Raw genomic sequence first — 72089 nt, 5'->3', positions numbered from 1 at the left:
GGCAGGTGGGGGGGGGGGGGGGAACCTTCTTTGTATTGTTTCTTGGGATTCGGGATCGAGGCGTGCAGTTTCTACTCCGGTGGAACGCGAATTTTTTCCCCGGGGGTCTCTTCGTCGTCCTCGCGCTTTGTAACTTGTCATGCGGTTTTTCTTACCTCGGCTGGTCGTCGATTTCTTGTTCTCGAACCGCTTTGTGTTCCTGGTCCCTGTTTCAATGTTATAATCCACGTTGCTGATTATTTTCTCCGGTTAATATGTGTCGTGACCAGTGGGTAATCGCAAAAGACGGGCAGATTGATCGTCTGGATAAAGAGTTTCGAATGACGAGTGATAGGTGACGTAATATTTCGCTACTTTTTAATCGATTAAAGGTGGAAATTCCAATGTCTGTAATAAATAATCCTTTTTGAATGAGTTTAGTTTTTGATGCTGGGAGTGCTAGGGGTTCGCTCTATTACTAATGATATCCACAGGATTACAAACGCTGTTTTCGCAGAAATTTAAAGTCTTCTTATACAATTTAACCCCTTGATGCCTGACTCGTGCATTTCTAATACAAAATAAATTATATCATTACTTCCCTCAGTTTAGCGACGTACATTTTTAAGCAGAAAGCATGGAAATGGTATAACACCTGGTCACAGTTCCGGTATTTAATTAATAATACCGATATTTACCGGTATTTAGTTAAAAATACCGATCAACGTTGACCGCTATAAGTAAAAATGCGTTAACAGGTAAACCATCTCTGTCACATTGAAAATTTACCTAAAGCCTCCTTTCCACGCGAGCAAAAATCCCGCTGGAGAAAATACTAGCCACGAAACCCAAGCGAAACGATTTCGATCCCGAGCGATGGTCGACGTATGCGCGTAGAAAAGAAAATTACGAAATGGACCGTGACTCCGGCGAGAAATGTCGGTCCGCAGCCACCCGTCGCGTCCTGGCATTAGCTTCATTACCGAAAGGTCAGCCGCGACACTTTCTGACCTTCCCGTTTCGAAGGCTCGAAGGGGGCCCCCGAAGATAACGAACGACGTGGAAAGAGGCGCGCGCATTCTGGGCATCGACGGGTCAGGAAACGGCGGTAGAGAACGCATAGTAGAGAGGACACGAGATAGAGAGAGAGAGAGAGAAACTGCGGAGTCGGTTCCTCTGTGTGCCGGTAAACGACCTTCGGCTCTCCCCATGGTCCCAACTTCTCTCTCCGGAGCGTCAATAGAGTCATTAGTCACGGCCCCGCGGTGTACCCACGATATTCGTTCCTCCTCTACCTGGGGCCCCAGTCCCTCCTCTCGCTCCTCCCCCCCTCTCCCCACCCTCTCGCCGTTGCCTCGTCCCTTTTTCATCTCCACGGATCGTTACTTCCCACACGGCACGGAATGTCTTCGACGATGCGTCCGGTATTCTTCGAAGACGTCTTAACGCGGTGTGCGAACCTCGAGGGTGGTTGGTGATGGGAACGGAGATGATTCTCTTGGGGTAAGTTCCTCCAAGATTGGGAAAATTTATTTAATTGCACGGAATTATTTTTTGGTCGATTCGGAAGTTTGTCGAGAAGCGATTAGTGGTTGGCGAATGTTGATCGATGTTTCGGAGGAAAGGGGTGAGTTTCACAGGGATTAGATAATTTATTTAATCGTATATGTAGAGTTTTCTCGATCGATTTGATAATGTCGTCCGTAGTTTTTAATATCTTTATGGGAAAAATATATCGAGTGCAGTTTGGTGTTGCGAATTGGGAGTCGATTTTTAGGGGTTGAGTTTTCTTTGGGGCTGGAACTTGTGTTTTGAGTCGTTTTGAAGTATCTCGCCTAGTTGATCTTGTTTCGCGTTTCGGTTTAGTTTTAACCCTCTATTACAATTTTAATAATATAACACCAACGCGATGGCATGTTAAAATTGAGAATGAAACGTGCGGACGTGAAAATGTAAAAATTAGAAAGAAATAGAGAATTATAATATTGAGTTATTTTATAATATTGAGACTAATCTTCGAAGCGATAGTTCTTTTCTGAAAGGCACACGGTTAATCGATAACAATTTATCAAAACGGTCACCGTTTACCGTTACAATGAAACACACTAACAACGGTTAAATTGATCGGCGATTGTTCTAATTTTCTACGGTCTTTATCTCCTCATTTGCTAGTGATGGATATCCATCGAAGAGCTCGCGCAACGTTTCGGATACGATCCATTGTGCCTATGAGTAAGAACGTTTACCATAGAACTTAACAATAAGTGAATTCCGATTGTTTCGTCCGGGAACGATTTATCGCGTTGATATGCATACCTGGGCCGAGCTATCAGTCATCGGCCATAGTAAACGCGTGGTATTGTATGGCAGCTGTCAGCTGTTGTCGGCGAGCCGTAGTATTGACGCTGTCTTCTCGATTTTATACTGGATCCATCGAACGTTTCGAACACTTCCTTATGGATTATGTAACGTGTTTAATAGGAATCGTGAATTCTATGGATCAATGCCTTTCTACAAAGGTTTTAAAATTACTTGGACCATATGACTCTTTGTTTCTAATTGTTGGTCAGAATTTTTTGGATATGAAGTATATTCATACAGAATATTTTACACAAATTATTTACAGTGCCTCGAATGTAGTAGACCTAATAGGAATTTATTAATTCTCGCCCAGATTCGTTAAAGACTCCAGAGTTATCCCCACTTCCTCCATTTGGTTGCTACCTGTTTCATGTTTGAGATCTCAATATAAAGCTGTTTGAACACGTGTATAGTGAGTCCAATCAGTTTTAATTGCGTTCACGATCTTGTTATTCATAGTGAACACTTCACAGTATTAGCAAATCGACCTTCTATTTTTTCACAAATTTTACGTATTAATAAAGATAATATTACCAAAAGAAAACCGTTTTGCCATTCAGCAAAATTATCGAATCGATACAAAAAACCGTATCATCTGGCTGTAAAGGTGGGTATCCACTTGTTGCGTATCTTCGTATCGTACCACCGTTGTGTATCAATGTGGACGGGCAAGTGTTGCATCATTGAGTATGAAAATGTATCGTATGGTGATACGATGTGATGATACGTAACAGTGATACGATACGAGAGTACGCAACAAATGGATACGCACCTTTCGGCACTAAACGAGCCATGTGAGAGTCGTCAGTCGCAATTTGAGCAACGTGAATTACATAAGTTTGATAAATGAATATTATTTCCGTGCAACACTCTCACCTAATTTTGTATCCACAAAATAATTATCCAAGAATCATGCTCGATATCGACGGTTTCAGTACACGACCCTCTAATTACGTTAAACAGTGTACAATTCCCTGCAAAGGTAAATTTTCCTAAAACCTGAGAACTATATTCTCCAAGACGAAAAGCCCAAGAAAACCAGGTCAGATTACAGTTCCCCTAGCTCCACGGTGCCCACAAACGACCAAATCGTCTCCGTACCCACGATCCCAGTTTCCCGGAGTCATCGACGATTCCTCGAACCCGACTCTCCCGACGAAAACGGTTTTTTTCGGGGGATGGGAGTTAACACACCAGGGTGCGATCATTCCAAAAAGTAAAGCAAAAACCGAGTAACAAGGACAGCCACGCGTCTGGTTGCAAAAGTGTACTCGAGGATTCCAGCCGGGCCGGAACGTTTTCCAGCTTGATGTTCGGCCCGGAGGTGGCAGTGGCAGCGGCGGCCGAATGAATAATTCACGGTGAACCATCGTAACGTTTTTGCGCACGAATTACTTCATTAGCGGCGGCCCGGTCGCGCATCATGTCTGCTGCGACGGGAGCCTCGGGGCTGGCTGGTTGCCTGCCTTGCATGTCGATTTTAACGGAAACCTGAAAAGGGAAGAGGCGACAAAGAGTACGGTGGGTTTCTATGGCGCGCCACCTAAAGCAGGGTGGGGGGATGTATCCCGTACACCCGTCACGTACACGTGACGTACACACACCACCGATGGGTTGCATGTATTCCTGAAAAACGTCTGGCCGAACGGTAGTCGAATCTCGGAGTGTGTGAATTGTAATGGGCGGTAGACAGTCCCCCCCTCTTTGTCGTCGCCTTTTTTCATTTTATTTAACGGGCCCGCTAAAAGGGTACCGCGGCGGCAGGGGGGAGGGGCAATGATGGTAATCGAAACGACCACGTTTCCTCGGGTTTTCTGTTCGGCTCGCGATGCTACGGGCGCGACGCGTTTAATTGCCGAGGCGTGATCCACGGGATCTGAATATTAATCAGGCATTGTCGATGTAGATCGACGCCGCGGTTATATCGAGGAAACTGTTTGTTGTTAATGACCGTCGGGTTATTGGCATTATTGGTGTTTGCATATCTGTAAGAGTTTTTTTCGAGGTTTTTATACTTTAGCTTGCCTAATTTTTTGTATAGAGATATTGGTTGTTTTCTTTCTTATGCGGTGCTCGATAGTGAATGTTTTTTTGCGGGAATTGGGAGTTTTTTGTTGGTTGATTTTCAGGAAGAACAGAGCGAGGGAAATATTACAGGTACGATTTTTTTGATGATGTAGCAATTGTTACATTTTTGCATCATAAATATTTACTTCTGTCAAACGCAATAATCTCATGAATTAAATAATAACGTCAACCATTTACGTTAAACATTGAATCGATAGTAATTGACAAAAAGAAAGACAATAAAATAATCGATGAATGGAACTGAAGAGAGACTCTCGTTCTTAGTATTCAAACGTGATTTCTTTCCGATATTTGGGGCGGTCCTTTTTTTTTAATTCGACTCGACTTTGTGTCACGTGTCGTTCCTTTGAAAAACAACGAACAGATCCTTTGACGGGTACCCGTTCGGGACCATTTCGCGTCCCGGCGACCGCAAGGGGGTTAGAACGAAACGACTGCGCGGAGAGGCGCGATAAATCGAGCGGGTGGCGCGATAAATTTCGTTCGCGGAAACACAAAAAGCGCATTAACGTCGTCTCGACCGTGCTGGACAGGTAACCGGGACGTCATTCGTAGAGGAGCTGCTAATGGGTACAGGTGAGAGAGAAAAAAAAAAAGAAAACGGGGGTGTTTGCCAATCGGCTTTTCAATCCCACGAAAGCTCCCTGAAAAAGGTCCATCAGGAGCGACACGCTTCTTTCTTCTAATCCACTGGCTCGGCGAAACGTTTTTTCGTTTAATTTTTATTATTCGTCAGTTTTCACCCCTTATTAACTGGAAACTTTTTTTGTCTGGTAAACAAAACAGTGAGAATTTATCCCTTCATTCCTTGACACGAAAAACTGGTCTTTCTCGACCTTGTTTCGAAAGAGTTTGAATTATTTGGAAACTCCATGTATCGAATAGAAATCTTTTTAACCCTCATCCTTCCCTTGTGTCAATTTAACACAGTTTCCTCCTAAGAAATGACGTTATTCTGTCATGTATAGGTAAATTCAGCTCAGGCTTCGTGATTTTTTACTTTAAAGAATTTGCAAAATTAATTGTATTAATATTTACCACTGGGTCAATTTGACACCGAGGGACAAATTAATTTGGGAAACTGAAGGACAGATGAGGGTTAACCTTGTCTACGCCACATTGTTATCCAATTTTTTTCGAGTTCGATCCAAGTCGAACGGTACAAATACCATTTCGAAAGCCATTTTCATAGCTTCTTTAGTCCATATAATTATGACTCTAACACCTTCCAATCACCGCGGTAACGTCAAAGACGAAGTAAAGCCATCAAACACGAACATTTCTATCCGCCTGTCATATTTTTCACATTTCTATAAACCACCTAGTAATCCTCCGTTAAATCTTCAAGCGTCCGATTCCGAAATCGAAAAAAAAAAAAAAAAATAGCACCGACAAGCGAAACCCAAAAAGCAAAACAAACATACCACAAAGAAACGCCCCGAGCATGGTGGATTCGCGCGAAGCCGATTCCCGGCTCATAAATCCGAGCGAAATCGCTTCGGTCGGTTCCCGTGCCATCGTGTTTAATTTCGAATGTACATTCCAACCGCCGTCGGTCCTTCTTCATCGTGTCACCAGTGGATCGGGCCCAATTCCGCGCGTTAAACGACATTTTAACATAACAGATACGTTTCGAGTAGGGACGATCTGTCGCCGTTTAACACGAAGTCTCTCGCCGTTCGCCCGGTAATATTAATTCGATATGCTAATTGAATAAAGTGTGCGAGAGAGAAAAAAAAAGAAGACACTCCATCGTAACGAGCTCGTCGGATCGACCGGTAGCGTCCACGCTCTCGGGCGGATTCGAAGTCCATCCTTTTTAAATGAATTAGACTCACGTACACGGGGCGCTACGGAGCGTTCGAATGGCCTATAAATAACGGCCAAGGGGCCTCATAGCGTATAACGCGCGGGGCCGTCAGGCCGGATTTTTCAACGAAGGAGCGGCTCCCTCGATCGATCGATCCGCTCGCTGTGTGCCACACGGCACTCGCATATCGATGGGGGCCCCGCGCCGCGGGACCGTGCTCGCGTGTAAATATCTTGATTAACGAGGCCCTCATTTACCCCCGAGAGGCGCGCTTCTTCTTTCGCGACGGTCGAACCAGCCGTACATTGTGGCCAGTTCTCATGCGGCGACCGGCCGATTAAGAGAATACTTATGGGCCGAACTGTCGCTTGAAAAACGGTTTTTACGGCGCGACCGTCGCGACGAGGGACACCTTCTTCGCCCCCGGTGAGTTAATCACGGCCGATTGCGTACACGCGTTCGCACGAACGTATAGGGTGATCCGGAACGTGTGGAAAAAGTGTTACAAGGAAGAAACGTAGGAGATTCGGTTTTCGCCGCTTACGTGATCGTAATACGTTAGAATTTCGATCGGGTGTCGTAATGGAATCGTCGTGCTCGGCTCATAAATTTGTTGGCCCTGAAACTTCAATGTTTTTGACAGTCTGCATCGACGAATCAAATAGTGGAATATGAATCGTACGATGATTATATAGGATCTGTGTTCATATTTCTTTGGAATACTGGCAACCACCGTAAGACACGGTTTCATTGTAATACAGTGTGGGATTTAGTGCGAGGAGATATGTTTAGGGTTTGATATGAATATAATTTAATAATTCACAACACTTGTACAACGGTTTTAAATACAATGATAAGAACACGATTTGATGTTAATGACACGGTAAAATAACTCGGAATGGTAACAAGAATAAGTTCGAGTTTTCAACTCGATATACGATATATAATATAATATACGATGTACACAACCGTTAGAGGATTGGGGAAACCCTCGAATAACACGGTATCGTTGTAACAAGGGTGGAGAATAGTGTAGTTCTGTTGGTTTGGTTCATATTTTGTTAGCTTAACCCTCGAATCACACGGTATTCCTACAGCACAGTTTCCCACTAACACGATTGGAAAATTGGGCAAACCCTCGAATACCACGGTTTTACTCTACGCGTTTAGAGAATTTAAGAAACCCTCGTATAACACGAATTCGCACAACATGAAAATTTTTAGGAACCTAACCATCGCGTTATACGAAGGTTATCCCGTAACCTGGAATAATTTGAATCATCCATGAATGATTTCAATAATTTTCTAAACAGAAACAATCCTGTGACGTGAATATTTAGAGTAACTTTATTCTGTCCCTTCCACAAAGAATCGTCTTCCTTTCGTCTGTACCGTCGGTTACGACACCCTGTATATTTTTGTACAATCACTCGACTTCCATCAGGAAGCTCCGTGAAATGGCACCGGCGCGGCGCGACGTCCAAATGATCGCAGATGGTACCACGGTCCCCCCGAACGCGAACGGCGACGATGAACGGGGGCTAAATATAAAGCTGAACTACGACCCCGTGGAAACGTCGGTTTAAAGACTATATCCGTATGTCCGAGAGGAGAATAACCCCGGCGCTTCGCGAGTTCTCGCGGTACATAAGAAATCCCCCGTCGTGGCGCTTTTCGACGCTCGTCCCAGCGTCGAAACGACCGTGGCAACGTGCCAGCGACGTGGAGATGAATCGTGGCGGACCGGAGTCGCGAAATTGCCAGAAAATCGTTGAAATCGGGGATATGCATCTCTCCGCTGATTGCGAGACAGCAAACTGCAAGCGGAAAGAAATTATTATGTCCTTGGGTATCGACGTTCATCGTGGTGCGTTTTGGGAAAAATGGCACCCTTCAACGTGCCAATTTAATTGTGCCAAATTAAATTGTATAATATATTGATTAGAAATGGAGTGCAAAATCATTAACAGTGAACCCAGAATCATTAGCATGGTCGTGATTTAACTTCACTCAGGAGACCGTGATCTTTTTATCTTCTGTAAGTGCGATCTATGTGATCGTATTTATGGATCTTTAATAAGGCATCTTCAATATTATTTGAAAATTAATTATATTGACGGTTACGTTTTTAAAAATCTGTAGAATAAAAGAAATTGTGAAAGAATGGTTTGTTGTAATTATACAACGTATATTGTTGATTAGAATTTATAATTATTAATTGAGTCATTATTATTCATTGTTCTTAATTGTTGTCGATTCTCGACTAATCAGAAACGATAACGAAACAGCACAAATCACTGTGAAAAATCATCGTGATTGGGAGCGAACTCGATCGAATCACTCGTGATTTACAGTTAGCAGTTCACGCCATCTCTACTATTGACATGCATAATATACAGAGTATTCCATTTGAACATTTGACAAACTGTGTTCCAAGGAGAACTTATTTTGTTTCTAGGGGGACATCTTAAGGTAGTTCTGAATTCAATAAAATTGACGAATAGATTTCAATTATTTAACATTTTTAGTGACTGTCATTATTTCCACTAAACATATATTATTCCTAACAAGATTGTTACTATATAAAATCATCTATCTCTGTACTTACAAAATAAACCAAATCATATCCACTTCAGTGGTACATAATTAAAATTCCATCCAGTTAATCTAGTGACCAAATAACAAACAAAATCCTAAAATACAAACATTGATTACAAACTGTCTTGGAAACGAATAAAACTCCATCGCGACTCAAGTTATTAACACGTTGACCGCCGAAAAAAAATAAGTTCGTGGCATAATTCCAATCTGACCGTGCCCTATGAAGCAACCCCATTCTAAATCTCTCAACCCTTCCCCAATTATATCCACCCACCGTCTTGTCGCCCCCTTGTCCCGTACCTCTCCTGTCCAATTTGGATGGAAATAGAATTCACGAATCGCACGGTCGCATCGAGAAGAAGAATTTGTTCGCCGCCTTTCGCTTCCCTCCTTTTCTTCGCCTCCTCGTCCCCGGCGCGTTTCGTGGCCGTCGCGCGTTTGAAGCGCGTGCCGCTCGCCGTCGGCCATATGGCTTCCTTCCCCTCTTTATCGCCCCCATGGCCGGGTTCGCCATACGGCCGAGCAATAAATATCATAACCTGAAACCCCGTGGAAGTGTTAGGCTCCCGACTTAATCCGCGGCAAAGCCGCGAAACTCGTCCCTCAAGGATCGTCGTCTCTCCGCTCCGCGCAAAGCGCGTCGCTTTGTCACTCCGACTGCGGCCGATACTTTGTCAGCCCCGGGATCCCAACTCGTCCGCGCGATTACCGAGCCATGAAATATTCCCCCGGGATATTTTGTCATGGTACGATCAACCTGTCGTTGGATTCGTTCCACGATCGTCTTCTTCCCACTGTTTTTTTTTTTTTTGTCTTCCCCGATCGACATTATGTTAGGTCGAGTGACCGTAGAAAGCTTTCGTGGGGGAATTTTTGGAGGATGCTGAACGAGAGAATGTTTATGAATGGACATTGGCGCTGGAAAAATCGAACCGAGACTATTTGGGGACGGGCGATACTTTGAGACCTTGGAACATTTATTTTTTGATGATTAACACCAGAACATCGAATGAATACTAAATTACATTGTATAATATAGTAATATATATAATATTCGATACAGTTTAGTATAATATAGTGTAACATAAAATGTATTGTAAATTAGATGCCAACATAAATTCTACCAAAAGAAACATTTTAAATTCAGTACAGTGATTCCTCGATGAATGCGACACTAGCAACGGCGTTATTCCCACCACTGAGTGGTCCCCCTCTGGAATTAATCAGAACAGAGTAAACAGAAGCTAAGCAGAGGCTCGGTTTCGGGTAAAAAACAAATTTATGTGGGGTTGAAAACTTTTCTGACTTGACATGAATGCTTCGAAGCGAACCCGAGAACTTCGCACTCATCGAGACTTTACTGTAATCGTAAACTGAGAAATCTACAATCCGTCATTTCTACGGGTTGTTAGTTGTAGTGTTAAATGGCAAACGTGAAAATTACTTCAACCTTTATTGTCTCCTTTGTTGTTTAATTTTGTCGTTATACTACGTTCATTACGATGGTGGTTATGGATGTAATGTGTTAGAGAATAATGTTGTTCGCGGTTGTGAATTCTGCAGGGAAGAGTGAACTCGGTGAAATGTAGAAAGTATCGAGGAATCTGGATTTTTGCGAAGAATGTAAAGTTTTATGTTTGCTTTGGCGTTTTATGGTTCTCCATTACCGGTAGATCGCTACGTTACGTCGTTCCCTTCTTCCTCCCTTTCCTCGCGGCGGAAGATCATGGAAACCTGGCAGATGTTTCTGGACAGCGCTTACCGCGCCTCATTACCACGAGTCACGTTAATGAGCTTGCGACTCTTAATACTTCACTCGGCTTCCCCCCTCCACTGGTCCTACCGTTCGAATATAAACCGACGGTAATACGTGACGAAGGTCGCGATACTCTACGGATAATCTCCCAAAATTAGTATTACTATTTTACAATATATAAAGGATAATTCCTTTGGAGAAATCTGATCTTAACATTCGACTATTTTAAATCGTTTCGATAGAAAGAAACTCGCATCGTAGCCATCACGAGTTCAAGATTGAGTAATTTCGTAGAAATGTAGAAAGAACATTCAACAATTTCCAGATAATTGGGAAATTCTTTGAGCAAAAAGCTAAAGAAGATACCATCCGAAGGTCGGCTCCATAGTCGATAAGAGAAGGTAGAAAGATCTTTTGAAATATTTATGTAATTAAGGAATTCAGGGTTTAATTAAGCATCGATGTTGATTCTACGCTCTCTGCGAATATATCGGAAGATACTTGAGTATATTGAAATTTTTCCGAGTACAAGCGAGATATTTGGATGTGAATGGGGACTGAGAATCCCGCGATTCCATTCTGCCCAGAATGAGACGGAAAAGAAGCCAGGCGAGGAGGCCCGTTGGAATTTCAAGAAGACCCCATGGTCTCTGGCAGACAGGCCGTAGATAAAGATAGATGCGTCGGTTTCCGGCGTGTCGAGTTAACGACTCGAGTTTTATCTGTCGGTCCTCCCCTACGTGTCCCTTGTTCCGTACCGACTGTCAAGCCCTAAAACTGTGGAAGGAGAAACAAACAGTGGGGGAGGGTTTAGACTGAGTCTCGAATATGAAATTAATAACAATTTAATCGGAGGAAAGGGGAACGAGGTGAAAAGATCAAGAATGAAGTAGAATGAGATGACAAAACAATAATTAATTAACTACGAATACGTTGTAAGAACGTAAGAAATATTTTATGAATCTGCATTTTTAAATCAAAAGCATAAACAGTCCTAATGAGGATCTTTTTCATTTCCCATTCAACGAACGTTACATTCGAATTTAACCTGTTCCTAACAAAAGTCAGTTAATTAAAAAAAATATTACTGAAATAAGAAATCACTCGTGGTATGTTTACGTAATAATGTTACAGCAATAAGTCATCCTATTGAGTCATCGACAGGTTTCCGAACCTCTTCCTTGAGAGGGAAAGATCGATGACGTGTGGCGCAGAAAATATTCGCAAGAAACTCCGTGAATGATCGACAATGAGCATAAGCGAGCAGGAAACTGTTCGGAAGAAAGGAAACGTAAAGTGACCGGGCAAAACGGGGGTTGACGGGAAGAAAGAGGCGAATGGGGGGGGAGGGGGGAAGAAAAAATGGCTGACAAGGCGATCGCAGGCGGAGAAGAAGAGGAAGGAAAAGGAAGGAAGAGGAGAACCATACCCACGAGTCATCTGGCACTCAGCAGGATTCGAAATAGAATCGGTCTCGTTCCCTCCTCCCTCGTGTGTTATTTTCCCGTCTCTGTTCGGCCGTTTCTCTCCCGGAGTGAGAACAAAACGACGGGCAAAAAGACGGACGGGGGCCTCGACGATGTTTTCATTGTAATTATGTCCCCTGACCCTCGAGCTTCTCTTGGCCGAGCTTTTTACGGGCCTTGCTACTAAGCAGCCTGTCAAAGCGTCCTAATTTTTCTCTTGGATTCGTCTTTCTCTCTCTACATCTTTCTCTGCGAGAGCCTAATAATTCATTGGTTTACTAACTCTTTTCTGGAACTCCATAATCAATGCGCTACGTCGAGCTCTACGCGCAGATTATGCGAGGTTCTTGAAGATCCATTGCCGAGGAATGAAGCTAGAAGAAAGTACCTTCGAAATTGTTGATCTTTTATAAATTATTTTTTTAGTGTTTGGGATGGGATCTTAAGAATAGCAGACTATCTGTGATCTTATTATATTTCGCTGGGTGAACACAGTCGCTGTAAGGGTAACGCTGCTCTCTGGAGCTATTGTAGCAACTACTTACAGCCACCTCGAGGAGCTTCTCTCACATTCACATCCACGGTAACCTGTTAAGTAACCTTGGTATCTCAATTCTTATTTACACGTATAGAGATTATATATCCTGGACCTCAGGGCCAAAGTGTATTGAGTCACAGTTTTCAAACTATAGAGGAGAAGAAATGAAAGGTGCAAAAACCTTGTAACATTGGAACAGTTCAGAAGAATTCAATAAGAACTGAAACTAACGATGGTACTGAAGTCAAGTCTCGATATATAGAAATAGTGAACCTTGCATTAATTGCCTTATGCGATGGACTTTACATTTTAGCTTAGAACAAAATATGGACTTACTATCATTTTACATTAATATATTAAAAACTAAAGGACTTAGAACGAAATAATTTTTACCACCAGAAAGAGTACAAAATGTCATTTTTTTAAAATGTGGACTTGATATACTCTGGCCCAGGGGTCCAGATACATAGAGTATCATCGAGTCAATATTTATAGAAGATCGAGATACCCAAGATCGTTCGTCTTAATTGAAATGAACGTAGTCCCTGATTTTCGCACCTGAGTGCTTATCGTCGTAAAATTGTCCAGTTAATGTGGTTAAAGGTTACAGGTAGTAGTCGATAAGTTCGTGGAAATGTGACAAACGAAAAGGAAAAAATGGCTAGGTTCTAAAGAGTTTGCCTCGGTCGTTCGACGTGGACGGATACTCCGCGGATTATATGACAAACCTGTTAACACATGGGGCAGGAACACCGTGTAAAGCAGGTAACGAGTAAGTAGCCAGTAAACGAGATCCGTGGACTCTAAGTAAAGTCAAACAGTCGACCCGGTTTGTCTTTGCTCAGCAAACTCTCGCGGCCGTCGCGTGCGGAGCCAATATTTAGACAGCGAGCGGCTCAAACATCGTAATACGCGTTAAAACGTTATGACACGCGCCAATTGCTGTCTCTATTTTCCCCATCGTGGACAGGCAGGCCGCATTCGCCCTTCTGGGTTGTTGAGGCACGCCACGCGATGCTATTATCGGCAACCGACGCGAAATCCACCGTGAAATAATAGAGACACGCCGAGGCCTGGTAAAATAATAATTGGGTGTCCAAGATGGCCTCTCCAGGCAGGGCCGTTTCTGGGTTGTTGGCCACTTGGGTGCAAATCAGTATCGCCACCGTTACTAATTTAATTTTATTTAACTAACAATTTGATATGCAGTGTTTCCTTTATGTCCATATAGATATTTTTTCATTTTTATTTTCGTCACATGAAACAAAGATTCCTAAAAAATAAATGGTTTACTTTAAAATGAATATTCTATTCCATATATAAGTAAAGAACTAACGTGCATATAATGTTTGCAATAATGATGTTATGATTGATAAATAGCGATCATTAATTACCTACACGAATTTAATCTAATAAATTCGTAATGAAATTCTCTGTCGATCTGTTCAGCCTAAATTTTCAATTTCGTTGCTTGTTTGTTTATAATCATATTTGCTTTAGTGTGTATATATGTATATTGTTCTCGAAAATCTATATACACTAAGTTCTTCGACATAGTGAATGCGTCATTTTGAATTTAGAATATCTAACTTTAATAGATACTGATCATCTTAAAAATCTGTATGTTTCGTTAAGTGTAAACGAATGAGCAATGAAATTGCGAATTAGAATTTCGGATAGACAGATCGATAGAAAAATTCACTATGAAGAATTTAAAAGAAAGAGCTTCAAATTCACTTGAAAACTACGACCTGCAGACTGATTTGAAGCAAATAATCACGTTATCTTCACTGTGATCGGTTTTATTGCAAGTCGTTTATAATCTGTAATTTTGAAATTTGTATTTATGTTTAGCCGTCCACTTTGCCACACCTTCAACATGTTTTTGTTTTTCTTTTCTTTATGATATTCGATATTTCCAAGATATCAGCGAGATAGAATATTTAAAGCAAATGTTTTACGCGTTATTCCGTTCGCTCGAGACGTCCGAAAGAACCGGATGAGCCGCTTACCGAGTCCCTGAATTTCATTCGCCACCCTTTCTCACGCCATAATGAGGCCCTCGTAAAGTATTCTCTGTTGACGCTGAAGAAGAAAACGTGTCTAGCGCTCGGAGCAGCCGTGTTTCCCAAACAGAAACGATTTAGGGGGGGATGTTAAAATACTAATGGTTGACGTTAATGAACTGTTCCGGCACCTACAATTTCGTGAGTGTTCTTTATTTTTGAAATCCATGAAACATTGTTTGTAGTACGTAATCAACGCTTTTATGAACTGATGTTTGTCGTTGTTTCATCTTCACAATTTGATCAGGTTGGATTTCGTCAATAACTTTACTCTCTTTTTAAGAAACTTTTTCCTACGATAATTGTTGTGTATTTTGAGCTGAATATTAGACGTGTAATTGTTAGATCATGAACTGATTGGCGATTGTCAGGTTTTTATTTCGTGAGGTTGATTAATCCATTGGGAAACTCGTTCAATAGATTTTCATCTGTTATAGTTTTGTAACTATTTCCGAACACGATAAAAAATTTATGAATAGATTTCGATTTTCAAGATTTTTAAGCGATCGAAGTCCCTTTTTTCACTAAAAATCGTATTATCCGATACAAGATTCTCATCTTGTAAAATCATATTTCTATATATTTACGAAATAAAACAAATCATATCGAGTTCAGTCATAATTATATATCGAAAGAACCTAGATATCAAGTAACAAAGAAATGAAATCGTACGTACACCGAGTGTTAATAGATTGTGTCAGTTAAAGGGTTGATTTTTTCCACTCGCTGACAGAATACTCTCACCGCCAAGAAAGTCCGCATGTGTTCAAGACAAGGTGTCCAATTTCCCTCCCTCGAGAATTTTCCAATCACTCCCGAGAAAATTCCCCAATGCAACCGCGACCTTGGCAGTGAGTTTACTCCTGCTTCACGGGGACTTTCGCTGTCATCGTCGCGAGGAGGCTGCTCGGCGAGTTTCCAATAAAGATCTCAAGCCACCTGACGTTCCTCGCGATTCCTCGAAGAACTGCTGACCGCGTGCGCGAGCGAGCGAGAGGCAGAGACACGCCGCTACTCGTAAAGAGGCACTAACGACGCGACCAGGCGAAGAGAATATCTTTGAAGGTACGAGACACGCGCCATTTCCCGATGTTTCGAGCGTGGCGAATGGCCGTCAGTCAAAACGCTGAGGCGCACCCTTCACGAGGTACCCTTATGACGCCGTTTCGTCCTCACTCTGTGCCGCTCTGTTTCTCGAGAACGAGAGCAAAACGGTGGCCAACTTCTCGGACCCATGATCGTATACAGTGATTTTCGGTACTCGGTCCAGGAACTTGTGAAATGTACGCTTCTCTAGCTATTCCATCGAAATAACTTCAGAACTTTGCTTATTACTGTGACGTAATTACTTCTCGGAGCTATTGGTTAACGCTATAGGTTCTAGAGTTAGGGATTTATTATTCCGTACTAGTGAAATTTGACGACACTTGCAGAATCATTTTTAGGTCTTTCGTGAATTTTCTTTTTTTTTTTTTTTTTTTTTTTTTTTCGTTTTCTCTTGGTCTTCGAGGATTCGAAATTGGGCTCATTCTTCAGTCCTGGGAAAAACACCCAGAGGTTTCTTCGTGAGTGTACTTAAAGAAAACTTGAAAAACGTGTAAAAATAGAATTGGGTGTATAAGGTAAATACATCGTGTTGTTCGTCCGTCACGTGACTCATTCCTTCTTGATACAAATGACCAATTCGTCACTTGTAACTGGATGAAAATAGTCCAGCAGGAAGACACGACAAATCACCGGTAACGCCACCGGAAGAAGACAGAACGCTGTCTGAATGGTACAAGACACGCGTCATTTCCCGATATCCCGTGCGTGACGAATGGTCCACGATCCTCGGATTCGCCGAGACTCTTCCCTTTATTTGCAAAGTGCTCGTTCCCCCCGGCGGCTTTTGTCCAAAGACCAAAGGGGAGCAAAAATGAATCTGGTTCAGCGAGTAGAAACTCAGCGACGAACAGAGCCGCCCTGCCATTGGTAGAAGACACCTGTTCCGCCATCAACGGGACCAAAAATAGAATTCTTTGACGAAGAGAGACACACACGCCATTTGTCGTGGCTTCGGGCGTGTCGTAATTTCATTCCACAAACCGACCGTGTTCCTCTCTTTGCATTGTCCCCTCGAGATGATTAATCTGTTGTCTGAACTGGTTTCACCCTTTTCCGTGAAACATTCGACGCTTCTAGAAATATTCTTTCGATGGAAAAGTGGGCTTCTACGTTTTACATATTCCGAACGTGTATGGATAAAATGATCGAAATATGGATACACAGTGAGTCACAAGTTCCTTCACGGAAGGCTGTCACTTTCAGTCCACGAAACTATTCGCCTAAATACGAATTTTAATTCAAAATCACGAAAAATTAACCACGAAACGATGCTAAAACTAACAATAAGGAGAATATATAAATAGAAATTGCATAAAAGCTTTTATACCTAATTGTGATTTCAGATGTCTGTGAACGAATATGTGAGTCACTGTCTATACGTATATCGGTTGACAAATAACCTCAATGTTAATTCCAAGAGCAATATTAACTACACCATTTCCCTACGTTTTACGACTGTCAATACTTTTTAATACTGTAACTACTACGTTCCAAAGTAAATACAAAAACAATTGCACTCCCCTCTCTGAACTGCCATTTCTATTTCGACACCTTCGTCTTACAATAATAATCACAATTACGAAAATTTCCTTCCTTCTACTCTTCAACTAACTTCTGCGGATTATTTTACCTTACCATTGTATACCTTATCACACCTTGCCACTTGGCCGCCAAGAGTTGACTTCCACCTCCAAAAAAAATACAAATCCTTCGGAGGTGAAGTAACCGACCACCCAAAATTTCTCACTTCATCGTGATTTGTCAAATGCTTGTAGAAGGGTGTTAAAACGGAGAATATTTTTGCAGATTGTCAGGCAGCACAACGGCGATCGGCAGCGCGGCCACCGGTGGCGGTGGCGGAGCGAGCGGCGGTGGTGGAGGTGGAGGAGGAAGCGGAGGTGGCGGGGCTGCCGGGAACGGGACTTCCGGCGGCGATTTCCTCCGGAGAAGTCACCCCCTATCGGAGCACACGGCCCTGCATCCCGCCTACCGGCTCAACTACATGGACCACCTTTACCACCAGCTCCAGGCCTCCACGCACAGTCCCAACGCCTCGTTACACGGTAATTACCCTGGCCCCCGTGCTTGTCCACCGAGATAATTAGAACGATACCGTACGAACAGCGTCGCTTAATTTCGGCGAGCTTGAATATTTTAGCCACGCTATAAGGGAGACTGGGACTAGTTTTCGGATGGGTTGGTTGTCACATTTCGTATAATTTTTTCACTAAATACTAGATAGATTCAATACGAAGAATAAAAATGTACTGGTTTTCGTGAGTAACTGTTTGATATACGAATTGTCATTTTTTATTATTTATGAAACAAATCGATTTCTGTTCATTTGAGTGAATATTTCTTACTGCATTCTTCGTTTTCTGTTTAATGGATAGCGTATTGGGAAAGATCTGATATACTAACATAATTAATATAGTTGCAGACAGAATTTTCTTCTAGAGTTTTACCAACGTTTTACTCCGTTGTAGTATTGCAATCGATTTTTATACTTTATCACAAGTGGGATTAGTTGTCAAAAGTATTGTCTACTACTGACTGAAAGGGAAGAAAAGAAACACGTAAAAGCTGTAGTTCGTGGAAAAGAAGTTTTTACTTAGACATATCGAAATAAGCAGAATTTTTGTAAGAATCGCAAATTTAATTATGTAAATTAACATTCACGGATGGAAATTGCACAAGAAATGTTACAATAACTCAACGTTGGTCCTTAGTGGGTTAAGATTTGTTTAAAAATTCAGAGGATGCAAACGACTTAATTCGTCGTTTCTATCCAACTGCATCCTTCAGATAGTAGTTAGTTTTAATATCAATTCATCCCAACATTTTTACATTTGATTGCATCTATTATTGGGGAAGAAATGACAATATTTATCATCCTCGTTTCTTACCGAAGAGTTACTTACGATCATGTTACTTCGAGTTTTCGAGTCTCATCGTCGTCTGTCCGTGATTGAGTTTAATAAAACGAGTGCCCATAGAGGCAGAACCGAGTCTATTATTTCACTTGGGGATCGAGAAGATCTATGAAAAGGGCCCGCATATCCGCCGGATGGATCTCTTTGAGGGACCCAGATTCTCTGAACTCGATCCATCGGTCGCGTTCTATATCCGATACGACGCTTCCCTTACGAGAGGGCGAATAATTTTTCCGTTGTGATCACGTGCGCCGTTTTTTTTTTTTTTTTTTGTTTTTTTAACAGCGTTCTCTCAACATATTTCAGGACTGGGTGGTTTGGGGCCCGAATACCTTCTGCATGCGGCAGGGCCGGCGAGCACGCTCGCTTCCACGGAATTTCCTTTCTCCATCGACGGTAAGTCTTGAATATCTGTTTCACGTTAAAGGATAAACGGTCCCACCACTCTGAATATTATGTCACGCGGAAACAATATCGAGGTTCCACCAGGCCTGATCGAACCTCGCGATAGAAACAAGGCGACACTCGACACCTAAATTCCCCGTTCCTAGAAGGACCAGAATTTCCATCTTGCGTGCCCGAGCTGAAAATTTTAAACGCTTCCGTGAAGATACTCCTCTTTCGATCTATTCATCTATACTATAAAAAGATCGTTCTACTCGTGGGCAGGAATCTGTAGGAAATCGTTCGATTTACGAGAAACCTCATCTGGAAAAAGTACACCTTATCGCACGCCTTGGATCGAGAAAATCTTTTATTCGATTTTTAAAAAGTTATTGCTGTAAAAATTACACGCTTAAGTTTCTGACAACCTATCGTACCAGTAGGTTTGGTCATATATCATTCCATGATCACGTGATTTGTAGGGGAGAGTGGGGTAATTTCGTACACCCAAGCAAAGAAAACATCAGAACGAAAGCTGAGTGAGGAACGAATTTGTTTGTTAGCTATAATCATACTTTGACTATATATCGACACTACTAGGTGTATCCAATTTCGGAAAAATTATAATATAAAGCAATGTTTATCCACATGATCCAGTCTTGAGTAGTTCCCATTCGAATCGTTCGTCAATACCCCACGACGTCAAAAAATAAAACAAATTTATTTTGGAGGTCAAAATCAGACAATACGTTGGTCATGAAATGTTGTTTTATAATTAACATTAGATATACCAAACCCGTTGAAATGATGGAATACAGATTTTTTATTTTACAGTTATTGAAATCTTAGAGATACTTTATTTTTACTCTAATTTCATAATATTGTAATTCAATAATATTGCGCGTATTAATATATTACACAATTTAACTTAGCATACATTCAGTGCTGATAGTTCAATACAACAAACCACATACAATTGAAAATGCATAAAATGTTACTTGCAAAACGATGAAAATACTAAATTTTATTTATCTTGAACAACGTGCGTGGCCTCTGTTTGCTACTTTCTTCCCAGCACTGGATACGAGTGCTAAACTCTCAGCTAGTAGAGGTAGAAGATCAGTTTTCGTTTTCTAACACGCCATAACCATTGCATTCGTGTTTACCCCATTCCCCCCACTCTATTCCAGTAACGATTTATAATCTCTTCTACGCCAAGTGTCCAGATCGCTATGATCGATGTAACTAATACAATTTCACACTTTGAAAATATTTCCTCCAAGTCCAGATTCTCCACGGGTGTCCATATTATCACTGGCTTTCGTGGCAATACACAAAAATTCGATGGTTTTCTCGAGCGGAGTACATTCGTGGACGACAAGTGAATCTAATGAAAGATCCTGCATCCACGTTGCACTCGACTAGGCCGTAGGTGTAGTAGCGCTAGTAGCAGGTAGGAGATCGACCGGTTAAGAGGCCGAGAGGCTAAAAGACGACTGAAAGGGTAAACGGGGGCCTCGTTAGTCGCCACCGGCGCATAATTGAATCGACTCGGAGCGACACGACCTCATTAACACCTTAGCGCCTACCCTACAGGTTGTCTCACGTTTCTTCGTCTCCTTCTTCTTCGTCTTCTTGCTCCACCTCCACTTCTTCGTCATGAGCCCCTCTTGTTTTTATGTAATGCGTTCTGTGGCGTTCGATCGAGTTATCCTCGTGAACGTTATTTATTCGCGGTCTACATTGTATCCTGCGTGAACGTCTCAAAGCACGAGGTTCCTCCAAGGTATCGATAAATCGCTAGCTTCGAATCACTTGGCAAATTCCGAAGGACCCCCAGAAGAAATTTCTAGACGAATCGTTTATTGTCAGGCAATGTTAACGTTGGCAGCGGAAAAAAGTGATTAGTAAATTAAAAGTATTATTCCGTCTTGTAGTGCCCAATATATATTATTTCGAAAAGACCTTATTTACCGAACCATCCACAGTCTGGAAGTCAGTTTCTATCAGCTGTTATTATTATACTTTAATTACTTACTCGCCCCGGAGACTTATCTGAATTTTCATTTCACTGAGAAATTTTAGAAGCTTCGAATATATTCCAGAAAAATGGTAAAATACCATTCCTTTGGTTATTAGAAGCGCTACAATGTAGTCGTTGTTCGACTTATTCGTCTTGGAGACGAACAGTCTGTAGTTAAAGGTTAATGCGGTTTCTATGAACTTCGTGAAATCCTCGTGGAGTCAATGTAGAAACGGCCACGGGATTGGTCGTTTGAGGCGACCTGTAGCACGATAGGATGCGGGGCGAGCAGCGTCGAATGAGCCGCGCCGATCGGAGTGGCCGATTGCACCAATTTACATGTCTCAATCCCATGTTAGCCCAGCGAGGGGCACGGGGAAGAGGGGATTGGAACGTAAGGAGCGTGTAGAGTCCAAAGGGTCGTGGGTCACGAGGACGTACGGGGGTGAGACGAGGAAGAGGGGGAGGATGGCCAGCCGAGAATCATTCGCATATTCATTTGCATCGAGAAATCATGATGCATGTCCGCGCGTTGCGTGTCGAAAAAGGACCGATAGAAGCGTCCAGACATCGTCGATCCTGAATACTTGTGGATCCTTGAATCGCGAGGAAAAATGTCAATTGTGGTTTATTGTGAAATATCTCATTTTTAACAGTAGAACTACCAAACCTGTCAAAATGACGGACTACAGATTTTTACTATTTTACCATTACTGAAATTATAATGCTTTTGACGGAATTATTGTTAGCTTTCAATTTACGACAGATTTTATTTTATGGTATATTATGCTAGATTGTCTTATATATTGTCTATATTGCTGTATTATACAATTTAATTTAGTATACATTCAATGCTGATCCCACTGGTTCTTTTACACTTACGCATTTTTTAATAGACTTTTGTTGTCCGATAGCTTCTGTTGTAAACATTGTTACTTTATTTACCACTTTTGCGACGAAGTGGAGGGTATGTAGTTTAAAGAGCTGAACTGAATATCGTCCGAGTTGCCATTTGATACACGGTGTCTGGTTTTTGTTCGATAAGTAGATCGAGTCGCTTTTGTTCAGACACGTCGACCCTGCAACCAGTGAATCGTTAGAGTATTTCGTTGTCATTCGGTTTCAAGCTATCAATAACCTTTCGAAATACGTAACCTGATATCCAGAAGAATATCTAGTATATAATCTGAACGTGTGTACATTATCAAGAGATTACATTGAACTTCGATAATCCGAAGGAGATCGTGCCGATTTTGATCAGCCATCTAGACATCGAATCAACGAATCATCGGTCAGACCGACGAACTCTCCGCCCGATTCACTTCGTGGTGTTCAACGCTCATTGGTACCAGTGTTTCATATACGAAACATAATTTTAAATTGGAGATAATTGCCCCGAAAAAAAATCTTGTAACAAGAGTTCCGAAAGATCGAGCAAACGCAACACTGTCTGAGCCGAGCAGTCGCGCAAAACCTGTACAACGGATTCGCTTCTGCCGGTTCGGGATACAAAGTTCGCAAGAAACCGCAAACGAGCGGTCGGGAAGAATGAAATTCCGCTTTATTACGGTACAAGAACGAGAACCCCCAGCCCCGAAAACGATGGTGGCGATCGAGGCAGCCGAAACGACCTGGATCCAGCCACGAGGCTCGTCGAGGAACCTTAAACGTTACAGCTCATGCGGAAAAACCGCATGGCAGCCGTTTCCCCTGTCTCTCTTTCTCTCCTTCTTCTGTTCGTTGACCACCGTAAATTTGATCAGTGCTCGAATTAATAAAACCCGTGGCGAGGGGATAAAAGAGGCCCGTTCGTTCGACGGCGGAAAGGGGGGAAGGACGGAGGCCCCAGCCGCGAGTAATTCTATACCCGTTGTGCGCGAACGAGCGATCAACCGAGTGGAAACCGAGGAGAAAGAGCTGGTTCGAAACCACCTTCGTGGCTCTCTGTATCGCGTTGCTCGTGCGAGACGACATGGGGAGATAGAGGAGTCCCCCGGAGGAACGGCGAGGGAGTTGAAACAGAGATGGCGGGAAAGAAGACGGTTGAAACGGTTGAGGTGGCGGTTGAAAAAATTGGACGAGCGACGGGTGGAGGATGTTCCTCGGCGAATCGAAAAATGAGACGTGATACGCAAAACGGGAAGAATTGAAGAAGTAGAACCGTTGTATTTTTGCACGTTTATAATGTGTTGTACCAGCGCACAATGAGCCAGGGGATCAGTAGACGTATCCAAAATTGATAAAAGAAACTAAAATCAAAATGGCGGATCCAGTATGGCGACTTGAACTATTTTCCTTTGGATCGAATTTGCATGGAAGTCGATAGTGAGGAATTTTCGGGATCATTGAATTTTATGTCAAGAACTGTAAATTTAAAATTACGAACTCAATATGGCGATCGAATTGATTATTTTATTTTCTTATCGATTATACTGTTTAAGCTTGATACTTAAACTGTATCGACAATTTGGGTTGCTTTCTTAATTTCTTTGTTTGTAACGGAATATTTTGTTTATATGTACTTGAATCAATCCTGAGTATGATGATAAGTTTGTGGTAGGTTAATTATCAAGTTCGTTTTTGGCCATTTCTCGACCCCCTGGGGGATCACAAAAAATAGTATTAGTATACATATATTTTGTATTTAGAAAAAAAAAAAATTGACGTCAATTGCGACCCTCTGAGAGGTCGTAAGAAAAAGTCTCGTTCGAAAGAGGGTCACGGCTTCAAAAACGATGAGAACCACTGCTCTAGATAAATCTCAAAAATTGATTATCTTGGAAATAAAACATCATACTAAAAAAATATTATTCCACATTTTCGACTTATTTTAGCATCCATACTCCCGTTTCTTCGGGTTGCACCATTTCGGAAACACCCTGTATACGTTCAAAATGTAGCAATTTGGAAGCTGAAAATATCCATGGGAAGAAAGTCGAGTTCAAGCTCGAGGAGAACTGAAATAGGATATCATACTGGAGGAAAATTATGGGAAACAGAGAGGTGTGAAAATAATAAAAAAGGAAAACGTCGACGAAGAACAGAATCGTGGAAGGTGGGCATCGAGAGGAGGAAGCGAAGCGAAGAGAGAGAGAGAGGGAGGCGGAGAACCGGAGAACCGCCACCATATAACCAACGATGGTCCGTACAAGAGAGCCGCCACCACGAGCTTAAGAAAGTGGTTTGTGTATTACGTCGTTGGCCTGCGGTCGCAGGCAAATCGCCGCTAAAACGTTCTGGCCGCAGAACCGGCCGTCTTCCTTTCGCTGCTATCGCCTCTCCTTCTTTCCCGTTTCTCCTTCGCCGTCTCTGGTTAGTTCTGGATATCTACCTGGTTACGAGCACGCACCGAAAGCCGGACTTTTCGAATCTTCGCCCCCGCGAGAATATTTCCCGTGTACTACACGCTGCAAGAATTCGTGACGTTTAATTGAACTGGTTCCCGCGGCAGTATCGTTCAGTTTGCCATGGAAATTTCGTGGTTGCTCGCGAAATTTCCATACGCCCGTTAAACGATACCTTTTGGAATTGCTTTTATTGTATTTTTTTGAACAGTTGAAAGAATGATATGCATTAGAGTACCGTGCATAAAGAAATATTGAAGCGTGGAGACTTCAATGTCTGACCTTTAAATAATTTCTTTCCTTCGTATGAAATATGAACACCTTTCTTATGGATTTTTTTTCTCGTAAATACAGCGAACTATTTTATATTTGTGACGAAGAGTGTAAAAGAACAAACATTGCTTACATACTGATATTTCTGGAATACGTAGCGAGTAATCCTTTTATCGGCTATAAACGCTTAAAATCCGTAGTCTACTCACAACAGACTCTTCTCGATTATCGTCCCTAACTGGGGTCCGCGCCGGGACAATAATCTTATAGGGAGAAATGCTTGAAACCCTCGTAAAATCGATTTCTTCAAAGCCCGAGCCTCGACAACAAAAGCGAAAAGGCAACAAAGTATGTGCTTCACGGATTCCACGCTCCCCCCGCCCAATCGTGGGTATAACGCCTGGACAATAATCGTGTAGTACCAGCCGGACGATAATCGAGAGGAATCTGTATATTGGATTAGCTAAAAAGTAATCTCGTATTTCTGCAGTAGATGATACTCCCTTTGTTTTTCAATAAAGAACACTGCTGCCAGCTAATAAAATATATACATATTCTAAAAACTGATCTTCAATCCAATAAATAAAGGAAGTCAGGAGACTTCAACACTTGGTAAAACGATGACTTTCGAGAATCTCGTTTGTTTATGAATTTTCAATTAAAAAAATTAACGTAATCCGTGGTTAGAATCCAATAGATGATATTCTGTATAAAAAACTCTACCAACTGACAATAACGTAATGTAATTAACATGTTTCCATTTTACATTTCAGTGTCGGCGTCATCGAGGTTGGGAAGCCCCCGTTCCTCGACGATCCGTGCAAGCCGGAAACGCGCGCTAAGCAGTTCCCCGTACTCCGATCGCTTCGACATCGACAGCATGATCCGTTTTAGCCCGAATAGTCTGGCCTCGATCGTGAATGGATCCCGAAGCAGCAGCGCGAGCGGCAGCTACGGTCATCTTTCCGCCGGTAAGCAACCATATTTACACGCCGACGTTCTATCTGTCAGCCTCGTTGGATCATTCCTTCACCGTGTTGATGTACCGTGTGATCGATTAAAACGCAGCTGACTAACAGGGGAAATAACTATCGTGTCAGAAGAACATCGTTTGTATATGTTACAGTAGAAGCGTCAATTCAGTAAATGTATACATATTCTAGTCAGTGTATGTACTTACTAATAAATTAACTAGAAGTAATATTCGGTTCATATTTTTGCTAAAATCGTACGTACATGCATATATTGACTAGTAAGTGTCTTCGTTTACTAAACTTCACGCTTTTACTGTGACACATATACCAAATCCTGATACAGTGGACTCTCACTATATTGCCACTGAACATATTGCCACGCGAGGCACTTCCCCTTCACACGTACTTTCGAGCACACAAAGTTGCTCTCCCACCATGTTGCGTATGCCGGCGCACTAGCACGCCCCAGCTTTTACGCAAGCGCTGAGGCCGAGGCTATGACGATAGAACTTAGCATGGAGGGGACTCTGAACTTATTGCCATTTTACTCCCCTGCAGCCGTAACCATGGCAATATAGTTAGAGCCCACTGTATATGTAATGTACCCATCATCGTGTTAAAAAATCAAGGAGTTTTTTTTTAAATATATCGTCCACCGTATCGAGTCATTCGTTCGACAAATTCGTCGTTAAAATAGGCAAACAGCTAGTAACAATTTTTTAAATTCTCAAACTGATATAAAACTCCGTTCATTGAATCGTATAAGGTGACGCGGTAATAAATTAAGACCTCCTGGATCTCCCATATCTCAGAAACAAATTGTCAGCTCAACTTGCAAAATTTATTGTAACTGATGTGTCATCATCAGGTATCATTCGACAGGAAATGCAGTTCCAAAATCGTGGGACCATAAAATTCGGGCGAAAAATCCCCTCATTCTTCGATCAGTCTTTCACAGAAACACCTCTACGCCCGTCGTAATGATTCGTTCTCCTTCAATGGAACTCGTCGGACAGACAGAAAGAGACGTTCCCGTGCGATTTACACTCGGTGAAAAAAATATCCCGTCGAATCGTCGGCGAGGGGCGGCGAACCCGCAATTAAGAGATCACCCGCGCACGATACTCACCGAAAACGTAAGTCACCGTGTGTTTACCGGTCGCCGCCAACGTTTTCACCGTCCCCCGACTCCGGTTCGATGATTGATTGCCCGTAATTACCGACGCCGTCGTGTAAACTCGTCGACGTCGGCGGTGGCGGCGGCGATCCTGGCCCTCGACGCGGCCGTAAACGTTTCGCGCGAGATACGCGATACGTGAATTATACCCGTGTAATTACACGTGTACCCGGGCAGAAGTTGTTAATGCGACTACCGCGCAACCGGCCGTATTTTCCCGTGTTATTGCCGCGCTACCACGCGACGAATAAATGAAGCTCGTAAACAGCCCAGCCCGCAGGCGGGGAATCGGCTTTGGTAAGGGAAATTGGGTACTTTATGCTCGTGGATCCAAGATGGCGGCTGATGGAACGCTTCAAGGTCCCTACAAACAAGGGATTAATCGAGGGAGAATTTTCTGTTGAACTTCGAAGAGGCTGAGGTTAGGGATTAGTGTCGAAATACAGTAGAAACTCGATAATTGATCATTGCGGAGGGCCAAATTTTTAGGAATCGATCATTAACGGGCTCGAATTATACGTGTGCTCTTCCCGGAGATCGTTTGTTCCATTGTTCGACGTAGATAGATGTAGGGTGGACTGTAGAGGGGCGATTTTAGCGATCAATCAACGGACCGTCAATTATCGAGCTTTTACTACATGCAAAATTTCCAACAGATTTTTGCTCGCGTAAACAAGCGAACTAAGAAACAAATATATTTCGTCGACACCGAAGAAGATAATGAAAACACAGTGAATTAATTTGACGAGACACCCGATAGCGTGGTAGGATCCTTCCGGGCATTTATACGAATTAATTACATCCCGATAAGGAGAATTATTAATGCGTTCCGTGAGAGTGAGACGTCAAGGAGCGTCTGCTCTTTTATTCATGAGACGGTTCGTAATGTCTCCGTTCAACGGAACAATGACACGCTCAATTAAATACGCTTTTAACAATTAATAGCTTCTCGCGTCGGTAAACGTTCGTGCGTTCGGCCATCGAACAATTAATCCGCCGTCATTTCATTCGTATGTATTCATACTGGGTGAAATTGAGTTGTTCGAGAGAAACAGAGAGACACGAATCAGAAAAAAAAAAAAAAAAAAAGAAAAAGTCACGGAATAATCATCCGCCACAGGAGATCCTAGAAGATCCACCTGTTTTACGACCATTATAGAGCCAATTTTATCGCCAGTCTAACAATCCCCATTAAACGCGCCCCCCCGCTCTACCCTCCTCCAGGTATGCGCCTCCGTCTCCGATCACCTCCAGTCCCGCCCGCGGGGGGACTTGCATAATTCACTTGAATATCATCAACACAGACGCCCCCCCCTCTCGCCCCACTCTCCCATCACGGTCGTATATCATTTCCCCGGTCCCAAGGGGGTACGTCTTAACATCAGTCGTAAAATGTCCGCGGTAACCAAGGCGTCTGGTATTCCCAGGAAAAGCAGGTTTCTGACCGGTGTATTACCATAATTACCATGGGCCCCGTACGAAACGAATAAAGTCATTGGACGGTGGTGGGTCAGCTTTAACGTGGAATGGGCCCACGGTCCTCCTGTGGGTATCGGCTCCGCTGACGTTTAAGGGCTCGCGAGGAAGGGGCCCTGAGACACACATGGCGTGGGGTGGGGGAAGGGATCGAGGGATCGAATTAAGGTGGCCGGTGCGCGCATGAAGCCATTATAAAGCTGGCTGCGGTCCACGAATCGCGCGTACGCCCCACAAATCGGCCAGGGACCTCCTTGCTCGCGAGTTAAGAGCGGCCGGGGTAATTTGCGATTAAATGAAGTAATTAACGGATTAAAATTCAACCGACGCGACGCGATCGCCGATCGTTTGTCGGCCCCTGCGACGTCGTGTACGATGTTCACCCCCTTACCCCCTCCGCTACGCCTTGGGATCCTGAGGGGCCCCGCTCGTTAAATTTGCGTTCGTGATGCCCCTCATTTTTCCACATTGGGAATACCGTGGTTGCGATCGCCACGGTATTCCGTGAAGATCGATGGTGTCCTAATTACGGGAAGATCTTTCATCGTTCGGAACGATGCAGTGATCTCGATGCACGGTCACGCGAGCGATCGGTGGTAATTTTGGTTTCCCCGATGCAACGGGACAGTATCTGACGGTGTTTAACGTCAGCCTGTTTGGGTTCTCCCGGATTTACAGGTGCCTCGGACAAGTAAGATAACGGTCCCTGCAATGTTTTTTTTCTTTTGTTTTTTGACTTCGGGAACCAATGATGAACGCCGAATGAACGAGAATTAACGTCGATGCGAAACGAGACCGTCTTGTGGATTTTCTGTGATTTATCGGAGATGCACTAGAGCCTTCGTCATTTATTGTATTTGGGGGAATGTTTTGTTGAGTAGAAACGGTCGATTCACTTAGTTTTCGAGGGAACTTTGTGTGATGGTCTCGCTAGTGTTTAGACTTTTAGCCCTCGGAAGGCGAACGAAAACCCCTGTTGGTACATAAAAAATGGTGGTAATTAAAGAAATTAGTTTAAAAAAAAATTAATTAGTTACAAATTATAATAAATACGGTGAATACAGACTTTATATATTGAATACAGAATTTTCGTCTACATGTGCTAAATGATATGTCGATGAAGTCAAAAGAAGCATTTAAATGGTTGTGGAACGTGTATATGCGGTTCAACGGTTTGAAGTTTCCATAATTCCTTGAATGAAATTGAGCTTGAAACAAATTATGGTTTCTTAACTTACGCGTGGGTATGTAAAATTGAATATTCTCAAGTAATTCTTCGCAAACGATGCGTTCATTAACGATCTTTATATAGAAACAGTAAATCTGATATTTTTCTTCTGTTCTCAAGTGTAATTAAATTTAATTTATCGAGATATGCTTCATAGTCATGAAACGTGAAGTGAATAGAATTCCCTATGCAAACACTGATTCATACGTTCAATTATTCTAGTTTGCACATGTATATTTTGACATTTAGAAACGGAAAAATTTGAATACTACAACGTGACAGTTTCTTCTTTAATCCAGATTAAAATATAAATTAATACCTTTCTCTTCTCGATTAAACACTGAAATCGAGCAGCCAATTAATAGGCTGCCTGCTGGAAAGGTGTTAATATTCCGTGAATCGCAAAGACAAAAGACATTATCTCCCGGCTCCAAGAATTTAATGATACCTTATATTTACTCCAAACTTCGACGACACTGCATCCTACGTTTCGAATATTAATATTCAACGAACGGCTGAATTATCCCCGCTTGGAGGCAGGACCAAGCGTCGCGCGAACAATCCCACACGTCCTAAACCGACAAGAATTTCTTCGCGCCTATCGTCGTCGGCGAGTACGAGCCAGTGTGTATCCACCACGGTTCATTAAATTTTTCATACGTCATCGGCGGTCCCCGCGTTGATGCGCCGCACAGAAGAGAAAGTCCGGTGCTCGGTGATTAAGCGATTATCGTCCGTCGTACGAGGCTGATAGCCGGTTTCCTGAGCAAACGTGTGTATATCTACGGCCGATTCCGGAAAATTATAGTGTTCTTAAATGAAGGATCGTAGGCGGTTCGAGCATTCCTCGGTTTTATATTCATTTTGTATTCGCGACGAGCGGCATCGATGCGCCTCGTGAGAAATATTGTCGAGGGAACGTTTCTAGCCACACGGTTGGGAAGAATTTTTATTTTCCCTCTGTCGTTCGTCGGAGAATGAAGACGTAAATTTTACGGCGAAGCCGATCGAATCTTCGAGTGCCATGAAAAAACCGGTAGCACTTGTAATTTCCATTTATCGATAATAATCCTGTTCGCGGTGTGTCGGTCAGGTGTAGCTACACAGGTTGAATTAACATGCGCTTATACGGTTACAATTATCGGTTCGTGTGTGTGTGTGTGTGTGTATGTAGGAAGCAGATAACACTCCTGTGATAATCGATCGAACCACGGTGAAATTGTTCGAATAAATGGATTCGCCTCGGGGTCTCCCTTAACCCCTCGGATCGCGTGACGTTCGCCGTGACATCGGTAATACGGCGAGGCCCTCGAAACGAGACACACGGCGCGCTTCTAATCGTTAAGCGTCCACGGGCACGCAACGTGTGCTCGGTTTTACGAGCCACCGACTACTAGAGGACCGTGGGCATACATGGGCGTGACCGGTCGCCTAAGTACTTCGGCGCACGTACGTGACGGCACCCTGAATGGGGGCCTTGATTGCGTTGTCGATGGTAACCCAGCGGACTGGTAAACGGCCGATGATACGGGAAAGATTGTTCCCAGACTGTTCGGAGGAGTCTGTGTACGTTCGTGACGGGTTGTTTGGATCGGTAGAAATTAGACGTGGTACACATAGTAACGGGGGGATAAGCGGCGTGTTAAGTGCTGGGATCGTTTTGCGTCTGGGAAATCAAACGAAACAGGTGACGAGACTATCTGTGTATGTAATTATTGGGTTTAGGGCTGAATTCAAATGGATTCAGAAAAATCGTTCGGATAAAGTAATAAATAAATGAGAAAACACCCACACCCGATGACCCTGAGCTTGACATATGTTATCAAGATCGCTTTTTTCCTTGAACCGCCTCTAGATCGGAGAGAGATTTCAAAAATTCAGATTTCTGGGAAAATTACGGTACGTTTTTCAATTCTTCTGTGTTAATAACTTTTTAATAACCAATGATCTTAAAAAGTAAAAGAACTCTTGAAAATTAAACCTTTTGAAGGTTACTCGGTAGAGTGACCTTGCTATGACCTACGTCAAAGTCATCGGGTGTTTTTCGAAAGATCACCTGCAAAAGTATTTATAAGAAATGTTTGAAATAATCTGAAATTGACTATTGGTTCCTGATTACATGAAAAATAAAGATGCAGCGAGTGGGTTAACCTGGGGTACCTGTTCCAAAAGATCTTCCGCGTCCATCGAGCTAAAGTTGCCCGACAACAACAATCCAGTAATAATTTCCTTTTCGTTACAATCGTTACACCTGATTACACCTGAACGAAACGAAATTCGGTTTAATTGAATCGTTACTGTGAAAACATCGATGTCGTACTCTGTATCCAGTATTTACTAGTAACAACCGATAAATGCACGGTATAAATGGAAATAGGGTAAGGGGAACGATACCAGCGGCTGGTTGAATGTGTGCATGCCCGCACGCGTGAATAGAGCATAAATATTATCGAAGCTAATTTATAGGCCGACGATAGGGGCAGCGATCGCTTCGATTAGAAGAAATCGTGATTCTTAAAGCCCGTCACGTATCGCACGACCATATGGGACCTTGATTAATTTAGCCGTGACGATTAATCGTACAACCTTTATGCCAATGCCGAAGTATTAATATATTATCGCGTAACAAGCCACCGTGTTGTTAAATAACAATTTCACTCGTTTCGACATTATCATGGTCGGGGACAATTTACAGCGTCGAAACGGCGTGCCGAGCTTGGAGAGTTCAACGCACGGGAAAGCGATGACACTGGCGCGAGAAAAGGCGGGCACTGGTGTTTCACGCTCGCTTCGATTCTAATCGATTGGTTTCAGTAATCTCTATATGTATACTTACTCGACTCGTGTTCCGAATTGAAGACACTGACCGCCATTTTGTATAGAGGCAGGTCCCACTTTTCAGCAGTAAATTTGAATTAGTAATGAAGGGAAATGTACCTACCGAATGAACACGTGTATGTAAGACGGAAATTATTATTTGGAATGAAAAAAGTAATAAAAAATAAAAAGAAATGTATATCCTAAAATGACAATCGACTAAAAGAAGAAAATAGATAATGGACTGATTCATCTTAATATAAGAACATTAAATATAAATATGAAAACAATTTTATTCCTAGCAATAAAAGTACATGTACAATAAAATATAAAATTACATAACGGATACAAAAATTCACATAAACTTAAAATATATATGTTTTGTAACGTAGTACAATTCGTATGTAATATTTAAAAAGATGTACAATATAAAATATTATTCACAATTTAACTCATCCTTGCTTGCTTTGGTCAGAGAATTCCTTGCAATCTTTCACATCGTTGTGTGACGTCACACTTGATAAACTACCTCTATACAAGATGGTTTCAATTCGGAACAGACCGCTTATCTTAATATAATATAAAGATCAGTGATTGGTCTCGATTGAATCGAACGATAATATTTGATTCAAGCAGTCTTACAATATTCACTCACATTGTTTATACATTGTTCCTCTTAAACAAGACGTTTATCAGAACTGTTTTCGTCGACGACGGGTTTACAAGACTCTGTCTCTTACGGCCTACACGATCGCTATTATAGCTTCAATGGTTTCGTAAGAGAAGACTTTAACATTGAAATGCAAGCTTCGAGCTACGTGCCGGAAGTCCGGCGTGCCGTGCTCCGACTGTCCAAGCGTACGAACGCGGTCCGATTTCGATCTCTATCGATTATCCTCGTATCGCCACCCCTGTCTACGGTTCGTGTTAACTATTAACAAACGCTTGGCCACGGCCGTCGTTTATGTTCCCTTCGACAAACGTATCGCCGGAAGAAATCTCCGCTTGGTTGAATAATTTGTTCGTGAACCGATTTTTTCCCGTATCACCTATGGTATCGATTTTCCATCTGTCACGGTGCGTTTCCTCGCTATTAATTATAGAGAAAGTGTATATGTTCGCGGGACTTTCTATCGGGCGTGATGAATTGTTGATGAATGCAAAAGGAAATACGATAGTCGAACACCAGTTGATACTGTTGTCGATTGTTGCCTGTGATTCCTTAATTTCACTGTAATTTTCGTTATATTATATTATGGGAACATTGTAATTGACATTAGTTACACGAAGTAAAATTCTTCTTCGTTTATTGATTTAATTTCTCTATTATTTTCGTTATTATTGAAACGTGTTTAAAGTTCGGTTAACATCGGGGTATAGATTCAAAATTCATTTATCCAAGATGGCTGAACTTATTCATGAACACCTATATAATTTACAGTAAATTGTATATTCACGATAAAATTCGTAACTTTTAATTGACTATTACTTAAGTACCTAATCTACTACTTTTTTTTTAAATTACGAGGCGATGTATTTTCAATTACAAGTATCTTTCTCGAACTTTCTGTTCAGTAACAGTGGTGTAGCCTGTGGGGAAATCACTATGAATACAATTTAAACAATCAGGTCTTTGAATTCTATGAAAACGAATAACGTTTCTGTCAAGAAATAGTCGATTATATGCTGGTACACCGAATACATGGAATATGTTTTTGTTTTCTTATAGCAATGAGTCCAACCTTGGGAATGCACCCTGGAATGGCGCCGCACCTGCAGCAGCTTCAGGCGCATCTTTTGAGGAGCGCAGCCGCCGCGGCCCTGTTACCTCATGCTCACCCCTTGCAGCCCCCTGCGCCACCACCGCCGCCACATCCACACTCTCACGCTCATGGATTGTCGCCCCATTCGCAATTGTACCCCGGTGTGCCACCTCATTCCACGGCTTCGGCGACATTGGGACCACATGGAGGACTGCCACCGAAATCCGAGGTGAGTCGAGTAACCTGTCGGAATTACCAAGTGTGCAAATTAATTCGTTGCCTTCTTTTCATAGATATCTTGTTCGTTTACAAAAAATCAAAATATACTCTAGCCTTGATAATATTCCTCATCAGTTTCTACACATTTACACCAATTTTTCGGGCAGTTGATCCTTCACGAATAAAATAATGGCGATTTTCAGAAAAAAATTTCACGAAAGGTCGTCGCATTTGTTCGACCAAATTACTGACCAAAATGCGAATTTTACTTCAAAATTGAGAAAAATCGATCAAAAACGAACTTTGGAACTGAAGATAATGGGAATACATATCATGAGCGAACTAAACACATAATGTTTGTAATAATGATGTCATGGTTGATGAATAGCGATTATTAATAACCTACAGAAATTTACTCCACTAAATATGGCTAAATATCATATGCTACTTTAAGCTGCCCATAAAAATAGTTGTTTCTAGTATACGAGTACTGTTACAAGCATTACATATGCAATTAATTTGTTTAAATTCTGTCGGTCTAAAATGATCATAAGCATCGGAAAACTTTTGATTATCATTCTTACTAGTCCAAGTTGTACATAAAACAAACGATCTGCGGCCGCCCCTGAATTTGGCCAGGAACGGCACTGGCTAAGAATCTCACAAAACACCAACGAAACCCAATTCAAGTAGCCTCCGTTTCGTTAAACCTCGCAACTCCTCCAACGACCCCGCCAGCAGTATCGGATTTTGCAAATCATTCGTTAAGCCCGGTAGTAACAGAGAAACGCATTAGGTCTCGTAAATCACTAACCACGGTGATTATCGTGTACACTGGTGGCCAGCGCGCAATCGGTGGATCGACAATTATGCAAAGGCGCGGTCGATCTTACCTCGCGTGCTCGCATGATATGCGATACGTGCGTATCGCAGGATGCGCCGTGACGTACAGGTGCCTGTCTGATTGTTATTGCCGGCCGTGGAGCGATGTATGCTCGGTAGCTCGTCATCGATTCATCGAGAATAAATAATCGTTCTCGCTTTCCTCTACGCCCACTCACCCCTCGTCCATCCCTCTAACAGCCGACGAGACTTCTCAGCTTCATCCTGCACGTAGCACGCGAGAGAAGGGAAGAAGAGTGGAAAAGGGAGAAAGAGAAAAAGATTGGGTTACCCTCGCATGGTCCTCGGGTTACAAGCAATCTCGCGCACATTATTTCGCCAGATTCCACCCCCATCCACCCCCTTCCTACGAATCAACCCATCGTCTTTTATCTTTTTTTCGTTTGCCTCTCAGCTCCATCTCCACCTTCCATCTCTTCCCCTCGTTCTCCACCCGTTCTATCCACCTTCTTTTTCTTCCTTTTCTTCAACATCGTTCTTAATCGTGTTCCTCCCCACTCCCCTTTCTCCTCTGTCTTCGCCATCTTCCTTCTAGTCTGTCCCTCTTTCCACGGTCTCGCGTCCCTCCGGTTTCTGCTCTGATTTATTCCACGTTCAGCGGCCGTTTTCATTTTCTTCGAACCGCGACACGATCGCGCGCTGTCCCGCACGCTGTTAAGTTTCAGTACCGGGGCTGATTGCATGGGCTTGGATTTCGCTCGTTGAGGTTGTCGTCGGATTGGACCCACGGTTTCCCCACTCTACCATTCTTGTTTCTATGGCTCGCAGCTCGTTTCCCCAGCCGTGTGATCGATGGATTTATAGAGACCACGGAATCGAGAGGTCTGCTTGGTGAACGGTGTGTATGTGTAGACAGTTCGGATCGGGTTCGGCTAGGTCTTCGATGGAATTGCCGGTGTTGCAAGGATTCGAGCTGTGTTAGATTGCTCGATTAACATTTCCTCGTTCTTCGAATGCTATTTCGCGGGGGTTTTCGTTCGAATTCCCTTCGTGGACAGTGTTCGATTTGTTTATATGGAATATTAATTAAGTCGCTTTTGAACGGTTTCTTTTTTCGGGAAGATTTTGTGAATGGTTTTGAGACTTCAAAAGACATTACTTTGTATTATTTGAGGAGTATGTAAAGTTTCATACAGATTGCACAATTTGCACCGCTGATTTGTGGTGGCGTAGGTATTGTTGGTTAAGATTGTAATATTATCGAGACGAGATTTATTTAAAATTGTCATCAAAGTCGTTGAGATTTTTTAAGTTCACTTCACATTCGACGAGTGTCTCCTAAAGTTTGTGTTTATATTCTAGTCGCCCTCGAAGGGTTTTTATTTGTATTATTATTATTATATATTATTAAATATAATAACACGAACACAATTTGATTATAATAACACAACACGAAAACTCAGAGTAACAACTCGGAATGAATGAATAATTAATAACGCCCAACAAGAAGAATAACAAAAACCAGCTTCGCGAATAATATACAATATACATACCAAATGACACTCTCTTTCATATCCCACATAATTAACAAAAACAACTTACATGTCCGAGGTATGTACCTAGCTGGTGTTGATCATAATTACCGTTTTTTTAAAAACGTTTATAATTCTACTAAAATATATATTATATATTTAGTAAAATTATTTAGGATTGCAAATTATTTAGGATTTGTGAAAAAAGAATATTCTCAAGGTACAACAGGTTCCCCTGCACCTAATAGAAACTACCCAGAGCAGAACCCTCGAAAAGTCCAAGGATCCCAAAAGAGAAGGGACCCCAGGTGAGATTGTCTCGCAAGCATTTACATCTCTCCACAACGTAACCGTTAGTACAATCCTGACGAACATTCCCTTTACCCTCCTGGCGATGTTCCGTCTGTGTACATAGTTCCGGCGGTGAGTCCGCGCCAAATACGCTCGAAATAACAAGCCAGGACGTTACCGTTCGCCGCGTGTTCCTCGTTTGTCAATGCCCGCCACCCGCCGGTCTCCGTTTCGCCCTTAGCGACCGGTATGGTCCGTGGACGCACGATCGTAGGCGGAGAGAATATTCCGAGTTATGTCTATATCAACGCTCGAGCTCGCCTCCGGTGGGACTGGATTCGACCGGTCGGTCGATCTATCGAATCTTGGGTGTGCACCGGTTAACGATAATTACGGGATCGCGTGCGGATCGTGGTGTCACGACGGGAGCTTCGACGCCGTGACACGAGTCGTGCGTTCGCTTCAGAAAATTTCTGGTGTCAGGGATCGATCGTCGATATTGTTGTCCGAATCGACCGACGAGATTAATATTCGTCGATCGGGCAAATTGCGACTGGACACGCAACGTCGTCTGTCCGCTTTTGTTGGACGATGATCGGTATTAGGGGATCCGGAAATAATATCCGTCATGAAAGATTCTGCTCGGTAGGTCGTAAGTATTCGATCGCTGCGAGAGAAACTGCAATTCCACTTCGATGAATCAAAGCTTAATTAAGGTATACAGGGTGATAAAAATATATTGTAAGGTATTGGCTTGCAGTAATCACCGAGATGAGGAGAAATTTCTCATCGAGCATATGTTCTAAGAACGATTATGTAAAGGGAAAAAAATGAAAATGTTTCTTTTCACATTTGGTACAGGTGTTCCTATATGTCTTCCTTCTATTCCAATACAAAACTTACATCTGGTGTATCATAGATGGATGTCCTAAAATATTCCTTCCATACCTCGTATTGTTTGTTGTCGTACAATCTTGAATTAATGTACTTCTAACCCAATTTCTTCTAATTATATTCAATACATTAGAACAAGGGAACATCCCACAAAAGAATCGATATTAGTACGTATGGTTGATTAGACATTTTGTACTCGGTGAGCATTATACGTCCCCAGAATCTCAGACCATTTGTTTTTAAATTCCTCTGTAGAAATATCTCAGGCAACATTATACGCTCGTCAATTATAACCAGAGACTGTGGAAAAAAAGTAATTGCAACTGTCGACGTGGATTCAGTCACGAGTTTCGGCTCACCTGTCGTCGTTTTATAAATGATGTTACTTCTCTGTTATGCAAAAGAAGTTGCGCAATATATATTCCGGGACACCCCGGCATTACCAGCTGCAATTTGAATTTTGATGAGTTCGACAGGAATCGGGACGAAATTGGGAGAAACTTAATTATCGGTTGTCTGCCCGACAGAGCGCGGAGTCGTGCAGGAAAGCCTCGGAATCGTCGACCAGGTCGGTCACGGCGGAGGCAGACACGTCCTCCAGAAGAGCATCCGCCAAGGTGAAAAGAGAACCGGCGACGACCACCACGAACGCGACCACGACGACTGCGCCACCGACTCATCCTCAGGGACTAAGCCCTAGCGAGGATCTACGGGACGAGCCTGGTGATTTCATCGAGACGAATTGCCATTGGAGGGACTGCGGCCTCGAGTTTCCGACTCAGGTCAGTGTCCTTTACATATTTTTAATAAATAGTTACTTACTGTCCAGGTGGCAGAGAAAAACATTCAAATGAATTTTCCCTCCTATAATTTTATGTTTGTGATATGAATTATAAAATACAGCATAACAGAGGAAAAACGTAGTAACTTTCTAGACTTTCTATTTCAATTCACGTTCATTAATACGATGCTTCCTTTAACATTCCAGGACGATCTGGTGAAACATATAAATAACGATCACATTCACGCGAATAAAAAAAGCTTCGTTTGCGGCTGGGAGGAATGCTCCAGGGAAGAAAAGCCATTCAAGGCTCAGTACATGTTGGTCGTCCATATGAGAAGGCACACTGGTGAAAAACCCCACAAGTGCACCGTGAGTAATACAGAACCGTGAATTATACTTTGTTTCATGAGAATTGATACTAACAGTCTATTGTCTGGGTGCAGTTCGAGGGATGCTTCAAGGCCTACTCGCGACTGGAGAACCTAAAGACGCATCTGAGGTCACATACAGGCGAGAAACCGTACACTTGCGAATATCCTGGATGCAGCAAGGCCTTCAGCAACGCTAGCGACCGCGCGAAGCATCAGAATAGAACTCATTCCAACGAGGTAAGTTCCAGAAAGGACAATTTTTCAGAATTTCAAGGAAATAATATCTTGAAGAGAATGTACACTCTGCAGAAGGACAACATGCTAAACATTCTTAAGAATGACCTCGTCAATCCTTAATGAACATCCTTAATACCCTTAAAAAATTAACTCTTGACTGCAGACCATTCGTCTCAGAGAGGAATTTGAACTTTACATCTTATAGCTTTTAAAATAGCCTTAGGGAGTTCCCAGTAACCAGAAGAAATCAACTCCTCTTCGCGAAACTAATCTGTCTGGCATGGATTCGTTTCCAGAAACCGTACGTCTGCAAGGCGCCAGGCTGCACCAAGAGGTACACCGATCCGTCGTCCTTGAGGAAACACGTGAAAACCGTGCACGGCGCGGAATTTTACGCGAACAAAAAGCACAAAGGCGGTGGCGGAGACGGCGGTGGAAGCGACGAGGCTGGGGCAGGCGGGAACAGTCCCAGCAGAAGCGAGGACCTTCATCCGAAGACGCCGAGCCTGTCGAGCCCCAGCGTGAAGTCTGAGAGCGAGGCTAACAGTCCACCCAGCATGATGCAACAGCAAGGCAGCCCGTTGGTGGGTGGCTGCAACGATGAAGTCGCGGCTGCCGGCGCGTTGACGGGCGAGGGTGTCGTGCTCGCCGAGGAACCATGGAACGAAGAACCCGATGACCTGGATATCGCTGATCTTCCAGTTGCTCTCCGTGCTATGGTGAGTTTGAACATTGTACTAACTACTTTAACCGAGAAATTATTAAATTAAAAGAACACGAGAATATGAAGACCTTGTTCAATTTGATTTAATAAATTCTACGATGGTATATTACTTCGCATAGTTCTGAAGAACGAAAGCACAATAACATCAGAATAACCTGTAAGATTAGGATCTGCTATTATAATGGAGGCTGTAGGAAGATTAAATGAATTGCTTTGTTATACGGTGATCTAATATTAAATTGCTTTCAGGTCGGTGGAATGGAGTCGCAGCAACAGCAACAGGCCCCGGCGCCCGCGTCAAGAAACCGTTTGAAAGGAAGATTACAGGCAAAGGGTATGCCCAGCCTGCCTGTCGTCTCTGGATTGAGAGGAACGCGTGGCATGGGCCCTCAGGGCAATATCGGTGACCTAAACAGAAGGATCACTGACCTGAAAATGGAAAGCGGTGGTTCTGCTCGTCAGACGAGCCTGTCAGACCTCCAACTTAGGTTACAACCGCTGAACGAGCCGAGACGGGACAGTAACACAACCGTGAGCACCTATTACGGTAGCATGAAGTCCACGGAGTTCGGCAGTAGAAGAAGCAGCCAGGCAAGCGGTGTCAGCGCCGTAAGAATGGCCCACGTTGGTCCTGGAAGCTTCTACGATCCTATCAGCCCCGGTACGTCTAGGAGAAGCAGCCAAATGAGCACCACTTCTGGTAGAGTGAATCCTCCCAGTCATCTTCAAGGACCGTACTCGACGAGCAATCTTGTTGTCCAGACGCAGAACATGTCCCTTCAGGTAATTAAGCTGGATTTTTCGAACAGAGTGTTTATTCGATCGTTGTTCCATGCGTGACGAGCGTATAAATAATTTTTTATCAATCTTCCAGGGTCTTCACGGAGTACCCGGCGAGTGGACCGGTCCAACTGGCCACTGTACGCAACCTTCCGGTGACCGTCGCATGTCTGAGCCCGCTAGGGGTCAACAAGCTCAAAGAAATTCCCCGGTTGTGCCGCCTAGACCTAGGTCAGCTCAATTCCCTGAACGTCATCCGAATCAGGAAGTGATTTTGGACGAGGTGGGCGAAGGTGAAATGGTGGAGAACAAACTGGTCATTCCGGACGAGATGATGCAGTATTTGAATCAGGTAAAATTTAGTAAATTTTATAGATACTATCAGCCTCCGTTTATTAAATCCCTTTAAACTTATAACGCAGGGAACTATCAAATCATTCGTATATTTTATGTATGTCAGGTTCAGGCGGGTGGAAGCCAAATCAGTTATCGCAGCAGTCCCCTACCAGTCTGCCAATCACCGGTATGCAGTAATCCTATGCACTGTCAGCGTCCGATGCAACCCATCTGCAACTACAACCAATCCCACCAACAGCACTGCTACGCCCAACAATCATCCTCCCAATCGACTTGCACGAATTACCAGAATACATCTCCATCCCCGTACAACCAGTGTCCCAGCTCCAGGCCAGCTCCACCCAATCCTCAATACTGTCCACCACCGAGCTACCCATCGCAACCGAACGGCCAGGTGCTCAGTCCTGCAGCGGGTCAAGTCATGTCACCAGGATCTCATTACGCGCCCAGCCATATAAGCGATCAACCCCTGACATCGCCAGCAGCCGGCGCCCTGGCGCCTCAACACGCCCCTCAGAATCTTCCTCAGAATTCCGCTCAACTAACCAGGAACTGCCCACAGAATCACATGCACCACGGCTATTATCCCAACTATGGCTGCCAGGGACCAATGAACGCTAGCTGCACCGGGAACCCGAACGGTCACATGAACCACCACACGAATCTATCCTGCGTTCCACCGAATCATGGCCCTGTGACTCAGCAACAATGTGGTCAGATGCGGCCAGCCGGGAATTGTCAACAGATGGCGATGCATTGCAATCAACAACCGGTTATGCATAATCAACCGGGCATGAACCATCCAAGTTCACAGTGTAGCCAAACCAGCCAATGCACCAGGCCAATGATGACACCGAATGGTCCTGTGTCGAACCTACACACCAACCAGCAGACCACGGTAACGAACCAGTGTCCTCAAATGGCGTCACCTTGCTCTCAGTTGAGCATAAACAATCAAACGAAACCGATGGCCAACATGACCGCTATCCAGGGATGTCAACAACAACCCCCGCCGCAACCAGTGTCCCCCTGCATGCAGATGACCAATTGTTCGCACACGAACGGGGCCCATCGGCCGGCCGTGGATAATAATTTGCTCAAACGAATGTCACCGCAGCTCTGCACCGGTCAACCGAACACCTGCAGGATGCAACAACAGCAAACGTGTAATTGTCAGACTCGTACGAACCCACCGAATCACCAACAGTTCACCTGTAATTGCCAGTGGAACTACGGCGATCATTGCTACCACGAGCAACCCGGTGCTACCATGCCAGAGATTCAGTGCAGGGACATCAGCCAATCGCAACAAGGCTCGCCGATGAAGCCACCGTTAGGGATGAGGCAAGACTCTTACAGAAGGACACTCGAGTACGTGCAACAGTGTAGAAACTGGTCGGAGAGCGCGAACACACACGAGACCAACGTCTCCAGCTCCACACATCCGATGTCGTTGCCGCAACCACTGCCAACCAGCGCCAACATGGTGGTGAACGACATGTCATCCTCCTTGAGCTCGTTGCTCGAGGAGAACAGATACTTACAGATGATCCAGTGAACGGTAGATAGTCGAAAAAAACAATATTTTTGTACTGTAATTGTTATCCAGACCATGCGGAAGGGATTCGGAGAAGTTTCCTCTTCGATCGATCGAAAGAGGAGAAATTATCGAAATGTTTAAGACTTTTGTATTTTTTGTTTTATAAATAGTGTATTTTCTATGGTAATGTTAAGGGCCGCGAGCCCGGGTAGCTGTTACTTAAATTAATTCAACGGAATTAGTAGATTGTGACCTCACATGGATGACATTCTCGGTGATTAATCGTAAATCGAAGTGATACCGTATATTTTCTAACGAGACAGGCTCGAACGTATGTTGTCGATGTTAACGCTGTGTTGTTTATAAAGTCTAATTACTTGTACAAAAGAAAATCAGGGAGCCTCGAGGTGCCTTAACGAAGGAGAGCGAAATCGCGCTCGGAATAATTTATTGTTTTCCTTTCTTTTTTTTTTTTTTTTTTTTTTTTTTGAGAATCGTATTTAACGGACGTTGTAATCGGAATTCGCGCTAAATTCGTAATGTTTACATTTTGACAATGTTAAAGATTTATTGCCCGTCCCACGACGAGGTCGAGGAGGGGACGAATCATCGTGTTCGTATGTACTAGCGGAGAGATATTTTTCGAGACGGTTTATACCTGTAGATAAGACCTTTGTACCGTATTTTTGTACAACCAGTCCTTTTTCAAGCGTGCCAACGTAGTCTATACTTCGCGTGTCATCGTAATTCTTACCACTTCAGTCAGTGTAGCAACGGATAGTGTACAGTGTGCACTGTGATACTGAGTGGAAACAGTGGTTTTTTCTTTTCTTTTTCTTTTTTAATTGGTACGAGAGCCAGAACAAATGAGATTAACCGATTAAAAGGTAACGTAGACGACCAATACTAGGATATAAAGTCTGTAGATAAATAATTATTTGTAATAGATCGTTAAGAATTGCGGACAGAGTGCGTGGTAACCGGTTCACGATCATTTTGCGCGAGTGTGCGTGCGCGTGTATGTGTGTCAGCGTTTGCTTGTAGATCGAGTGACTTTCATCATTGTAAAGAGACGTAAAATAGTTGCGGACAATTATAATTGATATGCTCGGTTCGACCGACCGATTATTTCTTCTTTTTTTTTTTTTTTTTTTTTTAAATATTCGCGTAATATTTGCGATCGTCGTCGGCCGATGAAAGACGCGTATGTTGAGGAACTTAGCGTACCTAAAGCTGTTTTTGTTACACACACGATTTTGTACGAATTTTATTATACCTACGGTAAACGACCTCTTGTGAATATTATACATATCTATCGTATACATATAGCTATAGGAATTCATTGAACGGACGGGAGGTGCATGACGAGAAAGTTTTACATCCTGAAAATCGTTGATTATTTTAAAATAAACATATCGATCCCATCAACAAGAACTTTGTAGAATTCACTTTCGACCCTGCTTTCTTTAAAAGAACAAAAAATCGCGTACGTTTCGAGGTATGAAACATACAGACATTTTTCTGATAAAAGTATATTTTATTTAGAAAGTAATTGTTACCAATCAATGTACACCGTTGCAAGTGTATTTGTGCTTTAACGAGGCGGTTTCCTCGAAACATTCAGCTAAAAATTTCGATCGATTCACGGGAAGGATAATCATTAGAGGCATGCTGGTTCCGTCGTAAGTTTAACGAGGATAAAATAATCTATCGGCCTGGGGTTAATTGTTTAATAAGACCCACCAGTGGTGTGTATTGATTCTTTATGTGCGTAGAGAAATTAGTAGGTACAATCATAGAAGGTACAAAAACAGGAACGGATTCACGAGCGATCACATTTACTCTCCGCAGTTAGGAACAACAAGAGATTACTTACACCGATATATAAACGATATGGCACATCGATAACAAAGATACTTAATTAATAACGTCGCCGGCTTCGAACATAATGACACATTTCAAAGTTTCTTCTCGTCACGATTATGGTGGTTTCGAGTAAGTGAAAATTCAACCTGCAACATTCATTAATCGTAACGATTAGTTTTCTACGTCGAGTCTTAATTTTTTTTTTTTTTATATTCTTGGCATCGAAGCCAAACGAGTTTGGCTCGTTTCAGTTACATATACACCACTTTACAATAAGAGCCAACGCGTTTTCACAGTCCGATGATACACGTGTTTCCGTCTACGACGAAAATAAACCGTCGAGTAATATGTGTCTCCTCGTACGATAAAAATTCGTGGGCGTCTCAAGGCGCGCTATCCGACGGTGCTTCGTTGGAATCGTTGCTCGGTACCGTTTTTCTCATATTTTCGGTACCTACGCTGCCCGATGATTCAGGTACCTGAATAACGAAAACAATGAACAAACGGTTATTCTCGGGAATGCTTCAGACGGCCGTGACAAATCAATAAATCAGCCTCTTTGTCGACAACCTACCGATGGAACTGGTCATACTCAGTACCATTTTCGATTTGTAGGTGCTATGTACATTGTATTGGGTGTACCAATAAGTAACCTATTCTATCTAATGAAATTCAATACTATCATATTTTTTAAAAATAAACTGCCATTTTTAAAAATAAAGACGGCAGAAAAATTACATATGAAATGTTTAATGCACGATTTCAGGTCGAAACTTCGAGGGGTGGTTTTACCCCTTAAAGTCGTGTCTCAGCCGATCAAAAAAAATACGTATCCCTTATTTTTGACTGCTTAACAGACATACAAAGTTTAATCAAAATCGGAGGGGAACACTTTCATGCCTTCCCTTCTTAGTAAACTGTTACGTCCTCTAAAATTCCGAGCACTGAACAAGCGATGTAATCTCACCTGGCGAGGTAGATCCGTGAAATTCGTCCTCAGTCTTCGACTAGGCAAAACGTCTGGCATAGGCGGAGGAGCAGGTGGTTCCCCGTAGGCCTCGTGAAGTTCCTCGAGCCTGGTGCTCAACGCGGATCCTCGTCTGCTGGTCGCGTTCATTTTGTTCATCAACCATTTCGCCTGTTCCTCCAGCCTCTTCAGTCTCTCCTCTCTGGCTGCCAAAGCTTCTTCCGGCGTTCTAGCTTTTACAGCTGCCTTGGCCTCTTCTTTCACTGGGGCCTCTGCGTTCTTCGTTCTTTCCTCTTCGACGGGAGAAGTCGATGGGGGTGGGTCCGTTGTGGGGAATTCTTTCACCGTTTCCAAGCTCGACGACGAGTCCACTGAAAGGCTGTCCGAGTCAACGATACTCTCTGTCGACCTGGCGCCACGTTTCTCGAGGCTTTTAGGCTCACCGCCGTCATGGCATGTGGGCGAGACGGACGTCGAAGAGTCGAACGACGATGAAAACGATACGATCTCGATGTGACCGTCGACGTCTGATTGCGACGAGCCGAACACTGGAGCAGAAAACGGATTAGACGGACCAACGATCAGAGGATCGCTGAATTGAACGTTTTTCATGATCGTGAGTGTCATGGCGGACGAGGGGAAGGGCCCGATAGAGAACACAGGCTGCGTGCTGATTGGGCTAGTTACGGTGGGTACGTCAGTCACAGACGAGTCTGAGGGTTCTTCGTTCTTTACTTTCTCACCGTCCATGTCCGTTGTTTTTTCGGAGTCTTCTGTGGTGATCAATTGATCGGCCGGTAACAAGACTTCCGGTCGGAGATATCCTTCGGAATTATCGTGGGTAACTTTCAGTGATTCGGAAGTTTCCATTGGAGCAGAATGTTCGATGGTCGCGTTCATCGCGAAAGAAGTTGCTAAGGAATCGTTTAGAGGGTTTTCAGTGACAGTCGATTCGTCGATTTCGTTCTCGAAGACCAACGAAGTTGCGTTTGAATCGTTGATGCCTATGAGGTTTTGGATTACGTTTGTTAGAGCCTGGTCTAGGGGATCCAGGGATTCTTGCGAGATGTCTATCAACTGCTGGAATGTTTTATACAAAATATTCAATGTTTCTTTTCTGTAAATGACATTTGTAATTATTAAAGTATTATTACATCTTCGGATTCAGCGTTCATTGCAGTTTCCGCTACTTCAGCATCCTCTAGTTCAGCTTCCGTTTCTGGAGTAGGAGTTCGTTGCTCCAGGGTTGTCGAGGAACTTGTTTTTGGCTCTGACAGTTCGGTATCGGTTGGTTGCTCTGATTCCGTGTCTGGTGACGGCACTCGGGGACTTTCCTGGAATTTCGGAAAGTTTAATCCTTTATCTTCTCTTACTCTACTGAATACAATTCAAATTCGATTCATTTTTTCCACGTGATTTGCTTGATCAGACTAATGTCCGATGTACGAGAACAGTGATAAATAATTCTTAACACGTTGACTGCCACAGTGAAAAAGGCCGTACGTAGCCAGACACACTTTATTTCGTTTTTTAAGTTATAAATTGTCAAAAATATTTGAGTTTAGTTAATAGAGGCTGTAGGTCTTGTTTTAAATTATACTGTGATATTAATTTCATGCAAACATTTTATAACAGTGTTTAAATAATCCAGACACTTTTCAATGTACGTGTCACCCATATTTGGGTGACGTGGCAGTGAAAGTGTTGAAGGAAATTTTGTATAGAATGGAATATTGGCTAAAATAGTCAATGCATTATTCATTAGTACAAAGTCATTAGTTAAAATATTTCGAACAACCATTCCTGTATAATATTAGCCAAAGAAGATGTAATAATATTGACGAACCTTTCGCGGTCTTCTGCGTGGGCCTAGCCTGATTCTTTCTTCGACAGAGTTATCCTCTTCCTCGTCCGTGTCATCGCCTCGTTCGTCGCTGAATCCACTCTCAGCGCTGCAGGAGAATGAAAGTTTTTAATAACATTCTATGTTACAATGAATTGTACATATTATTTACATGAAATGTAAACATTGGTTTTCTGATCTGAAACTTTTGCCAAGATCTTCGAAGATGCCTTCAGTTTTTCCATTTTTGTTTAGATACGTAACGTAAAGATACTTTTTCTGTCGCTCACCTGTTACTGAATGAATCATGAACAGCCAAGGCTTTCCTCGCGGCGAATTCACGTCGCAAGCTTCTCCATTGCAATTCCGTGTTGGTATTCTTTTGTCTGGCGGACTCCCATTTCTCGCGACAGTACTCCAACTCCTGTTTCAACTCCTGCAGCATTTTTCGCTTCTGTTGCAGCTCGTACCGCAAAATCTTCTCGTGAGTGTGCAGCTGCTGATGCTGCGCCTGCATTCGATCGACGATTGTCCATGTTTTGCTCAGCTCCGCTGATACCGCTGACAGTCTCTTTTCCTGAGCAGATAATATCAATAAACATGAATAAAAAAAATCGAAGCAAGACCATTATACTGTCGGTCAGTTCGCAATGTGGCGAACACGGCGATAGAAAAATAAAAGTGTCGATAATTATAGACAGAGAAAACTTTGGTAGTCCATCAAATTTCCCACCTGTTCTCCAAGTTTGCTTTCCAAGTGACAATTCAACTGCTTCATCCTGTTCATTTCCTTCTCCAAATGTTTCTTTTCTAAAATCAACTCCTTCAATCGAATGTACGTTTTGCTAACTGATATCACTAATCGAGGCCCAGCAGGTGTGTCCACAGACTTGTAACAACTGTTAGGGTCCGAACACATGGCTACCGATGCAGTCTGAGCACCTTCCGCGTGGCAACTCAGCAGCTCCAATAAAACGCGCCAGACCTGGGGGAATATACGATATACGTCAAACTATCAATATTGTATTATTTGACCATTATATGTCCGTGGATAATCAATACCTTAGGCAGATTGTGAGCTATTTCCTCCTGTTGCAGATCCTCCTCCTTCTTGTCCGTCTCATTTTCAGTCCCACTTTCCGTTTCGGCGCGTTTCGGCGACCCTTTCCCACCCTCGACCTGCTCCACCAGGTCCAGAAGCAGCTTCGGGAGTGCTGCGGCCTCGGTACTTTCCTCTCTTGCCATGTCACTTATCAGATCGTGATTCTCCTAAATAGGAAAAATTCATTTCGAATATCATCCTGTTTTCATGGATCCAGAATTTTCTATAATATATGACTTAATCCGATCCAGACTTTACAACCCAGAGAGATTAATTCCATTATTATTTTCCTAATCTAGTAAACACAATTCTGTTTCAGAAAAAGACAAGTTCTATCGAATGTTACCTGAAGTAACTGAGTCAGTCGATCGAGGTCCATATCCGCAGAGGAAGCACCCAGTAGTATTTGCGTGAACAGTCCATTGATCAGCGACATCTGATTCTGTAGATCCCTGCAGTCCGCCTTGGTTAGTCCTAACTGTGATTCTAAATTCGATATCTCGGTATCCTGGGCGTCGATCTGCCCATGGAAAAGTGACACACATATACATTGAAAATTGTATTTCTCTATGCTAATTCACATTTCACACTGTACCTTATCGTCAGCCTTTCTCAGATCGTCCTCCAAACACTCGGATTGCTTCAACGAATGGTCCAATCTCTCCTTTACGTCCACGAGTTCCTTGATCGCCCCGTCCTTCAGTTCCGTCAGCACTTTCAGTCTCTCGTTGTAAAGGCTCTTCAGGCTATTGATGTTCTCCAGCTGACGTTCGCACTCCAGCCCGACCTCGTCCGTATGATCCAAGAAACTCCTGTCCCCTAATCGGACCAGAATCTGCGCTAGATGGTCCTTCAGATCGTTGACACGCCGTTCCCTGGCGTGGAGAGCCTCTCGCGTCCTGTTTGTAACGTCTGCCAAGCAACGAATGCGGTAGCGATGCTGATCGGGCTCGGTTTCCAGATGATAACGCAGGTCGTCCACTTTCTCGATTTGAAAGCGTATGTCGTTTCGCAGCTCGTCGGAGACCTGAAATCGGAAAACGATGTTGCTTATAACCAACTAATAAATACGTGAAGCTACTTTACAATTCATTTTCACCATTTCTATTCATGGAGGAAAACAGTAACTTTGAAAATTTTATTCAAGTGTCCTGCACATCTTCCACGGACTGGAATTTTTTTCCCTGTACATATTAACTATACACCTTTGGAACTTTGTCTATAGAGTCAAAATTGAACAATATGAATTTTCATTTGTTTGATTTTATTTCTGTTTATAATCATTTGAATGGAATCACCTTCAGTATACTCGTCAATCGTTGAGCTTCCACACGTTTCATTGCCAGTTCATGCTCATCCGGCTTCGGATCCCTGGACCTTGATCTCTTGAAGCTTCCATCGGCTTCGCTACCTTGCTCATGCGTCTGCGCATCGTTCTGAGCAGACCTTAATAGATCCAAAACCCTCGACGTCTCCGAATGAGCCTCTTTCTCCGCGTCCAATTCTCGCCTGAGTCGCTCCATTTCAGACGAAACGGCCGCGATCGCTCGTTGCCTGGCTTCCCTTTTCAAAGTCAGCTCTTTTTTTAATTCTTCTATGTTTGTCGTGCGATTCATCGGTGGACATTCTTGACGATCATTTGTCGAATCACTTGGACCTATTGGAAACAATTTGAAAAATTCCAGAAAAATATTGAATTATGGAAAAGAAAAAATTGAATCATTTGTGATCATTTACTCTAAATGTATCCTCTGTTTGTATTCTAAAATTTTTACACGTTCAGAAACAGGATCAATAATATCATTCTGACTAGAGCCTCGTCATCTATAAATTCTCTTTAATTTTATAATACTAGGAGATAGAATTTTGGATTGATCCTCGTGGAACAAATAAGTTACAGAACACATACCGATATTTTCCTTCGTGGTGTGATCATCGCCGCTCTTCTCCTCAGTCTTGACAGTCTTCTTCAGTCTTTGAATCTCGTTCAAAGCATCCTCGAGGGCTTTTATCTGTTTTTTCTTGTCCGCGACCTCCTCGGACAATTGTGTCTCCAGTTCCAAAATCTTTTTGCTCTCGATGTTCTTAATCTCCTCCTTTTCCGACAACGACTTCTGTAGATCTTGCTCCAGGCTATTAATCCTAGCTTCGGCACTGTCCTTTTCCGCATTGAACGCGTCGATCTCTTTCAGCAGCCGTTCGGTTTCTTTCGTGGCGACTTCGAGCCTCGCTGTGAGCTTTTCGTACTCTTCTTTGTTTTCTCGAAAGCTCGACTCCATTTCTTCTTGACGTGTCTTCGATTCCTGGGAACAATTGTTGAACATAAAAAAGATGGATTTATCTATAAAATATCTTTCTATGTGTGAATGTATCGTTTCTTTCGTGAGGATTTAAATTAAAAAGGAATAGCCCCTTGAAACATCATTTGAACCTTTATTCTATTACATATTCATAGATCAGAAAAAAGTAAAATGGTCAGGACACCCACCTGATAATTTTCCGTCAATCGTTTAACCACCTCCTTCTGTTCATCCAGCTCGCCAGTCAATTTGTCGTTCAAACCTCGATACTCTAATCGTTCAGCCTTTAATCTCTCGATTTCCTCCGACAGCATGTTCACCCTCGAGCTTTCCATTCGACCATCCTCCACCCTAGATCCCTGACTCTCCGACATCTCTAAATGCAAATTCCCAGCCGAACGATCCGTTTCATCGCTGGACTTCGAGACGGCCGTCTCATCTACGCTACGTGTTCTATGAATAGACCCCGTTCGACCCTCGTCATCCGTCGGTTCCACGAAAGACTGATTTTTCAAAACACTTTCAGGTACGTCGGTCCTATTTCGAACCCTATCATGAACAACATCGACATAACACGTATGTCGATCCGTTCGTAAATCCTGATTCTCCATCGAACAAACACTCCCGGATCCTTGCTGTTCATCCGTTTTCTTAGGTCCCCGAGTCCTCTCCATCAATTCGAATCTATCTATCCTAGATCGCGGCTTCTTGACCTCATCGCGAATTCTTTGTCCTCCCTGGCAACCATCCCGATTCCACGCCAACAGATCCTCCAATCTATCGATCCTCAGCTCCATTCTTCGTCTGATCTGGTCCTCATCCTCCTGCTCTATTTTTCGTCTGTTCTCGTCCTCGTCCTCCTGCTCCATCGTCAGTCTTGTCTTCGCAGTCCCGTCTGACACGGCGATCGACGTAACTCCACGTCTCCTCGATTCACGCTCCTTCCGCAATTCCTTGTACAATTCCTCGAGATGCGCCAACGTGGCCGTGTGCGCGGTGGCCAGCTGCTGATTCGCCATCGCGAGCTGCGTGATCACCCTCGTTAGCTCCATGGATTCTTGATGGTTCTGCAAGAACGAAGAAGGGCCGTGCCCCTCGGCCGATTGCCAACCTGTCATCCGCGCTGCGTACGTCAACTGCAATATAAATAAATGGACTAATTTCAGGCGGTGCCGATCGAACCGACCGGGTGATCGATGATCGGAATTCTGATCAAGGAATGGGTACGTGGCCCAGCTACGTTACTCCTTTTTGCATTGCTTCGCTGACCGGGCGAGTTTAAAGCGCTCGAAGAACGATCCTCGGATCGAAGTAACCGAATACTTCATTAATTGATCGGTATTTAAGATGACAGAAATAACAAATGTTAATTCACGCTATGATAGTCGATCACAGAGCTTCCTATGGATGCGAACTAAAGAAATCGATAAAAATCGGGAAAAAAATTTCTGGCTGTACTAACGGACAATCTAGTTTCAGTATTTATTCCCTAAGAAAATCGAAACTTCGTTTCAACAATATTAGTCATTGTCTACGAGCCTACAGGAATGTTTGTGAAACGGAAGATTGAAAGATATATAGAATCGCAATTAGTGCCGAATAATTTTCACACTCACGTCAATATTCTTAAAAACCAACAACGAATCTTCAAAGGGATTCTCGAAGACGTTCTAATATTCTATCAATTGTTCTCGAACCGATCGAGCAGTGGTTCGCAGATCCATCCAAGCAACCAGGGGACAATATGGGCTGGTCGATTCAACGAGAATCGATCCTCCTCGAGCTTTCGTAAGCTCGATCCACGTCAGACGATTCGCGCGAGTGCACTGGCACAACAGGCACCGCTGTTCACAGAGAAAACTGCGGGGAGACACCAGTGGTAGGGGCACGTGATCGCGATCGATGCCTGCGAACTCGCCACTTCGTGACCGTGACTCAGCGTGTTCTCCCGAAATCACGAAGACCCGCTGGGGAGCTTCTTGGAGTCCGGCCAGCGGTCTCGCGTCGCTTTTCCTCGCGGCGGGACAAAAGATCGGCCCGTTCTGCTTGGAAAATTTCGTTCGCCGGCATCTGTGCCTCCTCGACCATCGTTTCAACCAACAAAAACAGCCAGTATAGTCTCATAATCCCTTCGATTCGAAATTTTACCCGGAAACGAGTTTTCGTGATTCTTTCAAGATGATAGGATTGATGTGGGTGGGATATTATTGAACTTCGAAGATATGATTTTTTTTTTTTAGTGTTGGTAGGAAAATGATAGTCCGAGGAGGCTTCTTTCGAAGGTGGTTAGTTCCAAATGGTTTGCTCACCAGTGTCTCCGGATGAGATGACCGTAAGTTCGACAGACTCGGCGCCGATGGTCTTTGGCTCCACCATTCTTCACCTCTGACGGTCGCATGTGAACTAGGATCCTGTGTGAATTATTTCTGTCAATTAGAAAATTCTGAAGACTAGCTTTTGTTATCGTTGTCTGAATGAATTTTCCTGTTTCTTTTACAGTGCTCGAAAGAATTAGAGCATCGCAAAACAGGATCTATAAGTTTGATAAATTATTACATTTTTTGTGCATTAATGATATGTACTTATTTTTTTACCTATACAAAATTTTGTTACAAAGCGACCGTAATGCGTGATCGTCTAATTGTTTCAAGCAGTGTATTTCCAATAATCGTATACATATATGGCGTAAGTACAGTATGCACACAAACGTCAAGGACACAGTTGTTTGAACGAAACAATACAGGGTGTTTCCGAAATCGTGGTCCAACCAGAAAGTAGGTGAATCTTCATGTAAATCTATGTCGAAAATATAGAATAAAATTTATTCACATGAAGCTCCGTTTTCAAGAAAATCGTGTTTGAAGACGCATCTAAAACGCGTGTGTTTACTCTGGCAGTAAGTAGAAATGCACATTAACAAGATCTATTCGATTATCCTCGAAATGAAGCATCGTACTAAACAAATTTTATTCTATATTTTCGACTTACTTTTACAGGAGCAATCACCTTCTTTATAGTACGTTTTCAGAAACACCATGTGTGTAGACCCTAATTTCAATCGTTTTACGGTCTTTTGTATTATCAGTACGTTCAAAGCTGCTAGTTTCTGCACGAATGTTCACCAAGACATTTCTGTTTCGTTCGTTAAGCCATCGTTCCCTGAAGTCCACGGCCATAATTTATTTACACCCTGCGTACATCGCAGAAAACGACCTCTCCTGTGTCTATCTGGTCGTTCGGGTCGCTCTCAAGACCAATAAATACATTCGTGTTAAATTTAACCTGCGATCGGGGTTCTTCACCCACGTCGAACGCGCTGGTCCTCGTCCTTTGTCGTATATTTTCGTTCGTGTACTCCGGACAGCAGGATTCCTCTGTCCCGTAGATAAATGTTTCCTCGCTTCGCGATCTCAATGGCGCTGAGGGAGGAGGAGGTGCACTGTTACTACTGCCAGCCGCACCCATTCTGTACTTATTCTACTTAAATCGTTAATTTCTTCTCGATGGTTCCGCGTCTTCGTGGGGTTTGGGTATCCAGTGCCTGGGACGTGCAGGTAAATTGTCTGAAAAAATATAAAAAACAAATTCAAGAAAATAGTGTTCCTTGTCCTGGTCAAACGTGAAATATTCGCTATGCAACTTTAACCCGTTAACGGAGTAGTTTCTTAATTGTAACACTCGTCTATTCGAGGTGAGGACGACGTCGAACGATCTAATTGAGCTTTATTGAGAAGTCACTAGTAGTGTGCTTTATACTAATGCAGATATTACGATACAACACTTAGCCAACCGAATGGGGAGATCGAAGTAAAACGCTGTATGAACGACTGGGGAGATCTCTCACTTTTTCGTTAGCAATGCATTGCCTTTTATTTTCTACACCAACGTAACTGTTTCGAACGTTACCACGCTTTAAAGAAAATATTAAATGTGAAAAATTATGTTCAAATTATGTAATTGATCTTCAATTTCATGTTTTGTATAAACTACAAAAATACTTAAACATGTTATTTCTTTTTAATTTCATGTTTTGTATAAACTACACGCAATGCAGGATCCTTACACCAAATTTAATTTATATGAATTACTTTCCGAAGATTCGACGATATGAAATGCTTTCTATCCCATTATTTCTCGGTCTGGTACAGCACACCGCCATGGAGTAAGCGGCAAGATAAATGAACCTATAAATTGATCCACGGTGATCCACGATATTACGATTAGCCTCGACGAGTGGTACCAAGAGAGATAGAGAGAATCAGTTGGCACGGAGGAAAAAAGTCGGACCGAGTCAGCTTGTATTTTTAGAAGATAGATCGGTCTAGATTCTTTATTTTAAAATCTACATTACTCTTCGCGGAAGAGAAAACCGATGGGGCCAAAGAAAATCCATGAAAGAGATCGCCTAATCAAAGAAACTGAACGCAATCGATCGACAAATCGTTTTACGAATTACCAAAGAACAAAAACTTTTCCTTTCAAATCTTTCGAAGTTCTCGTGACAATTCTCGTTTTTCATCACGGCGGAGATCAAAGACGTTCACTCGATGGCAGGTGATCCTCGAAGAAGCTTTATGACCGGCACGCCACCGCGTATCTCCGCGTGGCTCGTGGCCCGATGTAAATACGCCTTAAATATAACCTCGATCCACGATCGAAAACGGGCCCGTCTGCGCGTTCGTTAGCTTCAAACGAACGAAAACACAGAACAATCCGTGGCAAGCGAACTTGCTGCTCGGACCTATCATCGTCACAAGAAATTACCTCGCCCCAAATAACCAACAATTAATCAACAATTTCACCTATTCAGAGCTAAAAAGAAAGCTACTGATAAATTTACCCGCGCAAGATAACGAAGAAACATTAACGAAGTGAACGTCACGAGACAGCAACGGGATCTCAGAAACGAAAAACAAACCACGAACACACCAGCGCCCGATGCCATAAATACATCATAAATAGGCGCACCAAGCACTTCAGCCCTCGCGATCCAAATTTAGTTCCATAGAAACCAGCCCTAGCCTGATGTATCTCACCGTGTAAAACGAAATAAACTAGTTTTTCAATGACGATCCACGGTTTAACCACGAGGCAATGTCACCGAGCAAACATACAGGGTGTCCCAAAATAGCTTCGACTGCCGAAAATGAGGGGTTCCTGCGACGATTTGAAACAACTTTTTCCTAAGCAAAAATATTATCCGAGGCTCTGTTAACGAAATATTAACGAAAAACCCCGACCAATCAGAGCGCGTGTCTACCGGCCGAGTTCCCGCGGTAGCGTCGGCTGCCAATCACAGCGCGTAGCCAACGCTACTGCGGAAGCTCGGCTGGTAGACACGCGCTCTGATTGGTCGGGGTTTTTCGTTAATATCTCGTTAACAAAGCCTCGGATAACATTTTCGCTAAGGAAAAAGTTGTTTCAAATCGTCCCAGGAACCCCTCATTTCCGGGAGCCGCAGCTATTTTAGAACACACAGTATAGTTACACGAGAGCCGGGAGAAGTTGCGAAACCCGAGGGTGGATGGATCGGAGGTGAACGATCGATTGCAGATGAAGAAAACACTCTGAGGTGGACGATGACGTTACCACGGTGTTCAGAATCGCGAGTTACTTACCGGATGTTTGCGCTGGTGGTCATCCGAGAATTCGTCGTGTGACGATCGTAATCTTTCGATTTCCTTGGGGTAAACGGCGACACTTGACTGCCGTCGCCGCTTGCGGCCAGCGACTCACTTCTCTAAAAATATCGTTACGAAAGACCGCGTGCGCGAGGACGGCGAAGCTCTCCTCGCTCGGATGGTCTCGCGCCGGCGCGATCGCGATTTCCGCGTGGCCCTCCTCCCCGTGATCTAGGATATCGATTATAGTTTCGTATAAACTTCCTGAAACTTCGCGATGATCCGCCGTGGATCTATTACCCTTCTTCTTTGTTGATTCACAAAGTAAAGGTTTTCTGGGAACTTATATGCATTGACGAGAGCGAACGTTCAATCTGCTACGACCAGGATTTAATATTAAACGGTATAAAAAAGGGGGAAATCATCGTTGAGAATCGTAGAATTATGAACAACTGCTCTGGAATTGCTGGAATTTTGAACATTTATTTTTTACTTGTATTTGATAAATACACTGTTCCTTCGGAAAAATAGTAGAATCGTTGTATTCATACTGACAGTAAGTAGAAACAGAATGCAATAAACAGACGCGTTAGCCAAATCCTATTCAATTGCACGCGTACCCAGGAAAGTTTCAAATTCAATTTCCTCGGAAACGAAGCATCATACGACAAAATATTATTCTACATTTTCAGTTCATTAATCCATACAGAATTAATATTCTTTCAGGTTTGTACCGCCATTTCGGAAACAGCCTGTACATTGTACAAAATCTGCGACCTCGGAGAATACAGTGATTTCCTTCGTGAACAGTCCAATATGAAAATAATCTTTCAACGGCGTAAAATGTTTTTTCAACGCGCAGAAATATTTCGTTAAAATGTTGTTCGCCTGTTTTACGAGTCGTTTTGTATCCTCAGCGTCCCACGACATTCAGCGATGGCGACACAATTCTCGAACCTGTCGAGTCTTCGGGATCTCGTAAATTCGCGAGATTCTCCTGGACGATCTCTCACGTGAACCACGGTGTTGAACGAAAGACGTAGCCCACGAAAACGCAGGCAACCTAACAATAGCGCCGCTCGTATTCTATATTTAGTCAGTTTTTCGAACTGTTCGACGAAACGGTGGGTACACGTGCTCGGCGAGCAGAAGCGTATAGGACTTCCTGTACGGTTTCCCGTTCGTGGCTGGTGTTGCGGCGCCTCTGATCATCACCAATTATATTAACAACAATACCGAAATAGTTGCGACAAACGTGCTTCGAAAACGATTTACATACTCGATGAATCATCTAATCACGATAGTGCGTTCGAAAATCTGGCTCGGCACCATCGTTATCGCGTTTCGACCGCGCAGCTTTTGTCGCTTCTTTAACGTTAACGCGTACTTTATTTAAAAATAATTCGAAGAACGGCGTAGACAACGCATCGCAACATGCACACCAACGAATCGTACGGACATTTATTATTGTACGAACCTCGGGACGGTCTCAAGGCTGTCCTTACGCGCAGAAAATTCGCTACTGAACGTGTTGTAATTTAATGGAATGCGTTTATTTAAGATTGAATATGGTACACAGGGAACCAATCGATGAGAACGAAATCGGTTTAAATACGAACGTAACTGGGAAGCGAATTGTTAAATATAAAACGAAGACTGTTATTTACATTCTGTTCACGCCAGTATCGTCGACGCAACGTCTTACAGTATACGGGATTCGAAAAAATGGCGTCGGTGAAAATATATGTTCGCCTTCGAAATTTACTTATTTCGATATCTGCAATATACATTAAAACATTTTCTTATAATACCTTCTCTGATTTAACGACTATTCTAGAATTCTTACAGAAGAATCACGGGCAGGTCTAGTTGCCCTCGCATTTCAGCTTCATCCTTCCCTTTAAAAAAATAGTAGTCTGCTTTGGTCGAAGCGTTTCAATACCCATCGCATCGTTTTTCGTTCGTAGCAACCCATTGGCTAGGTCCATGTCGCATTCATATTCAAACGCGTACACTTTGGGAGAACAGAAAATTAATTTATAACCCTTCGATCAATTCCTCCGATATCTCACCTTTCCTGTCGTCTTCGTCCTGTTTTTTATTCGTGGTCAACGATTTCAACGAATTTAAGTGGCAATCGCAGCAACACTCCGTCGAACTCTCGAGCTTCTCCATGGTCCCCTTATCGTCGACCGTGTTATTTTTCTCTTCTTTCGCCTTGCCCTCGACATCATTAGTTTCTTCGATGTTACAATTGTCTTTGCACGGACTATCGTGTCCATCGTTCGTCGCGCCCGTGGCCTCTTTCGTTACGTAAGCACCACTGGAATTATTAAGCAACGTGGTGCTCGTTTTGCAACGTGGAATAGATATCGCATTTCTTACCGCAGACACTCGGTGTTCGCCATGGTAACCGCCATTGATAGACCAGCTTCTGTCAGCGTTTTCGGGAACTGGCAACAAGACGGCAGCTCTTCGATAGACGAAACCATCTCGAAATTCTTCGATTCTTTGTACGACTGTTCCGCCGTTAGTAGTGTACCTCCTGAATCCTGCACGATCTTCCCATCGCCTTGCATTAATTCGTCGAATAACGAATTCTGCTCGAAAGAATCGCGAAACGATTTAACTTTCAATAATTGTGTTTAATCAACTTTGAGAAACTTAGAAATGTTTACGATATCCTGAGGGTCCTCCTCGAACTTCTTGTTGTCCAATGTTTCTTCGAAATTCCATGCTTTACTTCCTATACCCTGATGGAACATCGTAACTTCCGGGATAGAACGTGGCTTGTTCCTTATCCGAGACAAGTCCTTCAGTTTCATTTTCTGTATATAAATCTAAACAAGGTATAAATTGTATATTCGTATTATTCTTGTTTTAATTTGTATGTCAGTTTCCAGATACAGTAATGTCTCGATGAGTGAGACGAACTCGGGTCCGCTTCGGAGCATTCATAAATTTGTTTTTTATACAAAACCAAGCCTCTGGTTAGCTTCTGGTTACTCTGTTTGTATTGGTTCCAGCGGAGGACGTCCCCCCCCCCGTCCACAGAAAAAAAAATGGTGGGAATAATATCGTTGTTCGTGTCGCATTCATCGAGGAATTACCGTATTAACAAGAACCTCTTTCCCCGTCTTGTTCGTGATTTTCACGATCCCCATCAGATTCAAGGACTTGAACATCTCCACGAGGAATGTTTCATAGCTTTGCAGCTTCCCCGTTAAGACCGCCCGCGCCATTTTCTCCCTTTCTATAGTCGCCTCCGCCAGCTCCAAATCGCGCGCGAGACGTCCCACTCGTGCTCCAAGATGTGTATTATGCGACATCAAGAATTGAACCTGTCGGAATTCAAGAGCTTCTCTGACATTTTCGATTTTTCTACAATGTTTACAAATTCTACATTTTCCACTTTTCTCGTTCTGTCTTACATTCTGTATCTGTATCTTGGATGGTAAGTCACGATGTGACTTTATAGAGTCGAGAAGTAATATGACACAGAAAGTGTGAATCGTGAGATCTGACCCCACGATCGTGACCATATATATTTTGATAATACGAGGAAATATTACGATTTTATTTGGAAAACTTTCCCATGATTTTCACGTCGTCTCACCCGATTCGCCGTGATCGATGGCGTCAGTCTCGAGGTGCAGCGAAATCGACACATTCTTTGACGGTGATCCGCGAACGAACTGTTCGCGCGATGCGGTTGAGCAACGCCGTCGATCGTTCCTGACAGTTTGCTCGTACCGACGAACTTTCCCGTCTCGCTTGGCGTCGGTGTCACGGGCGTCGGTGGAAAAAGATCGTCGACGATCAGACCGTGCTGGAAAGGTCGCTTGTCGTTCTTATGAATTCTCGTTAAATTTATCGCGAACCGTGAGACATACTTCCGGCGTGGACGCGCACCGATCAAGAGGTCGTAGAGACGGCGGTACGACGAAACGGAAGTAGGTACTCGTGCCCAGGATCTCGATTTCTTTGCTCACGTAGACGAAGTGGTAATCGGTATTCAGGGACGCCTGTGAAAATATGGATATTGTTTATGTTCATGAATCACTTAGCTTTTATGTTTCGAAGACATTCGTAAATAGATTATTGAAAATGTTAGACTCAAGTATTTATAGTATAAAAGATAAATGATGGGCTTAGTGAAAGAGGGGAAAATGCCACAATACTACAAATTTAAACGATAACTATTTTTAGGAAAATTAAGGTTAGTGTAAATTGATAGTACTAAAAGTTAAAAAACAACATAGGTATGGCAGGTGTCTTTTCCACTGAGCCCCACAAATGTAGATAAAAGGAAATTTTAAGGTGAGACGTTCCCATTCGTGATCGAATTGGGGAATAGTAAGGTATTTTTAGCTTCTTGAATTGATACAGGTTTCTATAGTTTGTCATATTTGTTGTATTTTATAACCTCTTGATGAAATGAATGCAAAAATGCGATACTGCGATTCGATAGGGATGCCATTTCAGGCGGGACAACGACATATTCGAAGGTTAGGTATTGCTGCAGGTTGATCCATCCTCTGGGGAAGATTCCTATCCAATCTCGTGTCGATGTTCGGACCTTAAATATTTATGTGTCTTTGATAATGGAAATGTGGGTGCATTGTGGTATTAATTCGTTTAGTGTACTTTGTCTTGTAAAGAATATTCCACGATGATATCCTTATTGATTTTATACTTGGTTTTCAATTTCCCAAATTGCACTCCATTGGTGTATTGACAGTGAAACGTGCCGCGCGCACAGCAATACATTTTCATGAATATTTACGGAAGAAATATGAGGCGTCGCCAAACATTCATCAGACCATCGCTTTGAAAGTAGCCGAATGCAAAATAGTTTGATTATTTCATGGTGTGTAGTCAGACTGTTACAAGGAAACGAAAGAAAACAAAAAAAGTACGTACATACACAGAGTGTGGGCAAGCAGTGGTATAGGTGATGATTTTCTACATGTAAAATCAAGTAAAAAAGAAGAAATAACTTTGTTTGTTTGACGCCTCGTTTTCGAGATAATTGAATTTGAAAATTTGTTGGATACACGGGCAGTAGAATAAGACTTGGCTAATGCGTCTGTCATTGCAGGACGTTTCTACTTATTGCCAGCACGAATGCAGGCGTCTTCGAATCCAATTTTCTCGAAAACGGGGCGTCAAACGAAAAAATGTTACTACGTTTTTTGACTTATTTTTACATGTAGAATCACCCCTTACCCGGTTGTAACCCCCGCGCAGCCAAACCCTGTATAAGTTTAATTAAAAGTACAGTATAGAATTTTTATCGAGAGATCGATACAATTTCAATTTAAAAATGTTTCTCATTAGCAAAACGATTAAACGTTATATAGTTTTTTAAAACTATTTTTATTTGTGCCTCCATCAGTCGGAAAGAATGAAACAGCAGCTGCCATCTGGCAGCGAAGCGCAGATAATCGTGGAACGACGAATGCATTCCAAGGAACCATAAACCTACTACAGAATTATCCCACGGGTACTATCTAAAACGACTCAATTGTCGATAACAATCAACATACATTATTACAATGCAATACAAAACGTCAATTTTAATTTTCCAAGAGAAAAAATTGACATTACCGACACCTTGGAAACCAAGGACCACCAACAAGAATATCTTTCCTTTACGAACACTATACCATCCACCCGCCGACAAACCTGACCACTTTATAGATGTTTAATCCCCTAACAATACTCGCGACGTATAATGAACAAGTACATTTTCATTTCAAAACACGATCGCCAGATCAAAAACAGCCCACAACACAATTAAAACATGCACAGCCAGCGTAAATAAATCTTACATATTACATTATACTAAACCAGAATGCTCACCTATGTATGTATTTATTTTCTACAATACACATATCTATAAACAACATAAAAAGCATCGACAAGAACATCAACCATCTCTCCACGCGTATACATAATATCTACAAACAACGTCTAAATAACCAAAAAAAAAAAAAAAACCACCACCACAAAGTCATTAAGCGACTGCACAGAGCTGGACGAAGAAACGAGGCGTTCAAATGGTGCCGCCACACGGGAGCGGAACCGCGCACGTGCAGGATCCGTCGGGTCGCGTTCCGATTGGTCGGCCGACGAGTCGGTCCACTGGAGAGCAACGCGCGCTCAGGTGCCGTACTGATCGCTCGGATGACGAGGCCGCCAGTTACTGTTCGTACACGAATGCGGCGAAACGCCCGGGTGTCTTGGCGGGTTTACGCTCGGAGCTGCGCTCACGAGACCAGCTCGGGAACGAGGAAACGGAGGTGACGTTTTCATCACGCCGTTGCAGACCCAGAGAACGAGGGAACAGAGTTATTAGTGACCCGTACGTTACGGAAAGTCCTCGTGCGTGTCGGGACGAAGCCGAGGTAGAACGAGGAGAACACACGACAGAGGACAGGAGGAAAGCTGTCACGAGCCACCTGGGGGGGACTGCATATCAGTCCTGCTTTGGACGCACCGATAGGCGGACGATTCGCAGGTGAGCGAGAACTTGATAACTATGCGTCGCGTCGGCGCGACTCAAGCACGCGGTAACCCTCCGTCTCGCTTTCTCCCAGTACAACAAACCACGGTTTGCTACACCATGGCCGAATAATCCCCATGGGGAAATATATTCCTATTCTTATCGTTTCTCTTCCCGTCAAACAGCTGCGATATCCCCGATCGGTCGCTGGATATCCCAGTGTCATCTCTCTTTCTCCCTTCTCTCTCTATCTCTATCTCTCTCTCTCTCTCTCTCTCTCTCTCTCTCTCTCTCTCTCTCTCTGTTTCCTCTGCTCGATAAACGGCTGCTCCTCGTCACTGTCACGTATAAACTCGAGCGAAAACGGCGGCGGTCGTGGTTGCCTCGAGATTGCGTGACAGGCTACGTACGAGATCCGAAGTGACCGACGAATATTTGACAGCGGACTGACAGAAACTCGATTACTCGAGCGCGCTGCCCGAGAAGCCCGCGGATCGTTATCGATGCTACTGCTGCTGCTAACCAATTCCTGTCGGGATTCCGAATTGTCTTTCAGGTTCCCTGTTTCTAACGAACGAAACAATGTATAATCCAGGTGTTATTTCGATTGCGTGTTTTCTTTGTTTTTTTTTTGTTCTTTTTTTTTAAGTATTCAACAGTTGTAACGGTTTTATTGTACGCTTCGCGAGAGTCGATCGCGGAAGACACGGATGTGAGAGTGGCCGTTGGAATTAATGGTAAGCGGGGATCGTTGGGGCCGTATGTCCATCGACTTCTCGAACCATACGTTGCGCCCCGCGACCTTGATCGCCGGAGAGCCTCCGGTATACCGGTGCACACTCGAGCAGCGCGCGCGTCGATAATTCCTATCGTGCATTCTGTCTCGTATTCGCCGTCTTCGCGCCATTTCGTTTGTCCCCTATCAGCTGTCTGTCTCGGATGCCTGTTTACAACGTGCTTCTTATCGCGCGCGTTCTCTCGTACGTTCAAACGCGACGTAATCCTCGGAGCTTCTCGGACCACGTTATGAAAGCGCGTACTGTCCTGGGTCAAAAGTGACACACCTGGGGGAGTACTCGACGCGTCTTTGTGCCGTTTCGTGAAACTGAACAAAGGGGAATCGGAGTGTTTTATACATTCTGTTGCATCGATTCCAGCCAGAACGCTCCGCGCTGCATTGTCCTCCAGATATAGATGGGAACGCCGTAAGAATGAATTCTTACGATACATACGATAGATAGAATGGATCTGGTCAAGGCCCTGGTAATACCGCGGTGAATCTTCGTGTATGTAGTTTTTATTTTGATAAAAACGAGGATTTCGATTCGGTTTTCCATCGAGTTAGTACGGGACATTGAAACGGTTCGATTGATGAAAGGAGTGTTTTTATGAATCGACGTCCGATAATCGGTTGTCGAGGAGTTAAAAAATGTCGGGACACAATTTTTGTTAATTGACATCATATAGTATCTTACTAGGATTGTTGGTTTCGGGTTTTTTTTAGACTCGATAGCCGATGAATGTATTATAATTAATATTAATACAGCGAACCCGATGTTTCTGTTCTATCAAGATATCTATTCATCTTTTTCTTTCAATTCCCTAAGCTTCCAGACACTTCTTCTCGTTTTCCTCAATTTATCTTACGTAGGATTAAAATTGTTCACCGATGTGCAATTCGGTTCAAGGTTACTTTATCAAGAATCAAACTGTTTCTATGGTCGATTTACTTTAATAACAATCAAAACCGTTTCGCTGCAAACAAAATTAGTTTCTTCAACTCCATAATACACGGAATATCCAAACTCTTCGTCAAGTGTCTACACACAACCAAACTAAAAAATTCATGTTTGGGAGCATCAACAAGGAAACCTGTTCTTCTCCCAGCCTGTACGCCGTCCCACTTTTGTCATTCCATTTTCTGCCCAAGCGAGTTAATGGTTTAAAGATCAAGGGCGATACACGATGTTGCAACACACACACGCGCACTTCTATCCACGAGATCAACGATGACTCCACGTTCGGACAGGCCGTCATTAATTGATCGCTCGTCTCGTCCATCCCATCGGCCCGTCACGAAACGAAGAGAAAAGGAATTAACGCGTCGACGTTCCAAGGCTCAATACAGAAAATCAATCGGCGGACAATAAACGATAATCGGAGCACGCCTCGGGTGCAGATCGATGCATTCGATTACACGGTCCCGCGGACGTACATCGGATTTAGAAGCGAACGTAAATTATTCGTGACGTCTTCGCCGCGTTGTTTCGTCGCCGTTGGGCACGCCAATCTAAAAATATGATAAGTCGGAAAACCTTTTTTCCTGCTGGGTTCCAGTTCTATCTAGTCGTTAAAGCCTTTCAGCGGAACGACTCTGTGAACGTATATGGAAGGCGGCCGCTATTCGAGAAAAGAAAATGGCTTCCCAAAGCTCTTCGTGGTTTACTAATTTGTTGAAATAACTGGAAATTCCTCCTGTTTATCGTCGTAGAATATGTATATACAACGAAATAGGAGAAATACTTGACAGGATTGTCAAGAAAATAAATATACATTGGGCTGCCCGAAAGGACTGTTTAGACAGGGTAGTGTACAAACTGGAAGGAGGTTATTCAACATGCAAAAACAAATGGAATGTATGAAATAAATTTTTTTCCTATGACGGTTTGTTTTCGAGATAATCGAATTTGAAAGTCTGCTGGATACGCGTGCAATTGAAGAGGACTTGGCTACCGCGTCTGTTCATTACAATCCGTTTCTACTTATTGTCACCACGAATGCACGCATATGTAATGAAACTTCCAAACGGTTTTTTCTCAAAAACGGGGCCTCGTATGAACAAAATTTATTCCTCTTTTTCTGCTTATTTTTTCTTATAGAACCACCTACTGCTCGGTTAATTACTCGATCTGAGACACCGGATTTTTTTTTTTAACTTGTGCATCGAAGAACTTTCGATTATCGTGGACTGTACAGAGACAATGACAAGGGAGTGAATATGACTCATTGTTTTGAATCTTGCAACAAACGATAACGATTGATATCAGTAGAATCGTGAGCTTGTGGGTGAGTAATTAAAAAAGAGAAAAGAATCTCATCGTAATCGACGAGTACAAAGAACTCGACATAACTCGTCTGAAATTTCATTAACCCATGTGCACTGTTCCGATCAATACGAGCTGAAACGATACGTTAATTTTTAATCAAGCTCTTTATTACGGAAATATACATAGCGTTTTGATAATCCGGTTACGTATAAATACATTTCTTTTAATTTGATTTCAACCGCAGCCCAGTTCTCTTGCGAAGAGCGACAATGCAATATTTATTCGCAAAGTGGTAGAGTATTAAATAATTTTTATCCCAACATATACTTCACGGTTGACATTAATCTAGCATGCGAGGGGTCTACGTTTCAGCGACAGATTTAATCGTAAGAAATCGGTGAATTTTCGACCAACTTAAAATAAATAGAAACACTTTTACCTATTACGTGGAATTCCTGGGCGGTTTCATCGTCGAGGAGTTTAACGGTCTGTCGAAGAAAAAAAGAATTCGTGCAAACTCAATTCCCCTCCGCGTATTGTAAAATTTATCTTTACAATGTTTATACAAGGGTTTCGCCGTTGATTGCACGACAGTTCCCATTAATTCCGAGTAAATTGAACTTCCTTCTATCTGTCGTAGAATCCAGTTCCATAATATTTGCAGAGACTCGGTGTATGGTTTCGTCATTGTTACGAAATATTGTTTCTGTATAATTTTAGAGCAGAACGGCAACAAAGAATGTATCTCGAGGGGAATCGAACTCCCATTCGGTTTGTCCCCGTATGGAATACATCGAGAACCGTGCACAGTACTTTATCAACCGAAAACACAAGAATTCGATTATCGATATCGCTCAGATTCATAATCCCAGGAGATTTTAACCACACTTTATTATTTCAAAATTCCACTCTTACATAAAGAAACGATCCAGGAAATAAAAACGATCATGGAATATTTGTTTCTTTAACCCTTTCAGATCAAAAATCTAATTTTATCGCTGAGATCATAGGAAGATTTTTTTTAAATGAATTCGAAAAAATGTTTCAAATCATCCTGTATGTGACTGTAATTATTATGAAAAATGTAGTAATTCGTTTAAGGTAATCAATATTTCGTATGACCTTCATTCCCCTAACGGTAGCAGTTTATTCGAGTATTCCGTCGAGTCTGTTCCCAATAAATTCGTTTAGTACATTCTACCATTCTGCTTGTAGTACTTCAAGGATCCCATTTCTGCCATTAACATTGTTTCCTTTCCAAGCCCATTACGAATAATCCCATGCAAGTTCAATATTGTTGAAGCTGTAACTTCACGATTGTGAAGTCGTAACTGCTGATCTACATTTTCGTTCTCTGTTAACAAGTGATTCAAACAATTTTTCCCTACTCATGATCAGTGTCGTAAGTCAGAGTTGGACAGAATTCGAATAACACATAGTGAAAAGCTGCGATATCTAAGGCCATCATCCTAAGCTTTAAACGGTTAATGAGATAAAATAATCATTTGCCAAATGTCGACTCATCCAATAGGAAATATTATCTCATTATAAAAACTGAAATTTCCTAAGATTTTTGTTATCTTGTATTCGTTATTCAAAACTTTTTATCGAGATAATAAATTTGCCCATCTAAGTCTCTGCTTTAAAATAGAAAAACTGTCGCCGATTCATCTTCATGTTGGCACTTCCAATATTTCCGTTTCAATAGTCCATCAAGTCTTGTAGTTACGAATTGATGGTCAAGACTTTTACACGCTACTCTGTCGGTGGACGTGCTTCTACGGGGTGGCGATAACGACACGTCGTTAAATAGACCCGAAGCGGTGAAGCGAATGTCCCCGCGGTTCGTTCTCAAGATAACGCGGGTTACCGAATGTTAAACGGCCAATCTATCCCACTCGACATAGGGGTCGCGTGTTGATAATTTGGGTCATGCATTTTCGGCGATGCACACGTTTACCGACTTTACATCGACCCGTAGCACGCCTCTTTATCAGCTGGCTCCGGTTCACAAGCCCGCTACGCCGACGTGTGCCCTCCGGTTCGGTGGAGCTTTAATTAACGAATTTCACCGTAGCACCCCCGTGTTAACATCAGCTCGCATACTCCACTATCGCCCGCCTCCCTCCTCCCCGTCGCGAAGTTAAGATTCGTGTTGGTGATCGTTTCTCGAATAATATGAAATTTCTTACCCGACATCCTGACGGATTTAACGGATGACGGTATGAATATATGTATGTACGTAATATTAGATTGTTGCAACCGCGAAGCCAGTAGATTCCTGGCAACAGTTAACGTTAATTCCATTAGTCGGAGCACTTACAAAAGTCTACGTAACTGTGTCGATGTCGTTATGATAAAGAGACACGAACGATTTCGTGTAATCCTCGAAATGAGACATTTTTAACCGACGCAATCGTGTGTGAACGGTAAGAATGTAAAATTTGTGTCTTGTAAAATGTATTATTAGCGTAAGAAAAAGTACGATGTGTGTACCAATGAGTAATTAATTAATTTATTGATAAGGCAGCTGAACGTACTATAAATTGATGTTCTTAAATCGGTAGTTGTGTCAGTTAATTCGCAAACGAATTTGGAGTGTTTCCGGAACTCGTCGCATGAGTGTAAAAAAAAAAGCATCGTTCTAAGCAGATTCTCCACTACCTGAGAGATTATACGAACAGGGAAAAGGTTGCGTTAATGTTACGAGCGTCAGTGTACCGCCGACTTCCGAGGGGAACGCATCGCAGTCGGTCGTTCGGCGAGCATTTCACGGGCCGTGGTGTAATTGTGTTCGAATCGCGATTGTGTTTTTAAATATGTCAGGTGTGCGTTACTACGCTCGTCGCATCGGTGATCTTTGAAACGACACTTGTGGCATTAATTTGAATATTAATAAGGAAACGTTGCGCCAGACAGATCCTCTCCGCTTCTAGTACACCTGTAAGTGGAAGTTGAACCTTAATTAAACTTGTCCATACCTGGTGTAGTAAATGTTATACAGGTTTTTGTTCGAGATTATTAGGTTAACATTGAGACACTTTTCATTTCACTGTGATCATAACTCTGAATTCAGTACTTTATTTCTCAGTCTAATTCGTTTTTTTTTCTTTCTGAAAATGATACTCTGGCTTAGAGTATTATATTCTCGATTAAACAAGATCTCTTTAACCGTTATCGTGACAATCAGTTGCAGCGAAATAAAATTAGTTCATCGAGGCTGTTTCTCATGGAGGTAACAGGATACTCCACAGTTAGAAACTGCACTTTACACATTCATTTTTGCCGTTTATTCACACTGTACTATCGAATGTTGTCTCAGACTCAACCTAATCGAATGTGTATAGAATATATTAACCTGTAAAATTTTTACTTCTAAATTTAGACCCCAGAACCAGAGTGTATTAAGTCCACATTTAAAAAAAGTGACATTTTACATGTTTCCTGTATTATTTCTATTATATTCCACTCTCTCCGATAGTAAAAATTATTTCGTTCTAAGTGGTCTAGTTTGCCATATGATAGTCTAAAAATGATATTAAATTCATATTTTATTTCAAGCCAAACAGTGTGATACAGAGACTTGTCTTAAATCCATTTAATAGTTTGAAAGTAACGATTGTTTCTCGCTCAATTTTTACCGAACGGTTCCATAGTTACAAGGACAGAAATGTGTCGAATAATTATTAAACATTAATAGACTGTAGATGTTCTGCATTCACAGCCTACAAGGCTCTGCAAAATACAATAAGCACAAAACATTTATTATAAAAGAAAAAACTTCAATAATCAAGAGGTGAAAGATATTCCCATATTTGCTCTTACTGTTATAAATTACCTACTCCAAAAAATTGTTATTCTCCCCAGAAATCCACAATCGAAGCATCGAACGTACAGCGAACTTCACGCGTTTGAAAGGTCCCCCGAAACCCGTCGTTGGTTGCACATCTTGCATTCAGGCTCTCTCGTATTTTGTCCCTTTCTCGATCACGTCCCCTCGTGAGCGTGGTTCGCGTGTCCCTCTCGAAATACCAGCATCGGATACCACGAACGGAAGGATACCGTTTTTCCCATTAGTTATTTAAGCGGGCTCTCTCTGTCGAGTGCACCGAACGCACGAAACCCTCGGGCTCGTGTACTCTGTTCGATATCTCTCTCTCCCTTTCCCTCCACCGTTCTCCCAGCCGCGACACAACGATTTCATAATTCAGGTCACGCATATCTCTCGATGTCCGTTATTATACGCGGCTTCGGTATCGACTATTGTTCGAATGACTACTTCCCGAAAGTCGCGCGAACGCTACCAACTGGGGATCGACACTGTTACCGACGTGAATCGATACCTCTTAATTCACCAACACTGTGTCGAGTACTACGCTCTCTGGGATCGTAACGTGACGGTAAGAAAAAAAAGAAACAAGAATAAAAAAAATGTCGAAACGGATTAACTTACCGAAGCGGTTTAACCACAATAACGGTAGACCCACACCGGTGCAATCGAATCGACTGTGATATATAATCTCGTTGTAAAAGTTGTTCGAAGTGTACATATTTTCTTTTCTCTGGAACGTCGAGGTTTACTTTTATTCAGGAGATTCGAGTATTCTGGAAGTATCGTGTTTACACGATATGTGAATTGTAACTGTCAGGGAAGCACAAAGTGATAATTGATAAATGTCTGTTGGATAACTGTTCCAATAATGGTTGTATGGTAAATATTGTTACTTTAATTTCGATTTTATCGGTGTGTTTCATGCACGACAATACGGTCTTGAGAAAATCTGTTATTAGAATACGGATCTTTATTGCGAAATGACATTTTGTAAATTCATGAAGCTAAGAACAGAAATAGAAATTTCTTCCTTCTTTTAAGTGGCTTATTGGAGTTAGAATAAAATAGAAAACTCGTTGCATCTGATGAAAGTTTTGTCTTTTATTGTACTTCACAATGATCTATAAGCTATGAATGCATAAAGTCAGCAGTGTATCTATTATTGCCAGAGTTCTTGTAAAAAGACACATGTACGATAATCGAGGCGTTCATTTTTCAAAACGGTTAACTGCACAAAAGAATAGGTTGAGAAAATCAATAAAATCATGTAATTATGTACCAATCAAATGCTTTAGCACTACAATTTTAAACAATTAAAAAAATAGAGTTTGTTATTATGACCTGTAAACGGCTCAATTGTCGATGGTGCTGACGTTAAATCACGATTCGATTTCGAACGCCAGAGAAGAGATTCTCGAAGGCAACTATTTGTCGAATCGAATTAAAATTTACGACTCTATCCGTGAATCTTACAAGACTCGTTTTCGTGGTGTGTAAAAGAGAGATTTGGATTATTATGAATGAGGGACAGACTTTCACTTAAATAAATATTAATACGATGCTTAGAAAGGTCAACTCTCGCGTGTCCAGGAGGCGCGTCAAGTAACTGAATGTTAAAAGTTTCAATAACACCACTGTAAAGCGTTTCAAAATTATATACATTCGGGCAGATACGATCTGTATTACATATACAGCGTATATTATCAAAAAAGAATCCCTTTTACAGTTTAAAACATCACTAAACATTACCCAAAAATTAGTCATAATTTGTATTCATTTTCTTGTAATTAATTCCGAAAGAAAAGTTACATTTTCACCAAATCTTAAGGAATGTTCTAATTAAATAGTTTTGTCGTGAAATGTAGAATTTTTTCAAATACTGTTATGCTCGGGTCGACTTGCGTCGAGTGCGGACTTGCCTTAAGGAATTTCTCCGCGGGTAATCGATACTCGTTTGATAACGTTTCTCGGGGAAATGTCGGGTGAATGCACCGACCTAACGTTTCCACCAGTTCGCCCGCGGACGGTGTGTGCCAACTTGTGCTTCCTTCGCGCGATCATTTGGCATCCCGCGTTGGATCCCGTCGAATCTTAAGCTGTTCGAGGCTGAGATCTCCTATCGACGATTTGGGTCGCGGACTCGTCGCCATTATTTCTGCCGCGTTAATACGGCCTCGTTCTTGGATGCATATCCTTCAGAATCCATGCCCGTTGGTTCATCTGTTCGGAATCTTGTTGCCATTAATCACCACGGAATGGAACAAGCA

General features: G+C 42.7%; 3 protein-coding genes across 5 annotated transcripts in view; 2 read left to right on the top strand and 1 right to left on the bottom strand.

Moving 5' to 3' along the window:
• The first annotated feature begins 17585 nt into the window (after window positions 1-17585).
• LOC107188034 (transcriptional activator cubitus interruptus) lies at window positions 17586-42754 on the top strand. Its single transcript, XM_015576257.1, has 11 exons — window positions 17586-17835; window positions 19012-19101; window positions 25503-25700; window positions 34131-34393; window positions 38471-38725; window positions 38932-39096; window positions 39171-39335; window positions 39632-40054; window positions 40309-40842; window positions 40934-41191; window positions 41300-42754. The coding sequence occupies exons 1-11, from the start codon at window positions 17775-17777 to the stop codon at window positions 42752-42754; spliced, it is 3867 nt and encodes a 1288-aa protein (XP_015431743.1). The 5' UTR covers window positions 17586-17774.
• A 1588-nt stretch (window positions 42755-44342) lies between these two features.
• Window positions 44343-56509, bottom strand: LOC107187993 (centrosomal protein of 128 kDa). 3 transcript variants are annotated; one of them, XM_015576206.1, is made up of 16 exons: window positions 56433-56509; window positions 54097-54377; window positions 53124-53225; window positions 51003-51950; window positions 50424-50817; window positions 49813-50171; window positions 49110-49541; window positions 48861-49034; window positions 48475-48681; window positions 48146-48397; window positions 47703-47989; window positions 47416-47521; window positions 46724-46903; window positions 46313-46649; window positions 45570-46117; window positions 44343-45081 (listed from the first exon to the last, which is right to left on the bottom strand). In XM_015576206.1, exons 2-16 carry the CDS (start codon window positions 54277-54279, stop codon window positions 44986-44988), a joined length of 4605 nt encoding a protein of 1534 aa, XP_015431692.1. In that variant the 5' UTR covers window positions 54280-54377; window positions 56433-56509; the 3' UTR covers window positions 44343-44985. The 3 variants fall into 3 exon arrangements, with proteins under 3 accessions (XP_015431692.1, XP_015431691.1, XP_015431693.1); XM_015576205.1 differs by having other exon boundaries at window positions 45570-46649; XM_015576207.1 differs by lacking the exons at window positions 53124-53225; window positions 54097-54377; window positions 56433-56509 and adding an exon at window positions 52431-52476 and having other exon boundaries at window positions 45570-46649.
• A 12327-nt stretch (window positions 56510-68836) lies between these two features.
• LOC107188067 (protein GDAP2 homolog) overlaps window positions 68837-72089 on the top strand; it is a 51588-nt gene continuing 48335 nt past the window's right edge. The window contains exon 1 of the mRNA XM_015576308.1: window positions 68837-68933. The gene's annotated coding sequence lies outside the window, so the exon portion shown is untranslated. The remainder of the gene's footprint in view (window positions 68934-72089) is intronic.

Source organism: Dufourea novaeangliae, unplaced genomic scaffold, assembly GCF_001272555.1.
Source record: "Dufourea novaeangliae isolate 0120121106 unplaced genomic scaffold, ASM127255v1 scaffold109, whole genome shotgun sequence".
NCBI lineage: Eukaryota > Metazoa > Arthropoda > Insecta > Hymenoptera > Halictidae > Dufourea > Dufourea novaeangliae.
The sequence above is the reverse complement of the archived record's forward strand: the minus strand, read 5'-3'. Positions and strand labels throughout refer to the sequence as shown.

Bases quoted from the DNA above. Each gene is read 5' to 3' on its own strand.
- LOC107188034 (XM_015576257.1), top strand. From the start codon at position 17,775: ATGGACCACCTTTACCACCAGCTCCAGGCCTCCACGCACAGTCCCAAC. The intron at 34,394-38,470 runs GTGAGTCGAGTA...TCTGCCCGACAG, and splicing joins GACTGCCACCGAAATCCGAG to AGCGCGGAGTCGTGCAGGAA. The intron at 40,055-40,308 runs GTGAGTTTGAAC...AATTGCTTTCAG, and splicing joins CAGTTGCTCTCCGTGCTATG to GTCGGTGGAATGGAGTCGCA.
- LOC107187993 (XM_015576205.1), bottom strand. From the start codon at position 54,279: ATGGGTGCGGCTGGCAGTAGTAACAGTGCACCTCCTCCTCCCTCAGCG. The intron at 48,398-48,474 runs GTATTGATTATC...ATATTCCCCCAG, and splicing joins TAGCTCACAATCTGCCTAAG to GTCTGGCGCGTTTTATTGGA. The intron at 46,904-47,415 runs GTTCGTCAATAT...CCGAAATTCCAG, and splicing joins CACGCAGAAGACCGCGAAAG to GAAAGTCCCCGAGTGCCGTC.